The 72,089-nt window shown below is 38.0% G+C and overlaps 2 pseudogenes; one reads left to right on the forward strand and one right to left on the reverse strand.

Moving 5' to 3' along the window:
- Nucleotides 1-14,923: 14,923 nt before the first annotated feature.
- On the forward strand, nucleotides 14,924-16,765 carry LOC149263549 (aspartic proteinase nepenthesin-2 pseudogene; annotated as a pseudogene).
- A 22,883-nt stretch (nucleotides 16,766-39,648) lies between these two features.
- On the reverse strand, nucleotides 39,649-40,344 carry LOC149263550 (F-box/LRR-repeat protein 14 pseudogene; annotated as a pseudogene).
- Nucleotides 40,345-72,089: the final 31,745 nt, after the last annotated feature.

Raw genomic sequence — 72,089 nt, forward strand, 5'->3', positions numbered from 1 at the left:
TTTGTAACCGAATTTGTGGCTCTTAGCCAATCAGTTAATGAAATCCCATAATCGTTCTTGTAAAAAAAAACTTGCGACCAACCCACTCAAATAAATCAATGGTTATTTTTATCATATTTATACTTTAGATAATGGTTATAAATGCATAAAAATACATGATAGTAATTTCCATTAACATTATTGAAATTGTGGAATTTACTTGAGAACCATGAGAAATCAATGCCTTAAGAATTCCTATATGGTATTTCCCTAGTTTTATATGTACATTGGTTCTCGATATAAATAATCCACAAAGGTCCTTTAATTTGAATTACCTCTTGATTGACGATCTTAACCTTTCTTATTCTATTTCCTTGTTAATATATTAATAATAAGTTCTAATATTATTAACAGGGGGAACAACTAAATGCCACAAAAGTCGTTCAATGGATTCTCCAAATAATACTCTTACAAACACATCTACAATGGAAATAACAATCAGTATACCACAATGCGGTCCATGGATGATATATTATCTTAAATTACAAAATTATTAGGCCTTTCATTCTACTTTCAATGATAAATTGACCACAACTTTCAATATTTACTTCATAAATCCCTAACTCAACAAGATTAAATGATCTATCATTGGTTGACAATTAATATCAATCTCATGAAAGACAAATCATGTATCATGTTAATATCAAACTCGTGAAAGACAAATCATGTTACATAAAATGTTACGTGAAAACTCTTACAATAATATTTTAATCAATAATTAATGTTAGATGTAATACTTTTGTGATCCATCTTGTAAATATATGTCCTTCAGATTAATGACATTATTAGGATTGGGTTGAACCAACTAATGTGGTTCATCCTGGACAAGGTGAAAAAATAAATCAATCTTCAAGAACAAATAACATGGATACTCTGGGCAATGATGCATCCATGCTATTTATTCTTGAAGATTGATTGATTTTTTCACCTTGTCCTGAGAATAAACCATATTAGTTGGTTCAAAACATTGACCAAATTCTAATAATATGATTATCCAAAAGACATTTATCAATAATTAATGTCAACTTCATAAAACAACAATCATATGGAAAAAAATTGATAAAAAATTCTTGCAATAATATCCTAATAAACCTTTCCCTTACTTTCAAATCTAATTATAACCCCACACAAAATTATATTTTTAATAATCACCATCACACTAATATGCTTCACAAATCCTTTTCAATGAAAAAATTATCCTTATATCTAAAAAATAATGAGATAAAGAACCTTCCTACCAACTTATTTAAACTAATGGAAAATTTATCCTTATATCTAAGGATAATGAGATAAAGAACCTTCCTAACAGCTTATTTAAACTAACAAAAAAAATTATAACAATAATAAATAACTCAACCAATAACTTAAAAATTACAACTTCCCCTCCAATTCTTTTCCTTATAATTTAGTCGCATTAAATTTGTTACAACCTCTATTCATATCACCAACCTTATGACCACTCCAATTCCAACCCTAACTAACCATAACGACCTTGGATCATTAAGATATCATGCCAAATGTCAATACTCAAACCCCAAGAATTTTAGTATGCCATACAGAAATTTACCTTCATATTTCATATTCATAAAAATTACACTAAGGGGGAATCTATATAATTTTAAATGACATTGCATATATCAAAACGATTTCGAGATTCGAATCAGCGAGTTAACAATTATGACTCATTGATGCAGAATCGAATAATTATTTTATTTATATTTTATAATCATATTTACAAAAATATGAATTATATTTTCTGTAAAACGTTGTGATAATTAAATATTTATATTATATTGTAAAAATATATATATAAAATTTCCAAATATTTAATTCAAATAAAACTTTGTTAAATTTATTGTGATATTCTCCTTATCCCTCAAACATCATATCAAACGTCACCTTTCGTGGATATCTCAACCATAGGATCAATTAAAAAAACGCATACCTCAATGTTACGTCCCATTAACGTAAAATTCACAATATATACTTTTTTTTTTCTAAGATATCTTAGAATCCAATTTTTACAATTAAAAATAATATAAATAAATAATTATTTAGTTTTATTATTGAATAATTTTTATTTTTTATTTTATTTAAAATGTCGTATATATTTTTTGTTATGTAATTTATAATATTAAATGTGTTAAAATTTTCAAAGTGTTAAATTTAATTATTGAGTAGACAAGTTCATTCTACAGTCCACTATGATCTACAATTCTATCTCTGCATCATTAGAGTTGAAATTTTGTTCATATTGGCCCAAATAAATAAAAAAATAAATAAAAAATAAAAATAAAAATAAATAACTATACAAAATATTTAAATAATGTCCATTCATAAAAAATTGCACGTGAAGAAATTGGATCCCTCTAGACTCATGTTAGATTTGTATTTAAGATAAATCTATGTTGGTTTTAGGACTTAGTATCCATCCGTTCCTTTCTTTAAAATAAAAATAAAAATTATATTCTAAATAGAAAAATAATGTCAACTATGATTAAAAAAAATGCTTTAGTAAAAAAAAATGTGTCTACAAGATGTTTAAATCTTATGCTTTTCAAAAATAATTCAAGAAGAGATTTAAATAAACTATTTGAAGATTTATATTAACTAATTTATGTCAATTTCAGCTTCATATATATCTATATATAAAAAAATAATTGTTAAAATAAAATATTTTAATGTTGTATATAAAAAATTATTCAATGTAGGTTACTACAAAAATATTTTAATACGAATTAATACTAACATATATTTAAAAATACATTAATAATAAAAAAATCATTTTAATTTGAATGTACATGTTATGTAAAATATTCTAATATCAATTATGTATATATTATATATCATTTAAAAAAAATATATTTATATATTATACAAAAATTAAGTTTTTAGGAATAAAACTTTGTTTGATCTTATATATATTCTATTTAACATTTAAAAATACAATAAAAATAAAAATTATATTCTAAATAGAAAAATAATGTCAACTATGATTAAAAAAAAAATGCTTTAGTAAAAAAAATGTGTCTACAAGATGTTTAAATCTTATGCTTTTCAAAAATAATTCAAGAAGAGATTTAAATAAACTATTTGAAGATCTATATTAACTAATTTATGTCAATTTCAGCTTCATATATATCTATATATAAAAAAATAATTGTTAAAATAAAATATTTTAATGTTGTATATAAAAAATTATTCAATGTAGGTTACTACAAAAATATTTTAATACGAATTAATACTAACATATATTTAAAAATACATTAATAATAAAAAAATCATTTTAATTTGAATGTACATGTTATGTAAAATATTCTAATATCAATTATGTATATATTATATATCATTTAAAAAAAATATTTATATATTATACAAAAATTAAGTTTTAGGAATAAAACTTTGTTTGATCTTATATATATTCTATTTAACATTTAAAAATACAATTAAATAATAAAATTTTACACGGTAAAGAAATTTATGAGTGAAGAAATTTGATCCCTCTAAATTCATACTAGAACCATACAAAAAATAAATCTACATTGCAAAAAAAACTCTTAACATTTATAATTACCTGAACTTTAACCTATTTCCTTTAAACAAATAAAATTCACATTCATGATATATATATATATATATATATATATATATATATATATTCAGGACCGAAATGACGCATTTACGTATCAATCCAGCTGTATATTTAACACAACCAATTTTTGACATCGAAAGATTCGTTGAGCTTTTGTCGCTAACAAATTTGATAGCAAAAAAATGCGCAGAAGTCAAATTTGATGCGGACGCCCATTTTAAGTCGTTCCGGCTTATGTTGAGATTCTTAAAGACTGATTGTGATCCCACACCTTCCCTCAGAAATTCATTAACAAACTACGGAATCTTCTGTAAATAATTCTCAGTTTTGTTGAAATACACGGTAGCAAAATAATTGAGTGTTAGAGAATTTTTTTAAATAAGTTCAACTATTCAAGGCGTTTATCAGGGAGAAAACAAAGGGTTAGTTGGCCGTATATTCAGCTCAAAGCTCCATAGTCATGGCGGAGATTCCTACACAGTATTATACGCAGCCCCACCATTAGAATCTCTCGCCACTTCATTTAATTCTAATTGTGAGAACATTTAAAGAGGACAAGTCGGGTACTGTAAGTGACCCCATGTCAGTTGGTTCGTCATCGCAGGGGTCGCTGGCAAACCTAACGGACCCAATTCTTGAATTAACGTCAAAATAGGAAACCTGAAAGCACACGTTATGTTAATACTGACCACTTCTGCTTCTCTCCCGTTTCTTTTATTTGCCGTCAAGCAGTCGAAATGCCGTGTCTGCAAGTTACCCTATTCAAATTGTTGAGATGGAAAGGTCTGACAAGGGGAATGGTTGAGTGGTTTACAAAATTGGACCATTAGCAAGGAGTTTGGTGCTGGTCCATTCCTTTGTTTGGGGAACTATAACTAAAAATTGACTGATGGCTTTTTGTTTTGTTAGGCTTATCAAACTACAGCTAAAAATTGACTGATGCTATGTTTTGTTAGGCTTATGAGAACGGTAATTTTCAAATTTAGGCTTTCTTAAAAACAAATTTGTTTTAAACATTTTGTAATTTGTAATTTGAAGATGGGTAATTTTAAAATTAGAAAACGATGTTAATTTTTTTATAATTATTATTTTATCTAATTTAAGGCCACTGCTAATTTAGACACCAAATTGTTGTATGAGACTTCTTGTTTGTGGGATAAAGGATCTACTATAATAATTATTATTATTCACTCTACCCCTCTGGTTTTGATGTTGTGGCCTCTTAGGAGGAAATACTTACTCTTAACCATTAGGCCAACTCACGCTGTATTAACACCTAAAAACAATTACTATAAGATTTTTTCTTGTTTGAAAAAATACGAGGATATACCTATGCTCTATATATATAAAATTAAAATTATTTTTAAATATGAAAATGATTGCTCAAATTTTATAAAAAAATATATAAAATTATTAGAAATTTAAATATTTAAAAAACTATATTTAAATTTTCAAACTTTAAATTTTTATCAAATATTTTAATAAAATTAAATAAAAATCATGTTGAATTAATGAAATTATCTATATTAAACATGAACATTAAATATAATTTATTAAATTATCGTTACTTATTTTAAAATTTGAATTTATTTCTACATTAAAAATAACATTTTATTCATTTAAAATTATAATTTTTTTCATTAAAAATAACAATTCCATTAATTAAAATTTACACTTTTAATAAAATTTAAATATAAAATATGAAAAACCATTCAACAACTTTAACATTTCTATTATTGTTAAGCATTTTAAATTAATTTAAAATTAGATGTAAACATGCCATAAAAATATTTATATCTTTAAATTATATTTTATATTTTCTTTATAAACACGTACTCTATATATACTTCGGTGAAAAAGTTAAACACGTTCTCTATATATACTTCGGTGAAAGAGTTCCGAGGCTCGGTGAAAGAGTTAAAAACATACTCTATATATTCTTGGCATATATTCTTACTCTATATATTCTTCGCATATATTCTTCGGTGAAAGTGTTTGAGGTTCGGTGAAAAAGTTAAACACGTACTCTATATATTCTTCGGTGAAAGTGTTCTAAGGCTCGGTGAAAGAGTTAAAAACATACTCTATATACTCTTGGCATATATTCTTACTCTATATATTCTTCGCATATATTCTTCGGTGAAAGTGTTCTGAGGCTCGGTGAAAGAGTTAAAAAACATACTCTATATATTCTTGGCATATATTCTTACTCTATATATTCTTCGCGTATATTCTTCGGTGAAAGTGTTCTGAGGTTCGGTGAAAAAGTTAAACACGTACTCTATATATTCTTCGGTGAAAGTGTTCTAAGGCTCGGTGAAAGAGTTAAAAACATACTCTATATATTCTTGGCATATATTCTTACTCTATATATTCTTCGCATATATTCTTCCGTGAAAGTGTTCTGAGGCTCGGTGAAAAAGTCAAAAACGTACTCTATATATAGTTCGGTGAAAGAGTTCTGAGGCTCGGTGAAAGAGTTAAAAACATACTCTATATATTCTTGGCATATATTCTTACTCTATATATTCTTCGCATATATTCTTCGGTGAAAGTGTTCTGATGCTCGGTGAAAAAGTTAAACACGTACTCTATATATTCTTCGGTGAAAGTGTTCTGAGGCTTGGTGAAAGAGTTAAAAACATACTCTATATATTCTTGGCATATATTCTTACTCTATATATTCTTCGCATATATTCTTCGGTGAAAGTGTTCTGAGGCTCGGTGAAAGAGTTAAAAACATACTCTATATATTCTTGGCATATATTCTTACTCTATATATTCTTTGCATATATTCTTCGGTGAAAGAGTTAAAAACATACTCTATATATTCTTCGTTGAAAGTGTTCTGAGGCTCGGTGAAAGAGTCTGCGGGTTGCGGTGGGCACGGGCGATTTGCAGTCAGTTACCAAAGATTACCAAAGGCAGACAGGCGATCTGCAGTCAGGTTTTCTGATATCAGGTGCACACATTCCTTATCTTTTTCTTTTTCTAATACATATTTGCTCATATAATTTCAAGTATGAATATTTCACCACAGTTACCAAAGATTACCAAGGGAAGACCTAGCACAGTTACTCTACAAGGCCTTTATGAGTATATAGAGTCTTTAGAGAAACGTAGAGAAGAAAGAGAAGCCAAGCTACAAAAAGAGTTAGAAGCCATGCTGGAAAATAAATTTGCATCTCTTGAAGACACGATCCAAAAACAAATAGAAAATAAAATAGAACTGCTAGAGAATAAAATGGAGGCAATGGAGACTAGACTGCAGGTTATAGAAAAACATAACCAAGATACTAACCAACCATCCCAGCAAGGAGATGCTGATACTTTAGAGAGTCTTAAAATGAAAGACATGATTAAAGAACTAGAAGAAAAAGTTAATAGCCGCCTCACCCTAAATAATGTGGTAGATAAGTTAGATATCAAACCAATTAAAGATGAAATGAAAAAATTAATAGAATTAGACCACGAACGTAACAAAAGGGCCTTAAACCTTATAATATTCGGTTTAAAAGAGGAAGTAGATGAGGATACTTTAGCCTTACTCCAGACAGAACTACATAATAGATTACAAATTGAAACATTGTGTCTTACAGAAGCAACAAGGTTGGGGAAATTAACCGAGAATAAAGGAAGACTAATCCGCATAAAGGTGAGCTCCACTGATCATAAGCACGACATACTTAGTAAAACCTCAAGTCTAAAAGGAACGGGAATATTCATAAATGAAGATCTCATTCCAGAAGACCAAGCAGAATTAAGAAAGGAGGTTGAAACGGTAAAAGAAGCTAGAAAGGAAGGAAAATGGGCAGTAATCAGAAATAGAAAAGCCTTTATTCAAGATAGTAATCAATAGCAATTAAACATGCTCCGGATCCTTTCTTGGAATTGTCGGGGCTTCCCATGGAACAAAGGCCCCAAGCTAAGTTGGATTTCAAATGATGTTGATATTATTTTGCTAGTTGAAACTTGGGAGCATGAAGAATCTAAGGTCCCTAACATAGATGGCTTTACGCTATGGTCTACCTGGAACAAGCGATCCTCTCGTAGAGGCATTGGGGGAATAGCTTGTTACATTAAGAAGAACATCTCCCCCCATGTTAGGATTTATAAAAATGACCCTCACAACCAATATAGTTGGATAGAGATCAAAGACATTAATAATAAAAAGTCCTACATAGCAATATGTTATTTTCCCCCCATTAATTCTAACTTCTATAAGAAGAAGAATCTAGATAAAACTAACCCTTATAATGGTTTAGAGAATGATATTTCTAGCCTAAGGAATGACGGTAATATCCTTTTAATAGGTGACTTTAATGCTCGAACTTCAAACAACCAAGCTATTATTCTAAGCAATCATTCCAACCCTAATCCTCTTTGGTTAGACGAAGACCCTACTCTGGCTAGCAGGTACAAAAGGAACTCTGAAGATCTCGGGGAAAATTTGTTTGGGTCAGAGCTAGTCAAGCTCTGTAGTGCTCAGGATCTCATAATTTGGAACGGTCTAAAGAAGTGGCCCAAATCTAGCAAGATGACCTACATCCATGGACTTGGTAGCAGTGTGGTAGACTACGCTATTTCCGATCTCCCATTATACAACGAAATAATAAATTTTGACATCTTAAACGACCACGAACCTGACTCTGATCATAGGCCTTTACTTATAACTCTCAATTTTGTCATGCATAGAGTTCCCATAGAAAATAATACTTATAGCCAAAAGAACTTAATATTTGATAGAAATAAAAATGATCTCTTTCTAAATGAATTAAAAACTAATTTGCTTCATTTATCTAATATAGACAACATAGAAGACCTCTATCATAATTTTACTACAACCCTCTCATATTCTATTAACAAGTTCTCAATTGAAGTTTCAAATAATAAAAGAAATAGCAAAACCAATCCATGGTATGACAAAGATTGTAAAAGTGCAAGGAGAGCAATTAAGGAAGTTGTTGATGAATCTCTTAAAATGGACAAGATAAAAATATACAAAGCCCCAACTAAAAGGAAAAAGAGGTAGTACATTCGTCAAAGACAGGAGAATCTCTTACACCTCTCTAAGGTAGCTCCTAAGAAATTTTGGAGGCAGATTCTAACTAGGAAGACTAAGGATAATAATAAAATTGCTCTTCACGATTGGAATTCCTATCTTAAAAAGATTTATGAATCTCCAAATGTCATGGATAATTTAGAAACCCTTCTCACAACGAAAGAAGTTTTCTCTTTAGAAGACATTAAGTTTGGGGTTAATCGCCTCGCTAATGGGAAAGCTAAGGACATTGAAGGTTACCAAGCGGAAATCTTAAAAATTGGAGGTCTTGTCCTCATCCCCCACATCCACAAGCTTTTCAATCAAGCAGTCAAGCAAGGGTTCCCTAAACCTTGGACTGAGAGCCTCATTATCCCTATTTTTAAAAGTGGGGATACAAATAACCCCTCTAATTATCGAACAATTATGATCAGCCCTCTCTTAGCCAAGTTATATGGTAGTATTTTGGAAAAGAAGTTAAGCATATGGCTTGAAAGTGAACGTAAGCGGGCTAAAGGCCAAGCAGGTTTCAGAAGGCATCACTCAACAATAGACCACCTTGTTACGCTTAGGATCATTGCGGAGGAATGTCGTAATGATAAATCCAATTTATTTTGTTGCTTTGTGGACTTTAGAAAGGCTTTCGATACGGTTCCTAGATACAACCTTTGGAATAGATTAGAAGAGCTAAAGGTTCCTCTTGAGTTGAGAGTTGCTGCTATAAGGTTATACGAGAATGTAATTGCCAAGCTAAAGAGCAATGAAGGGTGGTCGAAAGATATTAAGTGTAACATCGGAGTTAAACAAGGTTGCCCCCTCTCCCCTACCCTATTTGGCATTTACATCGATAAGCTCGAAGGCTATTTAGAGGAAGCAGGATGTGATGGCACGATCTTAGCTGGGATAGTCGTCACCCTTCTTCTTTATGCTGACGATATTGTTCTTTTGGCAAGGTGCCCATCTGATCTTAATAAGCAACTCAGGCTTCTTAAGGATTTCTGCTCTACCATGGGTATGACTGTTAACACTGACAAAACAAAAGTTATGATTATCAAATCCAAGAAGGACACTTACGCTAATTTTATGTATGACAATAATAACTTGGAGGAAGTGTATTCTTACAAGTACCTAGGAATTGATATTCATCACAAGCTCAACTGGAACCATAGCATTGAGAAAAGGATTAATGGGGGGTGGAAAGCTTACTTTGGTCTTGAAAATAATTGTAAAATAGCAAACCTTGTAATGTGGGATAAAAAGAAGTTCCTCTTTGAAACTTTAGTCACTCCTGTTATCTTATATGGCTGTGAGGTTTGGGGTTGCAGTATCTCTAGAGAATCATGGAGAAAGATTGAGCAAATCCAGAAGCGTTTTATAACTTATAACGTGAAAATTAAAAGTAATACACCCTATCCTATTCTCCTTATAGAAGCAGGTCTTTCCCCTATTGAGAGCCTAGCTATGCTTAGGTTTCTGTTGTACAAGCACAAAATCAGTAACATAGACGATCATAGACTTCCTAAGCTAGCTTTAAATTCTAGCCAAAACCACCTAAGGCTCAATCGAGGGTGGCATAAAGACACAAGGGCCTGGTTAAACTATTGGGAGATCAACGAAAATGATGCATTGAAAAACATAAATAACATTAAAGATATTGTTACTTCTAAGTTCAAAGAAAAAATGTGGTGTGAGAAAGACTTAGCGGCTAAAAGAAAATTAAGTTATTATAAGAAGGTCATCAACCCCACCCTAAAAGATCAAAAGTATCTCTCTATTTTAACTAGCTCAAAGAAGAAAATTAATATAGCAAAGATTAGAACGAATTCTCATGAGCTCCATAGTGAAACAGGTCGTTGGGCAGTTCCTAAAACGCCATGGACGGAAATGATCTGCCATATATGTGAGAATAGGAACATCGAGGATGAAAACCACTTCCTCTTAGAGTGCCCTGCGTATAACCACATTAGATCTCAGTGTCACAATCTTTGTTACAATACTGACCTTCCTAGCCTTTTACAATGTCAAAATTATAGTGAGCTCAGGAGGCTTCTCTCCAAGCTTTTTGAGCATAGGAATAAAATCTTAAATCAAAATAGATAATTTGTTTATTTAGGTCCGATAGACCATTATTTGGCTTCAGCGGACGTTAACCATCATTATCATCATCATCATCATCAATAAATAGATTATGTTTTATTATTAGTTAAAAAACTAAAACCCATAATATTCTAGAAATATATATTAAATACTTTGAACTGCTGCATTTTATAATAATAATAATAGTTAGATTTTATTAATGTAATTGATTTTAAAGAATTTTTTTCATATATAAATAATCAAATTCAAAAATTCTTGTATACGAGACATTTACCCTAAATCCTATATTAAAAACTAAAATAACCTAAATTAAATATAATGCTTAAATCCGTATACCCTAAATCTTATATTAAAAACTAAAATAACCTAAATTAAATATAATGCTTAAATCCGTATATCTTAAAACACACCTTAATTTAGTAACTCACAAACCTATTAACCATTTATAATTATGACCCAAAATATATTTATATTCATCACAACATTACACCTTTTCATGATATTCAAATTTTCATGGCAAATAAAGCAAAAATAAATTTTAGTATTAAAATTCAAAAAAACAATAAAAAAATATCTAATAACATTATGATAAATTAAATCATTTTTATTTTTATTAGAAATTAATGTTATTTCGATTTAGGTTAATTTTCAATTTGTTATTCTACATTTTTTTCTATAGTTACATTTTAAAGATTCATATTCAATAAATAATTATTTATATAATCATAATATTTAACTTATTATTTTTTAAAGTATTTTTTTAATTTGGTAAGATTGTATCTTTTATATGTCTAATATATCACTTCAATTAGAACAGAGAATTGAATCAGAGACTTTACATCAAAAAGTATTTATCTGAAATTTTATAAATCACAAAATAATCATTTATATTAAATATTTTGTTTAAAATTAATTATAATATTATATGGTGGAACTCATGGCCATCAAGCAATGCTTAGAAATTCTGATTAATTCCAATTTACATAACACAATCATAGAGGCAGACTCTGAATTAACAATTAATTCGGTCAAAAAGATAGGCACTGGCACAGCTCCAGATAAAGTTATGCATCATTGGAGACTTTTGCAGGTCCATCAACGTATTAAATGACACCTAAGAATCCTAAGAACACTTAGATTGATAGATCTGGCTAAAGAAGGGGTGCTTTGTATAAGAGACAACAAGAGCGGTTCGTGGGAGTTGGTACCTGCAGCAAAACTGCATGAGGACTGCCACACTCTCGCAAGCACAGATAGGGAGCATTATCAGTACATGAAGGAGAAGCAACTCGTTGAAAATTAAGCAGATGGATGATAAGGGTTCGGCTTTCAAAAGAAGACTCAAGAATCGACACAACAGGGTAGGGGGAAGAGCGTGAAGCTAAACCACGGTAAAAAGAGTTTGGCTACAGTTAAAGTGGAAGCAGTTTAATAGGATTGCTGCCAGTAACCAATCAACACATGGCTCGAGGAGGAGAGTTAACACCGCCTTTATTGGGCGAGTATTCCTCGTTCTTCTTTTCAGCCCGATATTCTTTTCAGCCGTTGGATATAGTAAAAGCAAATCAACGGCTAAGGATCGTTGTGCAAGTTGGCGGGTCCGAGTTATCTTCCGTGCAAGTTATTCTTTTTAGCCGTTGGATCTAGTAAAAGCAGATCAATGGCTAAGGACCATTATGCAAGTTGGCGGGTCCGAGTTATCTTTCTTGCATGTTACTCCTCAAGATTGGGATCGGTGGAATTTGAGCAGACTACTTGCTCGAGGGTTATCCCCTAGCGGTCCCAAACTCTGTTTACTGTGGTCTCTATTTCCTCGTGGGGTCTGCTTAAGACTTTTTGAGTTTACTTGTTTTAGTTCTGATTTCTATCTTCCTCTGTTAGATCTCGGAAGCTAGACGGTGCATGCAAGTTGTTTTGTTTTCTCTATTTCCTCGGGTCTGCTTAAGACTTTTTAAGTTTACTTGTTTTAGTTCGGATTTCTATCTTCTTCCACTAGATCTCGAAAGCTGGATCAAATGGTGTAGGCAAGTTGTTTTGTTTTGTGGGCCCTTGGCTTGGATCTTGAGCCGCTGGCTCAGTACCCAAAGCTCAAGGTGCTAGTTAACCCTATGGCCCTCCTCTGGGTTTGTTGTATTTCATGTAATCTATTTTTTCAGCTACAAGTGAATAGAAGGACCAACTATTGCTTGAGCAAAAAAAAACCAATAAATAAAATATAAAATAAATAATATAATATTATTTATATTTATTATTAAAATTTTAAGTTTTAATAAATAATTTCATATTAACATATTTTGCGATTTAATTTGAAAATGACGTAAAAAGAATTGAAAAACATATAATTTTTTCTCAATCAGCAAAATAATTTTAACATTATTTGTGAATACATAGATTTAATTTGAAAATGATGTAAAAAGAATTGAAAATGACATAATTTTTTTTAAATTAATCAAATAATTTCATGTTTAAATACATTAATTTTAAGTCTAGTTTAATTAGATTGTTTTTTTGTTTTAAAAATTATGGAAATTTTGGTAATATTTTGATAAACATTAGTAGAGATTTTTGTAAATTCAAGTTATAATTGTCAAATTTTAAAATTTTATGTGCTCTAGAAGTTTTTGCTGGTGCTGAATTTATTTCCATCATAAAAACATGATTCAAACACCACAGTTACAAAATTTCTTAAATTTTTTACCAAATTCCAATACTTTTGACTCTCCAAACAATTATTCCTTAGTAGACTATGCCTTAATTTAATATGTTGTAAAATTTAAATATGATGATTCGTTGATTTGAAATATATATAGAAAAAAATGACAGCACTTTTGTAGTTTTTCAATGCATACATTATATTTATAATAAAATATAAGTAGCGTGATTCTTTTTAATACGTTGTTGGTATTAAATAGATTTATATTTATAAAATATAAATAGTTTGGTAGTTTGATTCTGTTAGAATATCAACATAAGTTAGTCGACGGGAAGAAAAAATAACATGATTAGGTGGCATACTTTACATCAAAATTTTATGATACTGAAGCAATATGGAGCCGATAGATGGAAATGTTTAACCATATCAAACCAACACCATATAATGCAATATATCCGCATCAAAGAAGTAGCTAAAAAATGGCATTGAAAATTTTGAGCATTTATATCTAATGATTCATGGAATGTAAGACCAATTTGACCATGAAATATGTTTTTTTTTAATTTTGGGTATTTCCAACCCATCTTTATTGGGAGAGTTGGATTGGAATTTTAATTTTAAATTATGAAGTTTATATAAGAGTTATTTTTAATGTGATTTTTTTGGAAGTTTTTCTGGTTTAATTTCTCTAAAATCTAATAGGAATTTATTGAAATCACAAGCTTGATAGGTAACCCTATGCAATTGAATTGACCTAGGGGTTTTCAAGGGTGCTGAATCCATATACACAGTCAAAAAATTAGTTTAAATAAGACAAATCAAGCTTTCCTTGAAATTTTTCTACCAGATTCCTGGTGCCTGAAAGTCCAAAACATTGCACTAAAAACAACTAAGTTTATATATATAAAATTAACCTGTTAAATTTGTTTATATATTAAAAAGATATTTTAAATAATAAAAATAAAAATATTAATTGAAAAGAAATAAAATATATACATATGTGATTTAATTTTCTTTTGTTAATTTATGGGAGTTATTATATTATTAATTTGTAGTTTGAGTCACTATGATTTAGAGGTATCTACCTCATCAAAATCACAACAAGATTGCATCTTGATCACACCAGCACTTAGCATGACTAGATATTTGTCTTTTGACTTTTGAATTAGTAAGTTTTATACCACTAAATACCTCTAATAAACACGTTATCACCCTCTAAACATATACTTATAACCAAATTTGAAAAAAATCAGAATCTTAAAAAACCATTTCGCTAAATTCCGAAGGGCAAAATCCAAAATCTAAAATATTTAAAATATGCCATATTCAAATTTGTGAAATTATTAAAATTGAAGCCAGAATAATCAAATCAGAAGAATAAAAATATAGGTTTACGCTCAGTACTATTGGTTGTACTACTCTACTGCAGGTGGGATAGATTCTTCCATTTAACTGAAAGAGGAACATTATACGGACTTGTGGCCTCCAATAAATACAGTGCATCCCCCCCTACAATAACACACAATCTTTCCATTGAATCTTCCTGTTAGGCTGTCCTCATTTCCTTTCCCTAGAAAATAGCTATAGACCAGACATGGCTGGACAATCAGCTGCATCTCCTGCTAATCCCATCAAACGTTTGCTTATTCATTTATGGCTGCTATCTATACTTCGTTTGATGCAATGCAGGGATCTATACAAGTCTCCAATTCATGAACCTCTTATTGGATTGAGAATAGAGCTTGTGAATAGAGATTCACTGCACTCCCCAATTTTTCCAGGCAACATTACATCCACTGAGCGCTTCAAACGAGCACTGCAACGCAGTCAAGAGAGGCTTGAAAAACTGCAGCTCTCTGTACTTCCAAATTCTGATAAATTGGCTGATAAAGATGTGGTTTCTCCAGTGAGTGCAGGAACTGGAGAATTCCTGATGCAGATAGCAATTGGTACTCCATATCTATCCTATTCTGCAATTCTGGACACCGGCAGTGACCTGACATGGACGCAGTGCAAGCCCTGCAGTTCTTGCTATAAGCAGCCAACTCCAATCTTTGATCCTTCCAAGTCTTCAACTTACAGTACGGTACCCTGCTCAAGCTCTCTGTGCCAGGCTCTGCCAATCTCTGATTGCAATAATACAGAGTGTGAATACTTGTATACCTATGGTGACTACTCCTCCACCACGGGGATCCTTGCATACGAGACATTTACCCTTTCTTCTCAGCAAGTTCCCAAAATTGCTTTTGGTTGTGGCGAGGACAATGAAGGCAGTGGCTTCCGCCAAGGGGCTGGGTTAGTAGGCTTTGGACGAGGCCCCTTATCCTTCATTTCACAGATTGGCCCATCGGTGGGTAATTTGTTTTCTTACTGTCTCACGTCTGTTACTGATTCAAGTTCCCAAACCAGCCCCCTGCTTCTAGGTCAGGGTGCTAGCTTGAATTCCCCGACTTTCAGCTCCACTCCTCTGATTCAAAGCAGCTCGCAGCCAACTTTCTATTATCTCTCGTTGGAGGGAATTAGCTATGGTGGTCAGTTATTGGATATCCCTGCTGGTACCTTTGATCTTCAATCCGATGGCAGTGGCGGTCTTATCATAGACTCTGGAACAACAGTCACATATCTGGCACAGGCTGGTTACGATAGTGTGAAGAAAGCTGTGCAGTCCGCCATTAATCTCCCGACGGCCGATGGGTCTGCCATCGGACTGGACCTCTGTTATAGTGGCTCTTCAAAAACAAGCTTTCCCACCATGACTTTTCACTTCAAGGGAGCAGATTACAGTTTGGCTCAAGAGAATTACATATACGTTGACAGCAGTGGCATAATCTGCCTTGCCATGTTACCGAGTTCTGGCATGTCCATATTTGGTAATATTCAACAGCAGAACTACCAAATACTTTATGACAACGGGAAAAACACGCTCTCCTTTGCGCCTACAGTCTGTGACACCCTTTAGGCAAACCGATTCACATGGGTTTTCAAGTATTTGTTCTACTTTCAATTACAGCATTCCTGCCATTGGTTTAGTGATGTGTATAAATTAATTGGATGGTATGGGTTTAGTTTTTAGGTTCAAATTTCAAATTTTATTGGGAGGGGATAGGATAGAAGTGTTTTTAGGAAGAAATTTCTTTAGAAATCTTCAAACTTGAACACCATCTTTATGATAAACATTCTATTATAAATAGAATAGTCTTTTTCTATCCAATAAAATGGTAGCCCATGTTGGGCTCAGTATTTTAGTTAGGTTGTCTTTTATCTTCGAGCCACCTGGCTCAGAAGTTAACTATTCAATTTAAATTTATTTTGCAAGTTAAAAAAATAGAGCTTTTATTCCTTTTAGCTTTGTCTATAGTTTTTTTTTAAAATCTCATATATATATATATATATATATATATCTTTTAAATCCTTTCTAATCCTGAGATTCTATCCCTATATTCATCTGTAAGTAAGCAAAATATACAGCATATGTCCACTTAATGACCCCTTTCAGATTGTCCGAAAAGGTGAACGATATAATGTTTCCATCTTGATCAGATTCCTTCGTCATAATAAGAAACAATTATATATAAACTATAGAATGTTCGATTCCAAATCAATTATATGTGAATTATGGAAAGTTCGATTCCAGATTTTATTCATCTGTGAATTGCTTTATTAAAGAAAGGCTACAATTGCGAAAGCCAAAAAGACTGGGTGCATACAAAAAATCCTTTCTGGCTGAATACAAAAAAAAGTCCTTTTTGAAATATTAATAGTGAAAACAACAAAAGGTCACTTGGGATAGCATAAGCAGTGAAGATTATGAATCCGAAAAATTAATTTGTAAAAGTTTAATATCACGAATCTGAAAATTAATCTGTAAAATTTTTGTAATTATGCATAAATTAATATTTTTATGTTTTATAAAAATGGGAAAAATTGCACTTTTTCTGGTAGCTTCTCGTCGATAAAATGCATGTGTCATCCTGTTTTGAAAACACATCTTTTATAAATGCATCCTCGGTGTACTTCTCTGTAAATAGTTTTTCCAAATGGGGAAACTGAAACTCTTTTCGCTAAGGAAAATCCTACATTTGCCCTTCCCAAATGAGCCGGCGTGGCCACCGTTAAGAGCACCAGAGCGCCATGGTTGACATTTTTGCGGGGACTAGTTGGGGGATTAAATAGTTTATCCTTAAAATGGAATTTTTAAATATTTAATTAATATTATAAATATGAGTTTGAAAGTGCAGAAAATATCAAGGACAAACGTAATAAAGATATATAGTGAAAGAAATAATTAAATTATTTCTATTTAAATTATTCTATGAACCGTTGTATCTAATTTGAAAGTAAAAATATGAACAATTATATCGAAATTGAAAGTAAAAATAAGATAGGTAAGCGGATGGGACCTAAGAGATAAGTATCATGATTAAACCTTATTAATTAATTTTTTTTGTACTTACCCAAGTTAATATTATTGCATATTTGAACTAAAGGAAAAGTAATCATAAATGTGAATTTTATGTTATAATTTTCACTTTATATTTACACCTTTTTTATCACAAATGTGGGTGAAGAGGACAGCCTTGTACTTTATTTTTGAGTGGTAATTGTTTTAATATTATTGGGTTGTTACTTATCTCTAATACCTTTTTTATCACAAATGTGGGTGAAGAGGACAGCCTTGTACTTTATTTTTGAGTGGTAATTGTTTTAATATTATTGGGTTGTTACTTATCTCTAATACTCTTTTGGCAAAAATGCCTTCCCATGTTTATGTTTGTTTGACATGTTATATATATATATATATATACCTTCTCATGTTTATTTTTGTTTGATATGTTTTATATATATAATACTATATATTTTTTTTGTCCACGGGATTTTTGATAGATGGTGAGTAGGTACGTTGTTAAGACATTCCTAGATGTTAAGTCATTGGTTCAATTCTTTGTCTGATTCGAGTGTTCTTTTTGGTCATTACTATGATGTAACCTCATTATTGCCAAACATCAGTTCAATTCTCTTTGACGCCCTTGGAGTTAGGTTCAAATTAGTTTTGGCAAGGGGTGTGGTTCCTTCATGTGGACTTACCCTGATTTTTTAGGGAAAAAAACACCATACCTTCTTTCAAGCAACATATGCATATTTACACTTTTCCTCAAAGAAATACATCAATGTCATTTAAAAAGGACAAAAGGAAAATCCTACATTAATTTTGTGCTCCTAGTAGAGTATATGTGATTTTGTCACATATACAATCATAATTCCTATTACCAATGAATTTAGCTAACTATTAATGTTAATAATTAAGTTTATATATCATAATTACTCCCTCGGGCAAGCAGGTTGTTGCATTTGCCATCGGGTTGACCCGTTCCACACAGGACCAAGAAAACTTGACTTGCATGCATGGGCTGTTTTTTCCTAGAATAGAAAAAGCAACATACAAAAAGCATCCCTAGATTGTAGGGAGCTATTTTTAGTAGCTGGAGGATACATGCAAAGATCGTTTTAGAATCTTTCCTTTAAGTGTTGTTCTTTTCTAGATTTGTGGCATACGGATCATGAGCTTCAAACTTATTTATTCGATGCATCATAGCTCATTTCTTCACATCAATCTTGGAGCTATAACATCCCACAGCACATCCAGGACTTTTCGACACATCCAGCTGAACTATTCACGGGTAAGTGGTCTTAACGTGTCTTTTGCAATATTTCTGTTGTTTTTTGTGTTTTCGCTTGTGTGAGTGTTGTTTCATTGATTTCTATGAACACTTGCTATCGTTTACATGCATATTATCTTGTACTAGAACCATTTCAGTTTGTGTTAACATCTCACTGTTGTCGCATGCATGAAACTGTTTTGCATGCATGGTCGCTGATTCGGCGACTTGCTTCACCCACATGCATGTTGTTCCATTTTCTGAATCTTTCATTCACTATTTGCATGCATGATCATTCACTCCTGTTGACACTGAGTATCGCCATGCATTCAAAATCACATTTGCTTTCAGTTGCCCATCGGCGGGTTTGGGCAACCTTGGCTAGAACTCTCCCTCACCAAGACAACATTGCGCAATCCTGAGAAGGAAGACTCTGTCTTCCCCTTAGGAAACGTGCCTTTCTTCCCAGTAACTATCCTCTAGGCTTGCCTTGCATAATTATGAGGAACAGTGACTACTGGCCCAGAAAATTGTGTAATGCAGTCACTGAGCTTGCAACCATTGCGAGCTGAAATTGTGCATTGTGCAATTCCAACAGTCAACAGCCAGCTTGGATTACGCATTGCACAATTCCAGTAGTTAGTCAGCCTCCCCAGACAACCCATACTGCCTTTTGCGCAGTTCTGACAATCAGTCAGCTAACCTCGTAGAAGAAATTGTGCAATCTTTGCTAGTCAATCCCCAGGTATGTTGCATGTATTTCCTCAAGTTTTCTTTGGTTTTCGCTGAAAAATTTCTTTCCATGCATATTGCTTTGTCTCTAGTTCTAGTAGGTGTTTGTCTGCCTCTTAGCAGTTCAGGATCAATGGCCTCTAAGAGAGCAAGATCAAAGGACACGAATGAATGTGCAATTGGAGCACCAATTGAGCAAGTGTCTACAAGTCTACCGATCTATGAAGATACCAAGCTGATTGTGGACAAGGAGATCAAGCTGAAATGGAAAGATGTTAATGATTCATTTGCAAGAAAATTTGCGGTAGACCTCGAAGACCAACAGGTATATGTGAACATTCACAAGTTTGGCTTGTACCAGATTGCATGTAGATGCCCCACGTTCCCATGCACGTACATGACACATTAAATTGTCTTGCACACTAATCTTGAGATGATGACATTGAGCAGTGTCAGTAGGACGAAGATTGCAACCTTCAGGGCACAAGATTATGATGAGATGTATCAGATGTCAGAGCCTGTGACCATCATGGAGACACCCTTCAGCATACCCAGTGGTAATGCCAACTCCAAATACATTTTGAAGAACTCGGTGAAGGAGCCAGCCAGATTCAGGATGACACCCAACCAGGTCTACAAAACGAAGATACTGTTGAAGGTGTATCAATACATGGTCATCTTTGCATGTCGACTGTATGGCTAAGAAAGCACAGAAACCTTCTCACAGAGTTGGGTGATTGCGTTGGACCAACTAGCTAGAGAAGGAAAAGCATGTAACTAGTCCGGCATGTTGGCTCATCAGCTGAAGGAACAGGTAACAAGGGCTCGACAACTACCTAAAGGTATACAAGAAGAAATTTACATGTCTGCCTACATCTTGGATGAAATCTATGCCCAACAGGAGTTCTCAGGCTTGAAGTGGGCGTGGACAGTGGCGAAGATTGCTGTGAACACTTATTGTAATATTTTGTCTGAATGCATCTTCAAAGGAGTTATCTGGACTCCCTATTTGCTAGTTTGCACCACTACGTGGTTCCATGGGCCAACGGTCAGTGCACTTTGACTGAGGGTCCTCGTTGTTCCGTGCTCACTACAACTGCCACTGTCCAGAGGTTCTTCCTAATAGCTCATTGTTCACAAGATTTTGAAGTCTAACATAATTTGAAACAATCATAGAACTCTGATAACTTTCAAGGATCCAATTCGGATCATGGCCTTCCCACTGAAAAAGCTTTTGGACCACCAAAAGTTGGTTTTCAAGTATCGACTAAGTGAGGGTACAATTGTCTCACTTGTCCAATCTCTATCCATTTTGCACTTCTTGGCTTTGACCCCCTGAGCCCAATTCTGAGGTACTCAACATCTCTCCTGCGCGTCGTTCTCACCTTCCTATCCAGAACTGTGTCTTTCTACAATTCATTAAGATATTTAGGTAGCGGGTCATCAATAGAAGGAAATTGACTTTTCTCTTCGGGATCCTCAATTAGTGAAGGTTCAAACAATCTCAAGCTATCTGCATTTACGACTGAGTAGATGTGCATGTAAGTTGGTAGATCAAGGCAAAAAGCATTCTCACCAAATTTCTCAAGTATATTGAAAGGTCCATACCTGATAGGCTTTAGCTTTTTACCTTCACCTTGCATCTTGTCCTTGCTGATATACAGCCAGACTTGATCACCAACTTCGAAACTATGCTCCATCCGATGCTTGTCATGCCTTGCCTTGTATTTGGCCTAGCTCTTTTCCAATTGTTCCTGTACTTCCTGGTGGATCTCTTGGATTTGTTCGATGAACCTAGTTGCCTTGTCCACATTGTTGTGTCCCTCAACTATTGTGTCCTTACCAAAGACAAATTCCAAGGGTGACTTGGGTGTAAAACCAAAACAGGTTTCAAAAGGAGATCTCTGTGTAGAAGAATTTTTGGCTCGGTTGTAAGCATGCTACACATAACACAAATGTTCATCCCAAAGCTTAGGATGTTAGCTGCAATATCCTCTGAGTAACTGGATTACTGTCTTGTTGACTACTTCTGTCTGGTCATCGGTTTGTGGACGGAAAGCTGTGATTTTCTTTAGTTTGGTGTCCATTAGTTCCCATAGACTTGACCAAAACTTTCCCACAAATCGGGTGTCTCGATTAGATATAATGGAAGTGGACAATCTAAAATGAACCCATACATGTTGAAAGAACATTTTTGTAGTTTGTTCAGCTGTAATCTGCTTATTACAAGGTATCAAAATACACATTTTGTTGAACCTATCCACAACAACATACGAATAATCATGACCTTTCCTAGATTTGGGTAGTCCTCCAACAAAGTCCATGGAAACACTTTCGCAAGGATGAGAAGGAACTAGTAATGTAGTGTACAAGCCTAGTTTTCTATTGCTGGGCTTGCTTTTAGCACACATAGTACACCCTCTTACATATCTAGAAACTGTCATGTTCATTTTTGGCCAATAACAAAACCTTTGCAACTGTGCAATTGTTTTACTTACCCCAAAGTGACCTGATATTAGAGAAGTGTGTGCTTCTCGAATTATCTTTACTCTTTCAGTTTGTGGAATGCATAGCTTCCCACAATGATATAAGAGTCGGTCCTTAATATGATAATCCAATTCTTCTACTCATTTGCCTTGACTTAAAGTTGCATATACATCTTTAAAGTCTATATCTTGAGCATATTGTTCAATGTAGCTCTCATGTAACACATAATTATGCATAAGTATAGTAGATGCATTTATAATAGGTCTAGATAACATATCTACAACTTTATTGTGTATGCCCTTTTTATATCTGATGACTAAATGAAACTGTTGTAGAAAACCCATCCATCTATAGTGTCTTGATTCCTGCAACTTAATTTGGGAGTGTAGATATTGAAGTGGTTGATGATCAGTATGTATTATTGTCTCTTTTCCCATTAAGTAATGTTTCCAATTTTTCACACTCTATACTAATGCATACAATTTTGTACTACTACATAATTAAATGTCTCAGAATGATAACATATGTGTTTACCATGTTGTATCAACACTGCTCCCATGGCATAGTCACTAGCATCCATTTGGATCTCAAAGGGTCTTTGAAGATCTGGCAGTGCTAGTACTGGTGTTGTACTAATATTTTCTTTCAAGGTGTCGAAGGCTTTCTGCTGTTTGCCTCCCCACTAAGACACCTTGTTCAATCTTGTTAAACCATGTAAGGGAGTTGCAATTAAGGAAAAGTTAGAAATGAAATTTCTCCAATATTGTGTTGCTCCTAAGAAGCTCCTAACTTCTGTAGCAGATTTGGGTTTAGGCTAGTTTACAATGACTACCACCTTAGAGGGATCTATCTTCAATTCACCACCCCTACTATATGTCCCAAATAATTCAAAGATGTTTTGCCAAATTCACATTTTGAGAGTTTAACATAAAGTTTTTCTCTTTTCAAAACATCTAGTGTTTGCTTAACATGCTTCAAATGTTCTTCTCATGTTTTGCTAAATATCAGAGTGCCATCTAGATATACAATAACAAAATCATCAAGAAAGGGTCTGAGTACATCATTAATTATTCTCATGAAAGTAGCAGGAGCATTAGTTAAGCCAAAAGCCATAACCAACCATTCATACAATCCCTATTTTGTTTTGAAAGTAGTCTTCCATGCATCTTGTTCTGAAACTCTGACCTGATGATATCCACTATGCAAGTCTAAATTGGAAAAATAAACAGCTTCTTTCAATTGATCTAATAGATCATCTATGCAAGGAAGGGGATAACAATTTTTTATCGTTATCTTATTCAGTGCTCGGTAATCAATGCACATTCTCCACGAGCCATCTTTCTTTCTCACCAAAACAATTGGGGATCCACTTGGTGATGTGCTAGGTCTGATGTACCCCTTCTTGAGCAACTCCTGCACCTACTTCTTGATTTCTAAATTCTCTAAAGCGGACAACCTGTACATTCCAATGTTAGGCAATGGAGCATCTTGTTGCAAATTAATTTCATGCACTATTTCCTTTCTGGGTGGCAGACCTTTAGGTTCTTGAAACAAGATATCATATTCTGAAACAACTTTTTCTAAATCAGCCTGTTATTTAGCATCACAGCCCTCAAATACATTGGTTTTATCAGGTTTCTTTTCCTTTATAACCATTAGTAAAAATTGTTTGCATGAATTTATCATTCGTTTCATCTTCCCTGAGTTTATGAGAGTGTAATTTTTCTTGAGCTTATGGGCTCTTACAAAGTATTCGATTCCATCTTTAACGTAGATACTTGTTCTTAGCTCTATAGAATATAGATTTTCTATCATACAAGTAAGGACTTCCTAAAACAATTCCACATATATCCAAAGGAATTATGTCTAACTCAACCTCATCTACAAATGCTGACACAAAAGAAAACTTGAGTTTGCATTGTCTAGTCACTTGTAGTTGTGCTTTATCATTTAACCATCGTAATGGGTATGGTTTCTTGTGAGGTGTAGTCAGTAATCCCAAATTCTTTACAATTTCTTCAGAAATTAAATTTACTTGTGAGCCACTATCAAACAAAGTATCAATCTTTTGATGTTTGGACATAAATCTAATATGGAAAAGCTCATGTCTTTTTCTCTCATTTTCTTCATCAATAGTAGATTGTGCAGAATTACTAGTAGATGCTTCAGAATTCTTACCTTTTATACCTATGGCTACAACGGTTGTTTCATCTCCTAAGTCCGACCACAAATCTTTCTTAATAACTGCAACAGTGTTCTTCTTCTTGTCCTCAAACTTCTTAGGTCTCAGTTCTGGATGTGGAATCCAACAACGCTCATCATCATGCCCATCCTTCTTATAGTGAGTGCATGAAGACTTGCTTTTCTGTGGAGTATTGGCCTTCCTTGCTTTCCATTTCTGTTTTCTTTTCTCCTTATTCTTGCTTGCAGTGGGTTGAGATGATCCCCCAACTTCTAGGTTTCCATTCTTTCATCTAGCTTCTAGATGCGTAGCTTGAACAGATACCTCATCTATACTAGTGGGATTAAACATGAGGATAGTGTGCCTCATGTAGCTGTGTAGACCACCGATTTACTTCAACAGAGTCTCAGATGAGTCTAATGAGATTCCTAGAATCAAATCTCTCTTCCTAAATTCTTGGGTGTAACCTTGTACACTTTTCCCTTTCAACTGACAAAGTGTTTTCCAGCTCATCATGGCCTGCTGCATGTAGGCCAGTGGATAGAACTGCTTTTTGATTGTAGAAACAAATTCACTCCAGACAGAAAGAGTCTTACCATGTCTCTTCATGTCAGCTTGGGTCCTGCCTTCCCACCAAACCAAGGTAGTGCCTCCAAGGCGTAGGCTGGCCCGCTAAATCTTGCTCTTGTTTGAATCGATACTCTGCACTCTGCAATAAACATCAATTTGTCTAATCGAATTGTCCAACTTTTCTGCATTCAACTCTCCATCATATATTCGTAAATCAAATTTAACATCTAGTTTAATCAAAGAGGTCTTCTTTTTATGTTCAGGGCTATTAGGAGGCGTGAGAAATCTTTCTTCTTTCCCCTTGCCTTTTGAGTGGTCATGGAGGAGAGACTCTTCTTCTCCTTTATCTTGTTTGGAGCCTGATGCATCTTCATCTTTATGTTTTCTAAAGTCCTTATACATTTCCTCTACTATGGACCTTATGGCCAAGAAACTATCTATAAATTGAGGGTCTGGCCCCACAGAACCTTCCTCTGACATTATCTTCTAAGGATAGACTCTTCCAATCTTAGGATTAGTTTCGACCAACTCTCCTTCTCGTAATTTGAGCTTTGATATAGTTAGCATTCAAAAGCTAAATCTAGCACAAGCTTGTCTAACCTTAACAACCTATAACTCTGATACCACTTGATCTAAAAATCATTTATGTATGATCTCAGTTAATTAATGTAGTTATTACAAACTCATGTACTAGTGTGCCTATGTTATTTTAAGCAATGGGTCGATAAGATTGCAAAATACACAGGCATTGGAAAACAGTAAGAGAAACACAGCAAAAAAAATGCAAAAACACAACAAATTAATAAGGAGTTCACCCAATCCTCCTGGGCTACGTCTCCTGGTCCATCTTTTAGTGGTGGCCTTTTTTTATTGTGTCTTTAAGCAAATTTTTTACAATGATGATCTCAATTTGAGTCTCCTATAATAGATGATGCTTAGTAGGGTGGTACTTGGATTCCCTAAGCCACTAGAGTGCAAAGACTCCCCCTTACCAAGTCTCGACCTCAACTGGTCTTAATGGGATGAGTCCAATTTGGTACTCAGTTCCCGACAGATATCCTCACAAGGATTGCTTGAACCTCTCAAGCCTCCTTGATTTTGTCTGCTTGATGCTGCCTTAGCTCTGTAAGTTAGCTCGACTTCTCTATTCTCTGCTTCTTACTTCACTATCTAGTCTGTCTCCTCTGTCTCCTCTATCTCTTCTATCTTTTCTATCGCTTCTGTCTTTTTGTGGCTTAAAGCCAATCTGTCCCTTGATTGTTTGTTTCCTCTTCCAGCTCTTCGGATCATCTGCCTCTATCCACTTGGAATTCCCTACTTCTGTGTCATCGCCACTGTGTAACGTTTCACAAAGAGGTGGCCACTTGTCTACTTACAAATTGAGCACCAACACTTCCCCCAACGACCATTATTTTGGTTACTCTACGAAATGATTCGTCTGCCAGCTTAGCGGTCATGTTGGACCCCAAGTTTCATATGCCTTAGCCTATTCTTCTGCCAAATCTAGTCTCCAATCAGGTGCAATCTCCGCCGTTTGATCTGGGGCCTTCGGACCCTACGGTCATCGCTTTTATCGCGTGGTTGACTTGCTCAACTGTTAGCCCGCAATGAGAGTGGTTTTCTCTCTCATCTGTCAGACACGTGTCATTCAATGTATGGCATCATTCGGTCTTCTGACAAACCGACTTACCGCTCGAAACATCTCCGATATTCCACTGGTTTTGGAGCATGGGACCTACCTGTTGACTTTAGAGCTTTTCCCACGGTTTTACTTGTTTTTCACATGATCGGGTGCCAGGGCTTTTCCTTCTCTGAGGTTTTTATCTTGCGGCATCAGAAACAGCCTCTGTTTTCTGATCTGGACTCCCTATTTGCTAGTTTGTGCCACTGCATTGTCTCCATGGGCCAATTGTCAGCATGCTTTGACCGAGGGTCCTCATTGTTCCATGCTGGCTACAAATGCCATTGTCTAGAGGTCCTTCTGGATAGCTCATTGTTCACAAGATTTTGAAGTCTGACATAATTTGAAATAGTCATAAAACTCTGATAATTTTCAAGGATCTAATTCAGATCATGCATTGTCTTGTGGAAGATCATTGCGTGAGAGTAAAGTTCCACTGGATCCACGGGACATGTCATTTGGCAGAGGAGGACCCATCGAGATATTTTTACAACTCCCCCAAACTCAATGAATCTGTTGGATTCGTTGTGGAATGGCTAGTGAGGCAATGTGAAGTAGCATCCTAGAAAGCACCAGAAGTAGTAGCAGCATAGGTAAACATATCAGTGCACGACAAGGGAAAGAGGAAGATTGTTGACTGCATGGAGGAAGAGCAAAGCTGCAAGTTCTGAGCAGATCCACTTGTGGAGAAAGTAGCTATGGCTATTGACGAAAAGAGGCAACAACGCAACAAGAGAAATGCACAAAGGCAGAGAGAGAAATGGAGAATGGAGGAAATAGAGAAGGAGTTGCATGAGTTGAAGGAGCAAGTCCGAAAGGAACAAGAGCTATGAAAATAGGAGAAGGAAGTGCATTAGCAATATGTACAGTAGGAGGCGTAACATGTACAGACAAATGAAACAATGCTCGTACAGGTAGTGGACTCAACAAAATAGCTGGCATCACACAGATAGGGTGAACCATCGTAGGGGCAGGACTTATCTCAGGAGATAGATCGAGCACTTGAACAGATGGATACGAATATGGAGCAACAAGTGTTAGAGCAAGACATCAACCTCATGCCTCACCACCAAGAGGTCGACCCACCATCTGCACCACATCTAGAAGACAAATAAGTCCCATGTGACCAACGAGACACTGATATCCTTGGAGATCATTTGGAAGCAGAGATGCAAAACATCTCATTCAGTGAGTCCCAACATAGTGTTGTGCAATCTCGTAGAGTGTCAAATCTGGAAGATCATACATCTCCTGCGTAGTATGAGGAATGAGTGATCATGTTTGATGTGCGCAAACATCCAGTAGCATTGGCCAATGCTACCAGAGTATATGCCAAAGCGACTAGCTTGAGTGTTCGTTTTCTGATAGCTGAGAATGATTAAATGGCTAAGGAGCTACAAATGACCAAGCAAGGAGGAGATTTGGTTACAGCGTCCACCTGAGTAGAACTGAAGAAGGCAACACTACATGAAGTATTGTCCCTTAACACAGTCACGCGGGCGTTGTATTCCAAGTTTGGTACCGTGCATGAGGCAGTCATCCATCTCAATGGATGGTAGCATTGATGTGCTAGAAGAGCATGTATCTTGTCGAACGTGCATGCTATTGTTGATTACATGCAAACATGGATGATGAGATACAAGGGAGCGCTGCTTCACTTGCCTAAGATGATGAAGCCCAGAGTAGACGAGCTGAAGGCATGCATCTCAAGTCAAATCCGGAACTATGAAGAGCTCTTGCAGCTCATCACTAGTCTATATACTTCCCATGCACATATATTGAAGAGTATGGATGTTGTGGCGCATCCCATCTATTGGGACTCTCACCCAGGCGAAGATAAAGGCACAGGTCCGACTAGAGCTTGACTCATACTTTGGCAAGTTGATGTGCATAGCCACGAGCCCAGACTTGTCAATCAGTGTAGACACCATGCACAAGTATGTTGCTCATCCGGCCGTGTTGAAGATAATGATGTGCATGTTATTAGGTGAGTTGGACAGAGGAGCTGAAGTTGTGTACCTAGATGCTATGGAGGCAAGAGTCTGGTTCTAGAAATATGTCTCCTTGGAGTACATAGACACCATCGTGGACTACCAATCTTGGCATCAGTTCGCTACTGTCGATCATCGTGAGGATGTTGAAGAGTTGGACTTCCCACGGTTGTCTGAGTAATAGTGATGCTTTGCATGGCTTTCTCAAGCCATTTTGTCTCATATGGGTACATGTGCATTGTAATGTAACGTCTTGTCAAGTGTAAGTTCAAGTGTCGATAGTTGGATGTAACAGTCATAGAGTAGGTGAAGAGTATGAGAGTAGATGAACTATAACAAAGGGGAATGTCAAGGGCCACCCCACCCTTTTCTATAAATAGTCCCTCATAACTCATTATAAAGGCTTTTGGTTAGCCAAGCTTTGATAGGAGTATCTTAGAGAAAACTTGGACAATATTGTAACGTGCCTTGGCTTCTCCACTACGCAGAGCTAGTATATCTCTTTGGAGGAGCAAGGAGTTGTGGCTATAACGTTCCGCTATCAGAACTAGTTGTTGGACATGGATGTATTATATGACTGGAACTTACACTTCTTAATATAACAGAGCCAACACGTTTCATGCATATGTTTTATTGTATTCTATGATATCTAGTTTACTCTAAATGATCAAAAATGGATTTTGGATAGACTCCTAAGTCTAGGTTTTCCTCACAGAGGAAAAATGAAAGTCTAAAGGAGTCCCGGAACTAGCCCCATTGCAGAGACCATCTCATTCTGAATCTGCTACAACTTGAATGGGAAAAAATGGACTTAGGATGCAGAAGTTATTGCAGAAAGAAGGTGCCCTTGATTATTTGGAGAAATCTTAAAAAAAAATGGCCTAAAAGGCTTTATGAAGAAAATCGCATCGGAGGAGTTCGGAGGCAAACTTAAGTTAAAAGGGGAAGCACCCCCGATGGCCGATCCCCGACATATTGGGTCGAAGGCAGGCTTGTGTGTATATAACATAAGGACGGGGCCAAGCGATATGTCAATCGCTGATATCAGCGGATCGGCATCGGCGGTGGCCATGCCATGGGGCTTGAGGCGGGACCCCGTAGTGAGTGATATCGCGATCACCGATATCGGTTGATTGTAATCGCCGATGCCATATGCATAGAACGCCGGGTCCATGCGATTTGCGATTGCGATCAATCGCATCACAATATCACGTCAGAGTCATGCGATAGAGCAGGCCACATATATATGCGTCGATGCGATGCGACCGGACCCGAAAGGGTTTGTAAATGCTAATATATAATATTTCAAGTCTATCTAAAGCCATCTTACGGGACTTTTCAATGTTTTAATGTATTGTTAAAATACAAAGGGAAACCATGAAACATGGGCATTTTTGATATGCGATTGTGATCCAAGGTGGACCCGATAGGGAAATAGTGTGGATTTATGAATATTTGAAGTTCGATAAACAGAGCTTTTGCGGATTTTTCCCATGTTTAGTGTATTTTCCTATGTAAGCTGGGAATGCTAATTTTGGGGATTTCAAAGGCCCGATGGTCCCTTCCATTGCAGAACAGGTGGTCACCTTCCCTGGAGACGTTATGCCATGATTTCTAATGCTCAAAAGGGGATTCGAGCAGACAGAGGCTGGGAGCTAGAAAGCCCAAGAAGAGGAAATGAACGAACAACGCCAGTTGGCTTAAAAGCCATGAATATCAGAGACAGAAGGGGTTTTTTGGGTTTTTGTTGAAACTGAGCATAAGCAGGTAACGCAGAGGTCTGAAAGAGCTCAATTGAGTGCAGCCGTTTAGAAAGCAAAAAGGTAGAAGCAAAAAGAGGCCGAGGGAGCAAAAGCGAATGCACAAAGTAGCCAAGGGAGTCACTTGGAGGTCAATTTAAAATCCAGAGAGTTGTACATTGCTGAGAGATGAAGAAGAAAGAGCCAAAGAAGCCAAAGGCAGAGCCAAGAGCCAAAGCCAGGAGCCAGAGCCAGAGCCGAGAGCTAGAAAGCCGAAAGCTTCAAGAGTGGGGGATAAATGGTGTCTAAACCAATTTTTTCTGTGTAAAACAAATGGAATTGAGCCAGAGAGCTTGTAAAAGGACTTTATGATAATCCCAGAGAGCCTAGTTGAGTTGACTAGAGCTCAAGGAGACGTAACCCAAGAGTTTTGGGTGAAATCCAAATTAATATTGTTGATCATGTGTCTATTTTATTGTTGCATTAGTTATTGTTATATGGATGTGTTATATCAGCATAAACACCAGATTTTAAAGTACACAAATAGTTTGAAATAAATATCATCATACACCTATATTGTCAAGCGCACATTTAATTCTGCATTGGTTAATCAATAAGACTTGGGAATATTTAAAGCTTTGGAAGTGGGAGAGGTTCTTGTAAGTTAGACAAGAAGCCTAAGTGGCCTATTTTCAAATCAAGGTGGTATCAAAGCTTAAGTTTGATTAACCCCACCTTCAAAGAAGGTTATATCAGAATGCTTGATTGACAAGGCCAAGACTGCTTTTCTAAAAGGTGTTTGAACAACAAGAGGCTGATTGTATGCTTGTTTTGTAGACTGACTATTTTTTGAGTTTATAGAGGTAAAGGGAAAGCTACTGATAGCTCAGTTCAGGAAGGACAAATAGGAAGAAGGGATGAAGGCATTCTTCTATCCCAAAGGACATCAAAGCAGTCCTTAAAGCACAAAATGTTTGTTGCAAAAGGTTTCTTAAATAAGCTCTTTATTAATCTTGTTTGAAGTTCTTTTGTTCATTGGCATAATGACAACTTCTACAAGTGTATCCTTGAATTCCTCTTGCATCACAAGACTCTTTGATGAAGACATGAAGCAAGACTTGTTCATCATGATAGACAAGGTGAGAGAAATGTATGAGGATGGATGGAAGAGCAACATACTTATAGAGAAGTTGAATTCCATGAAGGAAGAGAAGCAATTGCTTGCTGAAAAACTACAGGAAATGGAGAGGTAACTTCATATTGCAAATATGAACCTAAACAGAATGCATGAGTTGGATTCACAGATCTTTGTTGCAAAAGAAGCCTTGGTCAAGTATCAGCTTGAAGAAGAGGTAAACCATTCCAGTTTGTATTCAAATTCTTCTAAGAATGCTTATATTGGTTCTTTTGAAAAACATACTAGAGGCATAGGTTCCAAGCTAATGTCCAAGATGGGCTATGAAGGAAAGGGCTTGGGAAAGCATGCAAAAGGCATTGTTGAACCAATAATGGTTGAGGAAAGGCCTAAGTATTCGGGTCTTCGCTATGGACAATCTTATGGAGAGAGTTTCAAAGCTGCCATGGAGGCCATTGAAACAACTCCAAGAAGGGGTTGCATTGTAGAGTGTGAAGATTGTGTTCAGGAGGAATGCAATAGCTTGAAACATCACTTGCAGGATGCAGGTGTTTAGAAGCACACACTTGAACCAGAGAGTTGTGGAAACTCTAACAACCTTGAAGAGATTGATGATGTTCGAAAGGGAGCCACTTCTTCATTTTCTTCACTTCCTCATGAAGGCAATAAAGGTGAAAGAGGTAGGTATAAATTTGGTTCTAATCATATTCCTTTTGATTTTGCAAAGAATGGTAAATTTCCACAGAAGCATGGGAAAAGAATTTCATGTTCATTTTGTGGATTGGATAACCATCATGTTTCTAGATGTTGAAAGAGAATGGCCACACATAGGAAATTTTTGAAGGAAAAGAAGCAAAGAGCCAAAGGTCCATTGGACAAGGCAAATCATGTTGTCAAAAGGATGAACATTTGTTGCACTGATTGCCATAAGCAAGGGCATCTTGCTAAAAGGTGTTGGACTCTAAATCCAACAATGCTTCCTCAAAAGTTGAAGAAAGTGGAAAGAGAAAATGACAGAAATGGAAATGAAATTTCCATGGATGATGTGCTTCAGAATGATTCACATGTTGATGCTGATGTGCAGACAAATGAAAAACCTTTGAATTGGATTAGCAAGAAATGGTTAGAGTTCTTTTCCAATTAAGGTTGCATGTCTATTGATGCATCTATTTGGATTTCTTTGTTGATGAGATGCAAGTTTTAGGTTTCTACCAAGATGGTGAATGGAAAAAGGTTGAGTAGGAGACTCACTTTGTTGCTGCAACATTATATGTCATTTCAGCTTCGAAAGTAAAGTGTGCTTAAGTGAAAGTTGAAGGATGAAATGCATGCATAAGCATGATTTGTATGAACACAAGGATGTTGATGTTTTCCTTGTATTTGAACATGTATGCGTAATTAACTTGAAGGGTTGATTGCTTTAAACATGCATGTAATGTTGACTTGGAAGAAGTTAACTTGGTCTCCAAGATGGAGATAATTGTTGGTTGTGTTATATTCTTTCCACGACTAGCCCACATAGTTAACCAGGGGGTTAGAAGGGAGGCGGAGCCCCCCCTTCGTTGCACTGATTGTGTAGCGGGGTGGTAATAGGGGTTTTAAGGGGTGAAGGTAACCCCACTCTATGGGGTCTGGGGCAACACCCGGGAAAATTTTGGTTTTGGAACCTATGTTAGGTTGGGCAGACCCTCCTATGGTTTTGTGCATGATTTTCGCACATGTTTTTTGGACGCGATGGTTTTTGGTCCATGGTTTTGGACATGATGATTTTCGATCCATGGTATTGGATGCTTCAGCATGGATAGATATGTATTATAACATTGAAAGGAAAATAATGAAATATCAAGCTGGTAGTTCTAGTTTTGGGATCTAGGGGAAATATATGTGTATATTTGTTTTATGTATTATGCTCTCATATTGTTTATTTTCTATGGTTTTAGAATTCGTATGCAGGTAATTTCTGTACAGGGTTAAAACCTACATTGGGTATCAGAGTTGTTTTGGCTTCAAGGGGACGCCTTTGTTGCTGATGGGTTTCACTCAGGCCTGTGGTAGACCCTGTTCAGTGGGAGATCTGTGAGATTGATTTTGGTGGTGAAAGAATATGGCGAGCAGTGGAAAGATAGAGATCGAGAAATTTAATACTCAAAGGTTTGAGTTGTGGAAACTCAAGATGGAGGATCTGTTGGTGGATAAAGATCAGTGGATCGCAGTAGATCCGGGTACTAAACCAACAGGAGTATCCAATGAAGAATGGAAGAAGTTGGATAGGAAGGCAAAAAGCACAATACGATTGTGTGTCTCAGATTCAACATTGTTGAATGTATCAGGGGAAGCTACAATGAAGGCTTTGTGGGACAATTTAGGGACTTTGTACCAATCTAAGTCTCCGGTGAATAATCTGTTCCTGCGGAAAAAGCTGTATAACCTAAGAATGAAAGATGGAGACTCGGTGACAGAGCATCTGAATGCATTTAATATTATGGTAAGTCAGTTAGCGTATGTTGATATTAAAATTTCAGATGAAGATAAGTGCATCAGTTTGTTGTGTTCCCTACCAGATTCATGGGATAGTCTGGTTATTGCAATAGGTAGCAATGCAACTACATTGCAGTTTGATGAAATAGTCTCATCCTTGCTGGCAGAGGAGATGAGACGGAAAAATATGGAGAGCTAGAATGGTGATGCCTTGTCTGTACAAGGAGGGTCCCATAATAGAAACAAAAATAAGTCATCAAGTGGGAGATCTATATCTAGAGGGAGATCTAAATATCCAGAAAACCTGTAAAGGTGGTGCGTTGGAAATGCAGACAGGAAGGGCACTACAAAAGGGACTATAAATCTAAAGCTTCTGATAAAGGAAAGGGATCTGATGATGCTCCTTCTACAAAGGTGAAAACCACCTCAGATGAAGGTGGGGATGTGTACTTGGCTTCTTCAAGTACACATGTAGATCATGAGGCATGGTTGATTGACTCAGGTGCATCGTTTCACTTCACTCGCCATAGAGTCTGGTTATGCGAGTATGAGAAATATGATGGTGGTGATTTCTTCTTATGGGATGATAGAAAGGCTAAAATAGTTGGTCACAGAAAAGTAAAGTTGAAGTTGCAAGGTGGAAGGGTTAGAACACTTCTGGTTGTTCTGCATATTACTGGATTGGCCAGAAATCTGATTTATGTAAGCAAGTTGGATGATGTAGGTGTAAAAACAGTGTTTGAGAAGGATACTTGCAAGATGGTTTTAGGAGCACTGGTACTGATGCAAGGAGTTTGGATTGGAACTATGTACAAGCTACAAGGTAGCACAGTTATTGATGGGTGCAACAGTTCTGTGATTCCTAAAAGTGGAGTAGAAAATCTAGTGGTCTCAGGAGAGAAGACCATGCTGTGGCATCAAAGGCTTGGACATATTAGAGAGAAGGGCCTTCAAATACTTCATGGTAAAGGTATGGTAGAAGGTATGAGTAATAGCTCTCTGTATTTTGATTTTTGTGAAAATTGTGTATATGGGAAGCAGAATCAGGTGAGTTTCCCCTCTGGTGGTAAGAGGGTGAAACAGATATTAGAGCTTCTGCACAATGATGTGTTTGGAGCTGTGAAGGTTCCATCACTGGGTAAGTCTGTGTACTATGTATCATTTATACATGACTTCTCAAGGAATACATGGATATATTTCCTTAAGAAGAAATCTAAAGTTTTTGACAGGTTTAAAGAATTTAAGACTCTGGTAGAAAACCAGACAGAGAAGAAGATAAAGGTGCTGAGGATAGATAATGGTGGAGAGTTTTGCAATAAGGAATTTGAAGAATTCCGTAAGAAGTGTGGTATAGCATAGTAGAAGACTACTCCATATAGAAAATTAATTTGTAAAAGTTTAATATCACAAATCTGAAAATTAATTTGTAAAATTTTTATAATTATGCATAAATTAATATTTTTATGTTTTATAAAAATGGGAAAAATTGCACTTTTTCCCGTAGCTTCTCGTTGATAAAATGCATCTGTCATCCTGTTTTGAAAACACATCTTTTATAAATGCATCCTCGGTGTACTTCTCTGTAAATAGTTTTTCCAAATCAGGAAACTAAAACTTTTTTCGCTAAGGAAAATTCTACATTTGCCCTTCCCAAATGATCTGGCGTGGCCACCGTTAAGAGCACCAGAGCGCCATGGTTGACATTTTTGCGGGGACTAGTTGGGGGATTAAATAGTTTATCCTTAAAATGGAATTTTTAAATATTTATTTAATATTATAAATATGAGTTTGAAGGTGCAGAAAATATCAAGGACAAACGTAATAAAGATATATAGTGAAAGAAATAATTAAATTATTTCTATTTAAATTTTTCTATGAACCGTTGTATCTAATTTCAAAGTAAAAATATGAACAATTATATCGAAATTGAAAGTAAAAATAAGATAGGTAAGCGGATGGGACCTAAGAGATAAGTATCATGATTAAACCTTATTAGTCCCTGCCATCTGGCATCCGGCAGGGACTATAGTAATCGATCGTTCCAGAGATAGCATTAATTCGAAGGGGTTATTCGGCTGTTTCGGTTGTTATGCTAAAGTTTCGAAATGCTTTTTTAGTCGCTTATGCTAAGTTTCATTCGCAGCTGAACTTCGCCATCTTATTTGGCCTCTTCCCGAGGCGGAAGAGGCTCGACCATAGCTTAAAGCAATAAGCCCGGTGCATATTTTCGCTAACCGTCACTGGTGTCTGGTTTTAATGTTAGCATTACTTCTGCCCGGGTATGCGGTTTAGTAAAGCTCGGTGTTCCCTGTTACAATGTTCTACATTGGCAGCTGGTGCATGCCATGATGCACCATGGTTCAACAGCTGTTAGCCTTCATCGCACGTTCTGTTAAGAACCCTACAGGGGAAAACCAAACACAGGGACTCAAATTTAATCTCAGACTGGCCTGTCAAAGCCCTCGCTCTGAGTTCGAATGGGTCTTCTCTATACACAGGATCACGCCGCTATGAAATGCCCGGTATGTCTGGAAATGGGTTCGTATGGCCTGGTAAGCCTAGCGTGAGCGTCCGTCCCGGTCTATTCATCTGAAACTCGCCTGTCAAAGCCCTCTCTCTGAATTCGAATGGGTCTTCTCGACTTGATTCAAGATACCGGGAGATGCCGGCCATAATCGACCGTCATGAGTCGCGAGAGGCGGAAGAGACAGATCATACCTTGCAAACCAAAGCCGGTAGGAAGCAACTCCTCCGGAGGCAAGGTAAGCGCTTGAGGCCTCTGCGATTGCTGATGAAGTTGCTGAATGGGGGGAACGGGAGGCCTCTGCGATTTCTGATGAAGTTGCCCTTACATCTTCTTTCTATTATTGGGAATCTACCTGCTCTGAGTGCTCTGAAGAAACCCTTGTCTCTTTTTGTCGATCAAGATGAGATGAAATCTGAGGAGGAGGATGCAGAGGGAGCCGAAAAGGGGGAGGGCCAAGAATCCACCGAAAAGATCATACCGCCCACACGAGATGAACTAGCTATTCCATCCGTGGCCGCTTTATCCTCTGCGGGAGTCAAATTCGTTGCTACGGACGGCGACCTCACCACAATACAATTTGATGAGAATACTGCCACGATTTACCTCCCCAAAGTAAGGTTGGATGCCAACACGGAGGTAATCTTGAGAAATCTGGTGGCATTTGAATCTTCTGCAGCTCCGGGTGCGCTGGTTTTCACACGATACACCGATTTCATAAACGGGATGATCGACAGCGAAGAAGATGTTAGATTGCTGAAAGAGAGTTTCTGAATGAACGTGTATTCGGGTCGTGGAAATTCCTTTCTCTGGTAGCTACAGCGATACTTTTGGCGGTGATATGGAATGTTTTTCTAGCAACTGAAGAGGGATTTATGTCTCTTGTGACAAATTCTCGGTCCACAAAACCACAGCTTGCAGCAGTTGGTTCTTGCTGTTTAGTTGGTCTTCTGTGCAGCAGTTGGTTCTTGCTGTTTAGTTGGTCTTCTGTACGAGAAGACACTTTACGTTGCTAACATGTGGCCATGTTTCTTTGTGCATGCAACATTTGGCAGCCTGTCGTATTCATTTTTCTAACCGGCATATTCACTTTACTAATAATTTTAATGAACTTCAATTTATGTTTAAATATAATAACTTGTCTTCTGAATGATCTCAAGAAATTTGACGGGCAATCCCTTTTCGATTTGGGTCATCCTCTGCTGAATCGTGTAACTAAGAGTTTCGTGAAAGCTGCAGGGGTGAGTCCTAATTAAAGCCAGCACTTCTTCTTTAAAAGTTCTGTATCTATATGCTCTGTTCTTACCAGAGAGCTGAAAGTGACTTTAATGGCAGATTGGAGCAGTGCAGGCTGTATCCAGCGATTCTTATTGCACAGCAGCTGAAGGTCCTGTCACTCTCTATCTATCTCCGTGATTTTTAAAAACGAGACGGATTTGTTAGGAGAATTTGATGAAAACTCGGTGGTTTGTATGTTGGCTATTTTGAATGCAGGGTTTGAGAAGAAAAATACTCCAGAAATTGGTAGGCAGAGAAGGCAAACCCGTTTTCCTAATTTGGAAGGTGAGCATGAAAAATGCTATTTGAATTCTTAAATAAGAGAAGGTTCCATAGTTTGCTGAATTTCTACATGACAAAAAGTAACATCAGTGTTGTGGCATCCGTCACAGGAGAGACATACAAGAAGTCTCTGGAGACTCTGGTACAGTTTCTTTCTCTATGCCCTCCATATCAGGGGACTTTCTCCACATATTGACCTTCCAAGTTCCCATATTACTAGCAATAGGATTACAATGTTAAGAGACAATAGAACTATTTAATGGAGTAAAAAATTACATAAAAATTTGCTCAAAAATATCTATTTAAAGCTTAGCAGTGAAGTTCTAAAACTTCCCCAATCTAAGGGCAGAGACACAAACAAACAGCTCACGTCACAGGGCTCAACCAGCATATGGTTGAACATAAATGGTCTTTTGGATTTGTACTTTTTCAACCTATTCAATTGCTTGGTATGGTAATAGAAAATCTGTTTGTGGTCATGTGTCTTGTACCTTATTAACGCATATGGCATATGGTTGAAGATGCTCTGTGGGATTCGTACTTTTCCAAGATATTTTTTCAATTGATTAGTATGATAATTTGTAATCTGCTTGTGCCTATATGCCTTGTGCTGTTTTCATAATTGAATTCCTAGCACATAGTCCAACCTTTCTAAAGGGAAAAGACAACAAACTTACATCACATGGCTGAAGCAACTTTATATTGTTATGCATAGATGTTCTTTTGGATTTTTTACTTTTTCAACCACTTGTTTCAATGGCTTGGTATGATAATCTGTTATTTGTTTGTTCACATATGCCTTGTGTCTTATTCCAAGGCTTTAAAGACTGCAGCCTTGTAAATTATGAAGCAATTAGTGAGGCCTATGCACTTTCTATCATTAGATTGGTGCTTTCATTTGTCAATGGATTGCTTGCCAAGCTCCGAGAACTCTTTTCAGGCGATCCAACTACCACTATGAAGGTACATTATTTGATAAACAGATCTCCGGTTCTCCAGTTCTTGGGTTTTCTTTTCTGCATCTTAAACCTTAGAAGGAAACTTTTTGGCAGTTGGCATCTGTTATTTGGTTGCTTGCACAGTGTGGGCAGAAAATGACCATATGGACTTTAGCAAAGCTTTGTAAGTTCCAAGCTCACCTTCCATTGCATCATTAATTGCATGCTCGCTTAATTGATTCATAATTTGTTAAGTCTAGTTTCGATGTTCGAACTCTGAACTTGTTGGAAGCTTACAGAGAGGCCAAAACCCACTAGACAGTCTTGCATGTACATATATGCGAAAGGCCACTCCAAGCATATTCTGTCAGGAAGCAAATTTGAGATAGAGGATTTGTTCATAATTCATATAGCACTACACCTAGAATTACCCTGCTTTCATAAAAGTTGTCCTTCTAATTGATAAAATGCCTGTTAATAAGCACTGATCTCTTCAAATGATATCCATGGATGGACCATTCTACGATTCAGAAAATGAAGGTCAACCATCCATCAGTACATCCATGAGAGATCTTGCTTGTAGGAGACAACCTTTGCATCACCTTGAGTGCCTTTCTCTGAGATTTGAGGGCAATCTTCCACCTTTAACTATTGCAATTTATGAGAAGCTACTAGAGGCTTGAGTCCAATATCTGTCAAACCCAAGCACCTACAAAGTCGCATGACAGTCAAGGATGGAAAGTGCTTAACCAGTTGCAGCCCTTCATCAGTGACCTCCTGGCATTGTATAAGTTCAAGGATCTCTAGAAAGTGAGCTGCACAAAGAGCCTCCATGCCACTGTCATTGAATGAATAAACATGGTCAAGAACTAAAACCCAATGAAATTATGCCAGCAAGACTGAAGGAAGATGAGGAAGGCAAGTCTCCATCAGAGAATGATATTGAAACTGATTCCAATTCAAGCAATTCTGAGCAATGGCCTTCAAGCTCTCATCTGTCAACCGCAGTGGATTGCTCATTAGGATAGGAATGGAGAAATCTGAAGGAACTCGTAATGACAAGGTTTTCAGCTTGGGGCATTGCTGGGCAAGGCTTATCAAATCATTATCTCTTACCCCAACACACATATCAAGATGAAGATTTTGCAAAGCTTGACATTTCCTAAGCACACAAGCAAGTCCTCTACCTGGGCTGATGAGGCAATTAACAAGACTCAAATCTCGAACATAGATACCCCAGACCTCCATCTGTAATAAATGTGCAAAAGCTAAGAGTGAGATCAGTGAGGTTAGGGCAATGCTGTGATAGAATTCTAAGCCCTTCATTATCCAACTGCTTGCCTATCTTTGACATCCATCCAGAATACCCTATCTCCACTCTCACTAAGTTAGGGAACCGCATACAGAGTGCGGATAAGGCTTCATTTGCTGGGCTTAAACCGCACCCCACCCTTAAATATTCCCTCTGGTCTTTCTCGATTTGATAGAAACGTTTGCACAGAAGGGCTGCAGTGTTTCTGTCTGGTGTTTCTTTAATTCGATATAGTACTTCCCACACCACCTGATCTGGTAAAGCCTCCATCATTCTCAAGCCTAATTCCAGTGGCAGACTGCGTACATGTAGCGAAATCTCCAGAAATTACTCTACATATAAAATAATGAACCAAAGGGCAATGAATAATCAAAGTTGTGCCTACAAACAGAAAAATCACGATGAAATCCACCAGGAAGCAATTTCTATTGTTGAATATACACAAAACAGGCAATATGCCCATACACAAAGCAAGATATAAGCAAGCCAAGAAGATAATGATCCAAGTGAAAGATTGATAAGTATCTGCATGCCTGAACTGCAAATTTTCAATTATTTTAATAACATGTGAATTTGAATCTTACACAAAACTCTCTTGTTTTTCTTTGCAGTGAAACTGTCCCCTCACTATCCCACTGGCTCTTGCAAATCCAAGCTATAAAGAATGATTCAATCCGATTTCTTTCTGCCACATCTTCAAGGAACAAAACTCTCAAGTGGACCTCCTATCTAGGAGGGGGATCTCCATGCATTGATCAGGGATCAGTCATCTCTCTATAGTTCATTTTGTTCTCGCTAAAAACAGAGATTGATCTGATCCTGCAACTGGAAAATGTTGTTGTAACTATTCGCAACTCATATTTGGACTTTTGTATCGAAGTATTGCTCCAATTTATTTATGGCTCAATAGACTTGGAACTATTGAAATATTGCTTGCTTGAAGTTGCAACCGTCTCTCCACTGCGCTATCTGCCCAGCTCCCTGTTCTTAACTTCATGCAGGGACTCGCTGCCTCACAGCTGCCCTTGTTAATTAATTTTTTTGTACTTACCCAAGTTAATATTATTGCATATTTGAACTAAAGGAAAAGTAATCATAAATATGAATTTTATGTTATAATTTTCACTTTATATTTACACCTTTTCTATCACAAATGTGGGTGAAGAGGATAGCCTTTTACTTTATTTTTGAGTGGTAATTGTTTTAATATTATTGGGTTGTTACTTATCTCTAATACTCTTTTGGCAAAAATGCCTTCCCATGTTTATGTTTGTTTGACATGTTTTATATATATATATATATATATATATATATACCTTCTCATGTATATTTTTCTTTGACATGTTTTATATATATAATACTATATTTTTTTTTTGTCCATGGGGTTTTTATAGATGGTGAGTAGGTACGTTGTTAAGACATTCCTAGATGTTAAGTCATTGGTTCAATTCTTTGTCTGATTCGAGTGTTCTTTTTGGTCATTACTATGATGTAACCTCATTATTGCCAAACATCAGTTCAATTCTCTTTGACGCCCTTGGAGTTAGGCTCAAATTAGTTTTGGCAAGGGGTGTGGTTCCTTCATGTGCACCTACCCTGATTTTTTAGGGAAAAAAACACCATACCTTCTTTCAAGCAACATATGCATATTTACACTTTTCCTCAAAGAAATACATCAATGTCATTTAAAAAGGACAAAAAGAAAATCCTACATTAATTTTATGCTCCTAGTAGAGTATATGTGATTTTGTCACATATACAATCATAATTCTTATTACCAATGAATTTAGCTAACTATTAATGTTATTAATTAAGTTTATATATCATAATTACTCCCTCAGGCAAGCAGGTTGTTGCATTTGCCATCGGGTTGACCCATTCCACACAGGACCAAGAAAACTTGACTTGCATGCATGGGCTGTTTTTTCCTGGAATAGAAAAAGCAACACACAAAAAGCATCCCTAGATTGTAGGGAGCTATTTTTAGTAGCTGGAGGATACATGCAAAGATCGTTTTAGAATCTTTCCTTTAAGTGTTGTTTTTTTCTAGATTTGTGGCATACACGTCATGAGCTTCAAACTTATTTATTCGATGCATCATAGCTCATTTCTTCCCATCAATCTCGGAGCTATAACATCCCACAGCACATCTAGGACTTTTCGACACATCCAGCTGAACTATTCACGGGTAAGTGGTCTTAACGTGTCTTTTGCAGTATTTCTGTTGTTTTCTGTGTTTTCGCTTGTGTGAGTGTTGTTTCATTGATTTCTATGAACACTTGCTATCGTTTACATGCATATTATCTTTTACTAGAACCATTTCAGTTTGTGTTAACATCTCAATGTTGTCACATGCATGAAACTGTTTTTCATGAATGGTCACTCATTCGGCGACTTGCTTCACCCACATGCATGTTGTTCCATTTTTTGAATCTTTCATTCACTGTTGCATGCATGATCATTCACTCCTGTTGACACTGAGTATCGCCATGCATTCACAATCACATTTGCTTTCAGGTTCCCATCGGCGGGTTTGGGCAACTTTGGCCAGAACTCTCCCTCACCAAGACAACATTGCGCAATCCTAAGAAGGAATACTCTGTCTTCCCCTTACGAAACATGCCTTTCTTCCCAGTAACTATCCTCCAGGCTTGCCTTGCATAATTCTGAGGAACAGTGACTACTGGCCCAGAAAATTGTGTAATGCAGTCACTGAGCTTGCAACCATTACGAGCAGAAATTGTGCATTGCGCAATTCCAACAGTCAACAGCCAGCTTGGATTACGCATTGCACAATTCCAGTAGTTAGTCAGCCTCCCCAGACAACCCATACTACCTTTTGCGTAGTTCTGACAATCAGTCAGCTAGCCTCCTAGAAGAAATTGTGCAATCTTTGCTAGTCAATCCCCAGGTATGTTGTATGTCTTTCCTCAAGTTTTCTTTGGTTTTCGCTGAAAAGTTTCTTTCCATGCATATTGCTTTGTCTCTAGTTCTAGCAGCTGTTTGTCTGCCTCTTAGCAGTTCAGGATCAATGGCCTCTAAGAGAGCAGGATCAAAGGACACTAACGAATGTGCAATTGGAGCACCAATTGAGCAAGTGTCTACAAGTCTACCGATCTATGAAGATACCAAGCTGACTGTGGACAAGGAGATCAAGCTGAAATGGAAAGATGTTAATGATTCATTTGCAGGAAAATTTGCGGTAGACCTCGAAGACCAGCAGGTATATGTGAACATTCACAAGTTTGGCTTGTACCAGATTGCATGTAGATGCTCCATGTTCCCATGCATCTACATGATACATTAAATCGTCTTGCACACTAATCTTGAGATGATGACATTGAGCAATGTCAGTAGGACGAAGATTGCAACCTTCAGGGCACAAGATTATGATGAGATGTATCAGATGTCAGAGCCTGTGACCATCATGGAGACACCCTTCAGCATACCCAGCGGTAATGCCAACTCCAACTACATTTTGAAGAAATCGGTGAAGGAGCCAACCAGATTCAGGATGACACCCAACCAGGTCTACAAAACGAAGATACTGCTGAAGGTGTATCAATACATGGTCATCTTTGCATGTCGACTATATGGCTAAGAAAGCACAGAAACCTTCTCACAGAGTTGGGTGATTGCGTTGGACCAACTAGCTAGAGAAGGAAAAGCATGTAACTGGTCCAGCATGTTGGCTCATCAGCTGAAGGAATAGGTAACAAGGGCTCGACAACTGCCTAAAGGTATACAAGAAGAAATTTACATGTCCGCCTACATCTTGGATGCAATCTATGCCCAACGGGAGTTCTCGGGCTTGAAGTGGGCGTGGACAGTGGCGAAGATTACTGTGAACACTTATTGTAATATGTTGTCCGAATGCATCTTCAAAGGCGTTATCTGGACTCCCTATTTGCTAGTTTTCACCACTACGCGGTTCCATGGGCCAACGGTCAGTGCGCTTTGACTGAGGGTTCTCATTGTTCCGTGCTCACTACAACTGCCACTGTCTAGAGGTTCTTCCTAATAGATCATTTTTCACAAGATTTTGAAGTCTAACATAATTTGAAACAATCATAGAACTCTGATAACTTTCAAGGATCCAATTCGGATCATGGCCTTCCCACTGAAAAAGCTTTTGGACCACCAAAAGTTGGTTTTCAAGCATCGACTAAGTGAGGGTACAATTGTCTCACTTGTCCAATCTCTATCCATTTTGCACTTCTTGGCTTTGAACCCCTGAGCCCAATTCTGAGGTACTCAACATCTCTCCTGCGCGTCATTCTCACCTTCCTGTCCAGAACTGTGTCTTTCTACAATTCATTAAGATATTTAGGTAGCGAGTCATCAATAGAAGGAAATTGACTTTGCTCTTCAGGATCCTCAATTATTGAAGGTTCAAACAATCTCAAGCTATCTGCATTTACGACTGAGTAGATGTGCATGTAAGTTGGTAGATCAAGGCAAAAAGCATTCTCACCAAATTTCTCAAGTATCTTGAAAGGTCCATACCTGATAGGATTTAGCTTTTTACCTTCACCTTGCATCTTGTCCTTGCTGATATACAGCCAGACTTGATCACCAACTTCGAAACTATGCTCCATCCGATGCTTGTCATTCCTTGCCTTGTATTTGGCCTGGCTCTTTTCCAATTGTTCCTGTACTTCCTGGTGGATCTCTTGGATTTGTTCGATGAACCTAGTTGTCTTGTTCACATTGTTGTGTCCCTCAACTATTGTGTCCTTACCAAAGACAAATTCCAAGGGTGACTTGGGTGTAAAACCAAAACAGGTTTCAAAAGGAGATCTCTGTGTAGAAGAATTTTTTGCTCGGTTGTAAGCATGCTGCACATAACACAAATGTTCATCCCAAAGCTTAGGATGTTAGCTACAATATCCTCTGAGTAACTGGATTACTATCTTGTTGAGTACTTCTGTCTGGTCATCGGTTTGTGGACGGAAAGCTGTGATTTTCTTTAGTTTGGTGTCCATTAGTTCCCATAGACTTGACCAAAACTTTCCCACAAATTGGGTGTCTCGATCAGATATAATGGAAGTGGGTAATCTAAAATGAACCCATACATGTTGAAAGAACAGTTTTGTAGTTTGTTCAGCTATAATCTGCTTATTACAAGGTATCAAAATACACATTTTGTTGAACCTATCCACAACAAAATACGAATAATCATGACCTTTCCTATATTTGGGCAGTCCTCCAACAAAGTCCATGGAATCACTTTCGCAAGGATGAGAAGGAACTAGTAATGTAGTGTACAAGCCTAGTTTTCTATTGCTGGGCTTGCTTTTAGCACACATAGTACACCCTCTTACATATCTAGAAACTGTCATGTTCATTTTTGGCCAATAAAAAAACCTTTGCAACTGTGCAATTGTTTTACTTACCCCAAAGTGACCTGATATTAGAGAAGTGTGTGCTTCTCGAATTATCTTTACTCTTTCAGTTTGTGGAATGCATAGCTTCCCACAATGATATAAGAGTCAGTCCTTAATATGATAATCCAATTCTTCTACTCGTTTGCCTTGACTTAAAGTTGCATATACATCTTTAAAGTCTATATCTTGAGCATATTGTTCAATGTAGCTCTCATGTAACACATAATTATGCATAAGTATAGTAGATGCATTTATAATGGGTCTAGATAACATATCTACAACTTTATTGTGTATGCCCTTTTTATATTTGATGACTAAATGAAACTGTTGTAGAAAACCCATCCATCTATAGTGTCTTGATTCCTGCAACTTAGTTTGGGAGTGTAGATATTGAAGTGGTTGACAATCAGTATGTATTATTGTCTCTTTGCCCATTAAGTAATGTTTCCAATTTTTCACACTCTGTACTAATGCATACAATTTTGTACTACTACATAATTAAATGTCTCAGAATGATAACATATGTGTTTACCATGTTATATCAACACTTCTCCCATGGCATAGTCACTGGCATCCATTTGGATCTCAAAGGGTCTTTGAAGATCTGGCAGTGCTAGTATTGGTGTTGTACTAATCTTTTCTTTCAAGGTGTCGAAGGCTTTCTGCTGTTTGCCTCCCCACTGAAACACCTTGTTCAATATTGTTAAAGCATGTAAGGGAGTTGCAATTAAGGAAAAGTTAGAAATGAAATTTCTCCAATATTGTGTTGCTCCTAAGAAGCTCCTAACTTCTGTAGCAGATTTGGGTTTAGGCCAGTTTACAATGACTACCACCTTAGAGGGATCTATCTTCAATTCACCACCCCTACTATATGTCCCAAATAATTCAAAGATGTTTTGCCAAATTCACATTTTGAGAGTTTAACATAAAATTTTTCTCTTTTCAAAACATCTAGTGTTTGCTTAACATGCTTCAAATGTTCTTCTCATGTTTTGCTAAATATCAGAGTGCCATCTAGATATACAATAACAAAATCATCAAGAAAGGGTCTGAGTACATCATTAATTATTCTCATGAAAGTAGTAGGAGCATTAGTTAAGCCAAAAGCCATAACCAGCCACTCATACAATCCCTATTTTGTTTTGAAAGTAGTCTTCCATGCATCTTGTTCTGCAACTCTGACCTGATGATATCCACTATGCAAGTCTAACTTGGAAAAATAAACAGCTTCTTTCAATTGATCTAATAGATCATCTATGCAAGGAAGGGGATAACAATTTTTTATCGTTATCTTATTCAGTGCTCGGTAATCAATGCACATTCTCCACGAGCCATCTTTCTTTCTCACCAAAACAATTGGGGATCCACGTGGTGATGTGCTAGGTCTGATGTACCCCTTCTTGAGCAACTCCTGCACCTGCTTCTTGATTTCTAAATTCTCTAAAGCGGACAACCTGTACATTCTAATGTTAGGCAATGGAGCATCTTGTTGCAAATTAATTTCATGCACTATTTCTTTTCTGGGTGGCAGACCTTTAGGTTCTTGAAATAAGATATCATATTCTGAAACAACTTTTTCTAAATCAGCCTGTTATTTAGCATCACAGCCCTCAAATACATTGGTTTTATCAGGTTTCTTTTCCTTTATAACCATTAGTAAAAATTGTTTGCATGAATTTATCATTCGTTTCATCTTCCCTGATTTTATGAGAGTGTAATTATTCTTGAGCTTATGGGCTCTTACAAAGTATTCGATTCCATATTTAACGAGTAGATACTTGTTCTTAGCTCTATAGAATATAGATTTTCTATCATACAAGTAAGGACTTCCTAAAACAATTCCACATATATCCAAAGGAATTATGTCTAACTCAACCTCATCTACAAATGCTGACACAAAAGAGAAAACTTGAGTTTGCATTGTCTAGTCACTTGTAGTTGTGCTTTATCATTTAACCATCCTAATGGGTATGGTTTCTTGTGAGGTGTAGTCAGTAATCCCAAATTATTTACAATTTCTTTAGAAATTAAATTTACTTGTGATCCACTATCAAACAAAGTATCAATCTTTTGATGTTTGGACATAAATATAATATGGAAAAGCTCATGCCTTTTTCTCTCATTTTCTTCATCAATAGTAGATTGTGTAGAATTAGTAGTAGATGCTTCAGAATTCTTACCTTTTATACCTGTGGCTACAATGGTTGTTTCATCTCCTAAGTCCGACCGCAAATCTTTCTTAATAGCTGCAAAAGTCTTCTTCTTCTTGTCCTCAAACTTCTTAGGTCTCAGTTCTGGATGTGGAATCCAACAACGCTCATCATCATGCCCATCCTTCTTATAGTGAGTGCATGAAGACTTGCTTTTCTGTGGAGTATTGGCCTTCCTTGCTCTCCATTTCTGTTTTCTTTTCTCCTTATTCTTGCTTGCAGTGGGTTGAGATGATCCCCCAACTTCTAGGTTTCCATTCTTTCATCTAGCTTCTAGATGCGTAGCTTGAACAGATACCTCATCTATACTAGTGGGATTAAACATGAGGATAGTGTGCCTCATGTAGCTGTGTAGACCACCGATTTACTTCAACAGAGTCTCAGATGAGTCTAATGAGATTCCTAGAATCAAATCTCTCTTTCTAAATTCTTGGGTGTAACCTTGTACACTTTTCCCTTTCAACTGACAAAGAGTTTGCCAGCTCATCATGGTCTGCTGCATGTAGGCCAGTGGATAGAACTGCTTTTTGATTGTAGAAACAAATTCACTCCAGACAGAAAGAGTCTTACCATGTCTCTTCATGTCAGCTTGGGTCCTGCCTTCCCACCAAACCAAGGCAGTGCCTCCAAGGCATAGGCTGGCCAGCTGAATCTTGCTCTTGTTTGAATCGATACTCTGCACTCTACAATAAACATCAATTTGTCTAATCCAATTGTCCAACTTTTCTGCATTCAACTCTCCATCATATATTCGTAAATCAAATTTAACATCTAGTTTAATCAAAGAGGTCTTCTTTTTATGTTCAATGCTATTAGGAGGTGTGAGAAATCTTTCTTCTTTCCCCTTGCCTTTTGAGTGGTCATGGAGGAGAGACTCTTCTTCTCCTTTATCTTGTTTGGAGCCTGATGCATCATCATCTTTATGTTTTCTAAAGTCCTTATACATTTCCTCTACTATGGACCTTATGGCCAAGAAACTATCTATAAATTGAGGGTCTGGCCCCACATAACCTTCCTCTGACATTATCTTCTAAGGATAGACTCTTCCAATCTTAGGATTAGTTTCGACCAACTCTCCTTCTCGTAATTTGAGCTTTGATCAAGTTAGCATTCAAAAGCTAAATCCAACACAAGCTTGTCTAACCTTAACAACCTATAACTCTGACATCACTTGATCTAAAAATCACTTATGTATGATCTTAGTTAATTAATGTAGTTATTACAGACTCATGTACTAGTGTGCCTATGTTATTTTAAGCAATGGGTTGATAAGATTGCAAAATACATAGGCATTGGAAAACAGTAAGAGAAACACAGCGAACAAATGCAAAAACACAACAAATTAATAAGGAGTTCACCCAATCCTCCTGGGCTACGTCTCCTGGTCCATCTTTTAGTGGTGGCCTTTTTTTATTGTTTCTTTAAGCAAAGTTTTTACAATGAGGAGCTCAATTTGAGTCTCCTATAACAGATGATGCTTAGTAGGGTGGCACTTGGATTCCCTAAGCCGCTAGAGTGCAAAGACTCCCCCTTACCAAGTCTCGACCTCAACTGGTCTTAATGGGATGAGTCCAATTTGGTACTCAGTTCCCGACAGATATCCTCACAAGGATTGCTTGAACCTCTCAAGCCTCCTTGATTTTGTCTGCTTGATGCTGCCTTAGCTCTGTAGGTCAGCTCGACTTCTTTGTTCTCTGCTTCTTACTTCACTATCTAGTCTGTCTCCTCTGTCTCTTCTGTCTTTTCTATCGCTTCTGTATTTTTGTGGCTTAAAGCCAATCAGTCCCTAGATTGTTTGCTTCCTCTTCCATCTCTTCGAATCGTCTGCCTCTATCCACTTGGAATTCCCTACTTCTGTGTCATCGCCACTGTGTAACGTTTCACAGAGAGGTGGCCACTTGTATACTTACAAATTGAGCACCAGCACTTCCCCAAACGGCCATTATTTTGGTTACTCTACGGAATGATTCATCTACCAGCTCAACAGTCATGTTGGACCCCAAGTTTCATATGCCTCAGCCTATTCTTATGCCAAATCCAGTCTCCAATCAGGTCAATCTCCGCCGTTTGATATGGGGCCTTCGGACCCTACGGTCATCGCTTTTATCGCGCGGTTGACTTGCTCAACTGTTAGATTGCAATGAGAGTGGTTTTCTCTCTCATTCGTCAGACACGTGTCATTCAATGTATGGCATCGTTCGGTCTTCTGACAAACCCACTTACCGCTTGAAGCATCTCCGATATTCCACTGGTTTTGGAGCACGGGGCCTACCTGTCGACTTTAGAGCTTTTCCCACGGTTTTACATGTTTTTCACATGATCGGGTGCTAGGGCTTTTCCTTATCTGAGGTTTTTATCTTGCGGCATCAGAAATAGCCTCTGTTTTCTGATCTGGACTCCCTATTTGCTAGTTTGTGCCACTGCGCGGTCTCCATGGGCCAATTGTCAGCGTGGTTTGACCAAGGGTCCTCATTGTTCCATGCTGGCTACAACTGCTCATTGTTCACAAGATTTTGAAGTCTGACATAATTTGAAATAGTCATAAAACTCTGATAATTTTCAAGGATCTAATTCGGATCATGCATTGTCTTGTGGAAGATCATTGCGTGAGAGTACAGTTAAACTACATCCACGGGACATGTCATTTGGCAGAGGAGGACCCATCGAGATATTTTTACAACTCCCCCAAACTCAATAAATCGGTTGGCTTCGTTGTGGAATGGCTAGTGAGGCAATGCGAAGCAACATCCTAGAAAGCACCAGAAGTAGTAGCAGCATAGGTAAACATATCAGTGCACGACAAGGGAAAGAGGAAGATTGTTGACTGCATGGAGGAAGAGCAAAGCTGCAAGTTCCGAGCAGATCCACTTGTGGAGAAAGTAGCTATGGCTATTGAGGAAAAGAGGCAACAACACAACAAGAGAAATGCACAAAGGAAGAGAGAGAAATGGAGAATGGAGGAAATAGAGAAGGAGTTGCATGAGTTGAAGGAGCAAGTCCGAAAGGAACAAGAGCTATGAAAATAGGAGAAGGAAGTGCATTAGCAATATGTACAGTAGGAGGCGTAACATGTACAGACAAATGAAAAATGCTCGTACAGGTAGTGGACTCATCAAAATAGCTGGCATCACACAGATAGGGTGAACCATCGTAGGTGCAGGACTTATCTGAGGAGATAGATCGAGCACTTGAACAGATGGATACGGATATGGAGCAACAAGAGTTAGAGCAAGACATCAACCTCATGCCTCACCACCAAGAGGTCGACCCACCATCTGCACCGCATCTAGAAGACAAATAAGTCCCATGTGACCAACGAGACACTGATATCCTTGGAGATCATCTGGAAGCAGAGATGCAAAACATCTCATTCAGTGAGTCCCAACATAGTGTTGTGCAATTTCGTAGAGTGTCAAATCCGGAAGATCATACATCTCTCGCGTAGTATGAGGAATGAGTGATCGTGTTTGATGTGCGCAAACATCCAGTAGCATTCGCCGATGCTACCAGAGTATATGCCAAAGCGACTAGCTTGAGTGTTCATTTTCTGATAGCTGAGAATGATTGAATGGCTAAGGAGCTACAGATGACCAAGCAAGGAGGAGATTTGGTTACAGCATCCACCTAAGTAGAACTGAAGAAGGCAACACTACATGAAGTATTGTCCCTTAACACAGTCATGCGGGCGTTGTATTCCAAGTTTGGTACCGTGCATGAGGCAGTCATCCATCTCAATGGATGGTAGCATTGACGTGCTAGAAGAGCAGGTATCTTGTCGAACGTGCATGCTATTGTTGATTACATGCAAACATGGATGATGAGATACAAGGGAGCGCTGCTTCACTTGCCTAAGATGATGAAGCCCAGAGCAGACGAGCTGAAGGCATGCATCTCAAGTCAAATCCGGAACTATGAAGAGCTCTTGCAGCTCATCACTAGTCTATATATTTCCCATGCACATATATTGAAGAGTATGGATGTTGTGGCGCATCCCATCTATTGGGACTCTCACCCAGGCGAAGATAAAGGCACAGGTCCGACTAGAGCTTGACTCATACTTTGGCAAGTTGATGCGCATAGCCACGAGCCCAGACTTGTAAATCAGTGTAGACACCATGCACAAGTATGTTGCTCATCCGACCGTGTTGAAGACAATGATGTGCATGCTATTAGGTGAGTTGGATAGAGGAGCTGAAGTTGTGTACCTAGATTCTATGGAGGCAAGAGTCTAGTTCTAGAAATATGTCTCCTTGGAGTACATAGACACCATCGTGGACTACCGATCTTGGCATCAGTTCACTACTGTCGATCATCGTGAGGATATTGAAGAGTTGGACTTCCCACGGTTGTCTGAGTAATAGTGATGTTTTGCATGGCTTGCTCAAGCCATTTTGTCTCATATGGGTACATGTGCATTGTAATGTAACATCTTGTCAAGTGTAAGTTCAAGTGTCAATAGTTGGATGTAGCAGTCATAGAGTAGGTGAAGAGTATGAGAGTAGATGAACTATAACAAAGGGGAATGTCAAGGGCCACCCCACCCTTTTCTATAAATAGTCCCTCATAACTCATTATAAAGGCTTTTGGTTAGCCAAGCTTTGATAGGAGTATCTTAGAGAAAACTTGGACAATATTGTAACGTGCCTTGGCTTCTCCACTGCGCAGAGCTAGTATATCTCTTTGGAGGAGCAAGGAGTTGTGGCTATAACGTTCCGCTATCAGAACTAGTTGTTGGACATGGATGTATTATATGACTGGAACTTACACTTCTTAATATAACAGAGCCAACACGTTTCATGCATATGTTGTATTGTATTCTATGATATCTAGTTTACTATAAATGATCAAAAATGGATTTTGGATAGACTCCTAAGTCTAGGTTTTCCTAAGAGAGGAAAAATGAAAGTCCATAGGAGTCCCGGAACTAGCCCCATTGCAGAGATCGTCTCATTCTGAAGCTGCTACAACTTGAATGGGAAAAAATGGACTTAGGATGCAGAAGTTATTGCAGAAAGAAGGTGCCCTTGATTATTTGGAGAAATCTTAAAAAAAAATGGCCTAAAAGGCTTTATGAAGAAAATCGCATCGGAGGAGGTCGGAGGAAAACTTAAGTGAAAAGGGGAAGCACCCCCGATGGCCGATCCCCGAAATATTGGGTCGGAGGCAGGCTTGTGTGTATATAACATAAGGACCGGGCCAAGCGATATGTCGATCACTGATTTCAGCGGATCGACTTCGGCGGTGGCCATGCCATGGGGCTTGAGGCGGGACCCCGTAGTGAGTGATATCGCGATCACCAATATCGGTTGATTGTAATCACCGGTGCCATATGCATAGAATGCCGGGTCCATGCAATTTGCGATTGCGATCAATCGCATCACAATATCACGTCAGAGTCATGCGATAGAGAAGGCCACATATATAAGCACCGATGCGATGCGACCGGACCCGAAAGGGTTTGTAAATGCTAATATATAATATTTCAAGTCCGTCTAAAGCCATCTTATGGGATTTTACAATGTTTTAATGTATTGTTAAAATACAGAGGGAAACCATGAAACATGGGCATTTGTGATATGCGATAGTGATCCAAGGTGGACCCGATAGGAAAATAGTGTGGATTTATGAATATTTGAAGTTCGATAAACAGAGCTTTTGCGGATTTTTCCCATGTTTAGTGTATTTTCCTATGTAAGCCTGGAATGCTAATTTTGGGGATTTCAAAGGCCCGATGGTCCCTTCCGTTGCGGAACAGGTTGTCACCTTCCCTGGAGACGTTATGCCATGATTGCTAATGCTCATAAAGGGATTCGAGCAGACAGAGGCCGGGAGCTAGAAAGCCCAAGAAGAGGAAATGAACGAACAACGCCAGTTGGCTTAAAAGCCATGAATATAAAAGACAGAAGGGGTTTTTTGGGTTTTTGTTGAAACTGAGCATAAGCAGGCAACGCAGAGGTCTGAAAGAGCTCAATTGAGTGCAGTCGTGCAGAAAGAAAAAAGATAGAAGCAAAAAGAGGCCGAGGGAGCAAAAGCGAATGCACATAGTAGCCAAGGGAGTCACTTGGAGGTCAAGTTAAAAGACAGAGAGTTGTACATTGCTGAGAGATGAAGAAGCAAGAGCCAAAGAAACCAGAGCCAGAGCCAAGAGCCAAAGCCAAGAGCCAAAGCGAGAGCCGAGAGCTAGAAAGCCGAGAGCTTCAAGAGTGGGGGATAAATGGTGTCTAAACCCATTTTTTCTGTGTAAAACCAATGGAATTGAGCCAGAGAGCTTGTAAAAGGACTTTATGATAATCCCAGAGAGCCTAGTTGAGTTGACTAGAGCTCAAGGAGACGTAACCCAAGAGTTTTGGGTGAAATCCAAATTAATATTGTTGATCATGTGTCTATTTTATTGTTGCATTGGTTATTGTTATATGGATGTGTTATATCAGCATAAACAATAGATTTTAAAGTACACAAATAGTTTAAAATAAATATCAGCATACACCTATATTGTCAAGCGCACATTTAATTTTGCATTGGTTAATCAATAAGACTTGGGAATATTTAAAGCTTTGGAAGTGGGAGAGGTTCTTGTAAGTTAGACAAGAAGCCTAAGTGGCCTATTTTCAAATCAAGGTGGTATCAGAGCTTAAGTTTGGTTAACCCACCTTCAAAGAAGGTTATATCAGAATGCTTGATTCACAAGGCCAAGACTACTTTTCTGAAAGGTGTTTGAACAACAAGAGGCTGATTGTATGCTTGTTTTGCAGACTGACTATTTTTTGAGTTTGTAGAGGTAAAGGGAAAGCTACTGATAGCTCAGTTCAGGAAGGACAAATAGGAAGAAGGGATGAAGGCATTCTTCTATCCCAAAGGACATCAAAGCAGTCCTTAAAGCACAAAATGTTTGTTGCAAAAGGTTTCTTAAATAAGCTCTTTATTAATCTTGTTTGAAGTTCTTTTTTTCATTGGCATAATGACAACTTCTACAAGTGTATCCTCGAATTCCTCTTGCATCACAAGACTCTTTGATGAAGACATGAAGCAAGACTTGTTCATCATGATAGACAAGGTGAGAGAAATGTATGAGGATGGATGGAAGAGCAACATACTTAGAGAGCAGTTGAATTCCATCAAGGAAGAGAAGCAATTGCTTGCTGACAAACTCCAGGAAATGGAGAGGTAACTTCATATTGCAAATATGAACCTAAAGAGAATGCATGAGTTGGATTCACAGATCTTTGTTGCCAAAGAAGCCTTGGTCAAGTATCAGCTTGAAGAAGAGGTAAACCATTCCAGTTTGTATTCAAATTCTTCTAAGAATGCTTATATTGGTTCTTTTGAAAAACATACTAGAGGCATAGGTTCCAAGCTAATGTCCAAGATGGGCTATGAAGGAAAGGGCTTGGGAAAGCATGCAAAAGGCATTGTTGAACCAATAATGGTTGAGGAAAGGCCTAAGTATTTGGGTCTTCGCTATGGACAGTCTTATGGAGAGAGTTTCAAAGCTGCCATGGAGGCCATTGAAACAACTCCAAGAAGGGGTTGCATTGCAGAGTGTGAAGATTGTGTTCAGGAGGAATGCAATAGCTTGAAACATCACTTGCAGGATGCAAGTGTTTAGAAGCACACACTTGAACCAGAGAGTTGTGGAAACTCTAACAGCCTTGAAGAGATTGATGATGTTCGAAAGGGAGCCACTTCTTCATTTTCTTCACCTCCTCATGAAGGCAATAAAGGTGAAAGAGGTAGGTATAAATCTGGTTCTAATCATATTCCTTTTGATTTTTCAAAGAATGGTAAATTTCCACATAAGCATGGGAAAAGAATTGCATGTTCATTTTGTGGTTTGGATAACCATCATGTTTCTAGATGTTGAAAGAGAATGGCCACATATAGGAAATTTTTGAAGGAAAAGAAGCAAAGATCCAAAGGTCCTTTGGACAAGGCAAATCATGTTGTCAAAAGGATGCACATGTGTTGCACTAATTGCCATAAGCAAGGGCATCTTGTTGAAAGGTGTTGGACTCTGAATCCAACAATGCTTCCACAAAAGTTGAAGAAAGTGGAAAGAGAAAATGACAGAAATGGAAATGAAATTTCCATGGATGATGTGCTTCAGAATGATTCACATGTTGATGCTGATGTGTAGACAAAGGAAAAACCTTTGAATTGGATTAGCAAGAAATGGTTAGAGTTCTTTTCCAATTAAGGTTGCATGTCTATTGATGCATCTATTTGGATTTCTTTGTTGATGAGATGCAAGTTTCAAGTTTCTACCAAGATGGTGAATGGAAAAAGGTTGAGTAGGAGACTCACTTTGTTGCTGCAACATTATATGTCATTTTAGCTTCGAAAGTAAAGTGTGCTTAAGTGAAAGTTGAAGGATGAAATGCATGCATAAGCATGATTTGTATGAACACAGGGATGTTGATGTTTTCCTTGTATTTGAACATGTATGTGTAATTAACTTGAAGGGTTGATTGCTTTAAACATGCATGTAATGTTGACTTGGAAGAAGTTAACTTGGTCTCCAAGATGGAGATAATTGTTGGGTTGTGTTATATTCTTTCCACGACTAGCCCACATAGTTAACCAGGGGGTTAGAAGGGAGGCGGAACCCCCCCTTCGTTGCACTGATTGTGTAGCGGGGTGGTAATAGGGGTTTTACGGGGTGAAGGTAACCCCACTCTATGTGGTCTGGGGCAACACCCGGGAAAATTTTGGTTTTGGAACCTATGTTAGGTTGGGCGGACCCTCCTATGGTTTTGTGCATGATTTTCGCACATGTTTTTTGGACGCGATGGTTTTCGGCCCATGGTTTTGGACATGATGATTTTCGATCCATGGTATTGGATGCTTCGGCATGTATAGATATGTATTATAACATTGAAAGGAAAATAATGAAATATCAAGTTGGTAGTTCTAGTTTTGGGATCCAGGGGAAATGTATGTGTATATGTGTTTTATGTATTATGCTCTCATATTGTTTATTTTCTGTGCTTTTAGAATTCGTATGTAGGTAATTTATGTACAGGGTTAAAACCTACATTGGGTATCAGAGTTGTTTTGGCTTCAAGGGGATGCCTTTGTTGCTGATGGGTTTTAGTCAGGCCTGTGGTAGACCCTGTTCAGTGGGAGATCTGTGAGATTGATTTTGGTGGTGAAAGAAGATGGCGAGCAGTGGAAAGATAGAGATCGAGAAATTTAATAGTCAAAGGTTTGAGTTGTGGAAACTCAAGATGGAGGATCTGTTGGTGGATAAAGATCAGTGGATCGCAGTAGATCCGGGTACTAAACCAACAGGAGTATCCGATGAAGAATGGAAGAAGTTGGATAGGAAGGCAAAAAGCACAATACGATTGTGTGTCTCAGATTCAGTATTGTTGAATGTATTAGGGGAAGCTACGATGAAGGCTTTGTGGGACAAGTTAGGGACTTTGTACCAATCTAAGTCTCCGGCGAATAATCTGTTCCTGCAGAAAAAGCTGTATAACCTAAGGATGAAAGATGGAGACTCGGTGACAGAGCATCTGAATGCATTTAATATTGTGGTAAGTCAGTTAGCGTCTGTTGATATTAAAATTTCAGATGAAGATAAGTGCATCAGTTTGTTGTGTTCCCTACCAGATTCATGGGATAGTCTGGTTATTGCAATAGGTAGCAATGCAACTACGTTGCAGTTTGATGAAATAGTCTCATCCTTGCTGGCGGAGGAGATGAGACGGAAAAATAAGGAGAGCTAGAATGGTGATGCCTTTTCTGTACGAGGAGGGTCCCATAATAGAAACAAAAATAAGTCATCAAGTGGGAGATCTATATCTAGAGGGAGATCTAAATATCCAGGAAAACCTGTAAAGGTGGTGCGTTGGAAATGCAGAAAGGAAGGGCACTACAAAAGGGACTATAAATCTAAAGCTTCTGATAAAGGAAAGTGATCTGATGATGCTCCTTCTAAAAAGGCGAAAACCACCTCAGATGAAGGTGGGGATGTGTACTTGGCTTCTTCAAGTACACATGTAGATCATGAGGCATGGTTGATTGACTCAGGTGCATCGTTTCACGTCACTCGCCATAGAGTGTGGTTATGCGAGTATGAGAAATACGATGGTGGTGATTTCTTCTTATGGGATGATAGAAAGGCTAAAATCGTTGGTCACAGAAAAGTAAAGTTGAAGTTGCAAGGTGGAAGGGTTAGAACACTTCTGGTTGTTCTGCATATTACTGGATTGGCCATAAATCTGATTTATGTAAGCAAGTTGGATGATGTAGGTGTAAAAGCAGTGTTTGAGAAGGATACTTGCAAGATGGTTTGGGGAGCACTGGTACTGATGCGAGGAGTTTGGATTGGAACTATGTACAAGCTACAAGGTAGCATGGTTATTGATGGGTGCAACAGTTCTGTGGTTCCTAAAAGTGGAGTAGAAAATCTAGTGGTCTCAGGAGAGAAGACCATGCTGTGGCATCAAAGGCTTGGACATATTAGAGAGAAGGGCCTTCAAATACTTCATGGTAAAGGTATGGTAGAAGGTATGAGTAATAGCTCTCTGTATTTTGATTTTTGTGAAAATTGTGTATATGGGAAGCAGAATCAGGTGAGTTTCCCCTCTGGTGGTAAGAGGGTGAAACAGATATTAGAGCTTCTGCACAGTGATGTGTTTGGAGCTGTGAAGGTTCCATCACTGGGTAAGTCTGTGTACTATGTATCATTTATAGATGACTTCTCAAGGAATACATGGATATATTTCCTTAAGAAGAAATCTAAAGTTTTTGACAGGTTTAAAGAATTTAAGACTCTGGTAGAAAACCAGACAGAGAAGAAGATAAAGGTGCTAAGGATAGATAATGGTGGAGAGTTTTGCAATAAGGAATTTGAAGAATTCCGTAAGAAGTGTGGTATAGCACAGTAGAATACTACTCCATATACACGTCAGCAAAATGGAGTTGCAGAAAGAATGAACAAGATGTTGATGGAAAGGGCAAGAAGCATGCTCAGTGGTGCCAGGTTAGGAAAATAATTATGGGCAGAGGTGGTGGAGACTACATGTTACTTGGTCAACAGGTCACCTTCATCAGCCTTGGAGGATAAGACTCCACAAGAGGTATGGACTGGTAAGAAACCCTCTCTTTCACATCTAAGGGTATTTGGATGTGATGCATATGTACATGTTCTAAAGGAGAAAAGAACCAAGTTGGATAGTAAATCTAAAAAGTGCATCTTTATTGGGTATAAGGATGGTTTAAACGGTTATAAGCTTTGGAACCTAGTAACAAGGAAGGTTGCATATAGCCAAGATGTGGTGTTCAGAGAGGTGAAAGATGCTATTAAACATGAAGTCCAACCAAAGGAACTTGAGAAGATAGAGTTTGAGTTAAAGGAGGAAGAATCAGACTCTACAGCAGAGGAGGAATCAGAACATGAAGAGCCACAAACTCGGGGTGTGAGAAGATCAGTTCGAGAAAGAAGGCAGCTAGAAAGGTATAGTCCATCTTCTTTCTATTCAAATTTTGCTTTATCTATTGTTGATGATGATCCCAGAACTATGAAGGAAGAAGTAGATTCATAGGATGGAAAACTTTGGAAAGAGGCCATGGTTGATGAAATGGTGTCTTTGCGCAAAAATAAGGCTTGGGATCTGGTGGAGTTGTCGGCTAGAAGGAAACCCATTGGTAGCAAATGGGTGTTCTAGAAGAAGACAAATGCAGAAGGAAAGGTGGAGAAATACAAAGATTGGTTGGTAGCAAAAGGTTATTCCCAGGTGCCGGGAATTGATTTCGGTGATATTTTTCCTCCTATTGCTAAGGTAGCTTCTATTAGATTACTTTTATCTATTGTTGTTGCTTTTGATTTTGAGGTAGAACAGATGGATGTGAAGACAACATTTCTTCATGGGGATCTGGAAAAGGAGATCTACATGAAGCAACCTGAAGGCTTTGCGGTGAAGGGTAAGAAAGAACTAGTATGCAAGTTAAAGAAGTCTTTGTATGGGTTAAAACAGTCACCAAGGATGTGGTATCAGAAATTTGATACATTTATACGGGGACTTGGCATCACCAAATGCAAAGTAGATCATTGTGTGTATTTTAAATTAAATAGTGACCATGTTATTTATCTGGTCTTGTATGTGGATGATATGTTGCTGGTTGGAAATGACAAAGAAATTATCCAAGATTTGAAGACCCAATTGTCCTCCAAATTAGACATGAAAGATCTTGTTGCTGCAAACTATATTTTGGGCATGGAAATTAAAAGAGATCAGGTAAAGAGGAAGCTCTGGTTAAACCAGAGGAATATGTTGAGACAATATTACAAAGGTTTAATATGAAGGATAGCAAACCAGTGAAGGTTCCTATTCCTGTAGGTGTAAAGTTATCTGCTGAACAGTGTCCCAAGACACAAGAAGAGGAAGAGGATATGTCCCGCGTTCCATATGCAAGTGTAGTCGGTAGCCTGATGTATGTGATGGTCTGTACTAGACTAGGCATTGCACATGCAATGGGAGTATTGAGCACGTTTATGTCAAAACCAGGGAAGGAGAACTGGATAGCAGTGAAGCGGGTTTTTAGGTATTTGCGTGGCACTAGTGATTATGGTTTGTGCTACAAAGGAAGACCAGGATTGGATAGAGCATTGGATATTTGTGGCTTTGTTGACACAAACTGGGCTGGAGATCTGGATCAGAGAAGATCTACAAGTGGGTATGTGTTTAAACTATTTGGAGGTGCAGTCAGCTAGATGAGTAAGAAACAATCTATAGTGGCATTATCAACTATAGAGGCAGAATACATGTCAGCCACTCATGCAAGCAAGGAAGCAGTTTGGTTGTAGACATTGTGTTCAAGTATGGGGTTAGTACAGGGAGCTATAAAAATAGACTGTGACAGCGAAAGTGCAATTTTCTTGGCAAAAAATCCTTTCTTATCATTCAAATACAAAGCACATTGATGTTTAGTATCACTTTGTGAGGGATATGATAGAAGACAAAATGGTGTTGCTGGTAAAGGTGGACACTTTGAATAACACTGCAGATGCATTGACAAAATCTGTGAGCTCTGAGAAGTTCTCTTGGTGTAGAGAAAAATGGGCATTGCAAGGCTGGATAAATGACTAAGCTCTCTTGTGGCCCCCTATGGAAAGAAAACAACAAGTGGGAGAATGTTGGGTTGTGTTATATTCTTTCCACGACTAGCCCACGCAGTTAACCTAGGGGGTAGAAGTGGGGGGAGCCCCCCCTTTGTTGCGTCGATTGTGTAGTGGGGGGGTCATAGGGGTTTTGAGGGGTGCAGGTAACCCCACTCTATGGGGTCCGGGGCAGCACTCTGGAAAATTTTGGTTTTGGAACCTATGTTAGGTTGGGCGGACCCACCTATGGTTTTGTGTATGATTTTCACACATGTTTTTTGGACGCAATGGTTTTTAGTCCATGGCTTTGGACGCGATGGTTTTCGGTCCATGGTATTGGATGCTTCGACATGTATAAATATGTATTATAACATAGAAAGGAAAATAATGAAATATCAAGCTAGTAGTCCCGGTTTTGAGATCTAGGGGAAAATCTCTGTGTATATGTGTTTTATCTGTTATGCTCCTGCATTGTTTATTTTCTGTGTTTATAGAATTCATATGCAGGTAATTTCTTGACGGGGTTGAAACCTACAATAATAATGAGATGTTTCATCTTTTGAAAAGAGTCCTAGTGGTCCTTTTCTACATGCTTGACTTGAAGGGTTATTTGTTTAAAGGCATGTTTTGTGGGCTTGTTGTATAGTCCATCATTTGTATGCAGATGTAAGACATGGAGGTGTTCAAAAGACGTGAAATCTGTTTCTGTTAAGTAGGAGTTTAAGCCATCCAATTATTGTCTATGTTTTTGTTGTTGTTAACAGTTGTTGTTGACAGCTTGTCAAACAGGTACAAATGAAATTTTTGTGGAGTAGGTGTACTTCACATTTGTTTGAGCCACCTTGGATCAATGGTCAAGATAGAGAAGCTCAAACTACCTTCTATAACCATTTCAACAGGAGTTTTGCAGGAAGGCAACGAGGAAGAAATTTCTTGCCAGGAAGATCAGCCCATCCAGAAGGGAAGTGGTTAGAAACTTTGGTTAAAGGCACTATGCAAGCCAAGTGTAGGGAGGCCAAAAGAAGAGGGTGAGTCACTCTCATTTACTGTTCAGATCAGTATATCAGTCTTTTGGAGACCAAAAGTTGTTTTAGTGGGAAGGCATGATCCAAAATGGATTTTGGATAGACTCCTAAGTCTAGGTGTTCCTCACAGACGTAAAATGAAAGTCCAAGGGAGTTCCTGGAACTAGCCCCATTGTGGAGATCATATCATTCTAAATCTATTGCAACTTGAATGGGCAAAAATGGACTTAGGATACAGAAGTTATCGTAGAAAGAAGGTGCCCTTGATTCTTTGGAAAAAGAGGCAAATATTTAAAAGAAAGGCCTAAAAGGCTTTATGAAGAAAATTGCATCAGAGGAGGTCGGAGGCAGAATTAAGTGAAAAGGGGAAGCACCCCCAATGGCCAATCCCCGACATATCGGGTCGGAGGTAGGCTTGTGTGTATATAACATAAGGACCAGGGCGAGCGATATATTGATTTTCGATATCGATGGATCGACATCGGTGATGGCCATGCCATGGGGCTTGAGGCGGGACCCCGCGCTGAGCGATATCATGATTGCCGATATCGATAGATTGCAATTGGTAATGCCATATGCATAGAACCCCGGCTCCATGCGATATGCGATTGCAATCAATCACATCACAATATCGCGTCAGAGTCATGCGATGGAGCAAGCCACATATATATGCACTGATGTGATGCGATCGAGCCCGAAAGGGTATGTAAATGCCAGTATATAATATTTCAAGTCCATCTAAAGCCATCTTACAAGATTTTTCATTGTTTTAATGTATTGTTAAAATACAAAGGGAAACCATGAAACATGGGCATTTGCGAGATGCGATAGTGATCCAAGGCCGACCCGATAGGAAAATAGTGCGGATTTATGGATATTTGATGTCCGATAAACAGAGTTTCTATGGATTTTTCCCGTGTTTAGTGTATTTTATTGTGTAAGCTGGGAATGCTAATTTTGGGGATTTCAAAGGCCCGATGGTCCCTTCCGTTGCAGAACAAGAGGCCACCTTCCCTGGAGATGTTATGCCATGATTGCTAACACTCATAAGGGGATTCGAGCAGGGAGAGGCCAGGAGCCAGAAAGCCCAAGAAGAGGAAATGAACGGACAACTCTAGTTGGCTTAAAAGCCATGAATGTCAAAGACAGAAGGGGGTTTTTGGGTTGTTACTGAAACCGAGCATAAGCAGGTAGTGCAGAGGTCTAAAAGAACTCAATTGAGTGCAAGCGCGCAGAAAGCAAAAAGTAAGAAGGAAAAAGAGCCCGAGCGAGAAAAAGCAAATGCACAGAGCAGCCAAGGGAGTCACTTGGAGGTCAAATGAAAAGCTAGAGAGCTATAAAATGCTAAGAGCCAAAGAAGCCAAAGCCGAAGAAGCCAGAGCCAAAGCCAAGAGCCAGAGCCAAGTGCCAGAGCGAGAGTCAATAGCTAGAAAGTCGAGAGCTTCAAGAGCAGGGGATAAATGGTGTCTAAACCCATTATTTCTATGTAAAACGAATGGAGTTGAGCCAAGGAGCTTGCAAAAGGACTTTACCATAATCCCAGAGAGCCTAGTTGAGTTGACTAGAGCTCAAGGAGATGTAGCCCAAGAATTTTGGTTTAACTCCAAATTAATATTGTCATTCGTGTGTCTGTTTTATTGCTGCATTGTTTACTGTTATATGGATGTGTTATATCAGCATAAACAATAGATTTTAAAGTACCGAAACAGTTTAAAATAAATATCAACATACACCTATATTGTCAAGCACACATTTAATTCTACATTGGTTAATCAATAAGACTTGGGAATATTTAAAGCTTTGGAAGTGGGAGAGGTTCTTGTAAGTTAGACAAGAAGCCTAAGTGCCCCATTTTCAGATCACTAAATGATATATGTATTTGTTTGCTTACTCATGAATGTATGGAATATTCTGTATAAGTATGTATGAATCTTTCTAAAATGTAATGTTGGTTTAAACATCACTTTGGATTGCTTGCTATCTTGCTTTCAAGCTGGTGATGCATCTTTTCTTGTGTGTTCCCTTCCAAGTTGAGTACTATTACAGGTTTCTAAGGGGCGAACTCACCCCACATTCTGTGTGTTGGAACCATTCATGCACCTTCCTTTACTCACTACAGTTGTCACACCCTTGGTACCAACAGGGACATCCTACTTGCCACTGTGTGAAACTGCGGTCAAGGCATTACCGTACGACCCACTGCTGGGACTCCTACACCAAACAGTCTAAGGTCTAACTGGGACTTCTTACTAGGGAGATCCTCTAACATGTTGATGGGTCCAACACCGTCAACATTCAGGGCATGAGAAGGAGGGTTAGATGAGAAGTTGTGTCCTCTCATCATGTTTTGAACCTTTTCATATCTATCATGGAGTCTTGCGCTCTCCTCTCTCCATGATGTTTCTCGCATGCTGAATGTATTACCATCACGAGGTAGTTTTTCAATCTCTTGTTCGTATACACGTATGGTGGTGAAGGAGAAGTGGCTTGGCCTGAGTTCTTACATGACTTCCTTTCCATGATTCATGAGGAAGATGGATGTTATGATGAACAAGCCAGTCTATTGCTTGCATACACACTTCGCAAATCTCCACATCGGTGGTTGTGCAACCTACTGGCTGGCAACGTGCATTCACTTAGCCACTTATGTGATCTCATTGAAGACACTTTCTATCATTTTGATCGAGAACATCTTGACCAAAAACTGTTACAACAACGGAAGGCTCTGCATGAATCGCCTATGGATTTTTCACAGTTCTTTCATGATTTGCAGTTTCAAGCTCTGTAGAGCCAGATGAAAATTTTCTATCTTTGGGACTAATTTGAGTATTTCCTTAAGAAATCTACCCATCCCATGTAGAATTTTGAACTCAAGCCTTGCTCAACATTCTTCAGTGATGGAGCTATGCAATCAAAGATAGATGCGGTCACTGTCACAAGTGATTGTCTGTCGTCCCCCCATCAAACAGCTCCGCCAGTGCAGAGTGATGCAGGAGATCACGCTCACACATTTGTTCAGCTGTCACATCCTCACAACATCATTTCTCTTAATTTTCACACAAATTTGGTTGTGATTCCATCGAGTTGTCATATGCATTTTGTACCACAACCTCTGTCTTGGTACTCGGTTGTTCCTCGGATGATATTGTCTTGTGTTCTTCCATTCTAGACTCTACACTTGTTGTGAACGAGGAACAAGCCACTGACAGAGTTGGTGTTGCACAACCAACATGCACTGTCATTCATGAAGAGTATGACTGGGAGCTTGAGCATCAACACTCAATGAAGGATGACTCCCTTTTGTCTGAGCCTCTTCCATTCTTTCTTGACGTCTTTGGTGAACCTTCCATCCATGATTTTTCATGTGTATCTTCATCTACGGATGTACCCATTCTTGATCACTTGCAGGACACACCAGATGTCAGTCCATCATTAGACAAAGGAGAGGATGAACTATTCATTGAAAATCCACTTGATTTTTCATCTACCTTTTTTGGAAAAAAAGAGGATGAATTTTTTCACTTCTCATCTACCCCTCTGTTTGATTCATTAGATCATGAGGATGCCGACGAAATCATTGATTTTTCTGATTGTGGTTGTCATGATCCATTTACTCCCATATTCGATCACAATCATGATTCTATCGCAGTTGATTTTTCGAAGCCACCAGTTTATGATGATCTGTCTGACGATGAAGTCGAAATCCCCCAGACTGTCAAGGCACTTCAGCCCGAGAAGATAGTTATGTCAGGCCCTCACTATCCTGAGGTTGGTTTCACTTCTGATCAGGAAATGGTTCAATCACCCGATGCTCCTCATCACTCATCTGTATGAATTGAAGATAAATCTCACACAGAGATCATGCTTCCTCCATTCGAATTGCTCAATACCATCGCTCATCCCCTCATTCAACAGCTCCACCACTGCCTAGTGATGTTGAGGATCATGCTCACTCACTTGTTCAACTTGCCCATCCTCCCAACATCACTTCACTCAATTTTCGTGCAATGTTGGTTGTGAGTCCTTTGAGTTCGCATATGCATTTTGTTTCACAACCTCCATCTTCACAATCGATTGTTCCTCCGGATGATATTGTCTTGTGTTCTTCCATTATGGACTCTTCACTTATTGTGAACAAGGAACAAGCCACTAATGGAGTTAGTGTTGCACAACCAACATGCACTGTTATTCACGAAGAGTATGAGTGGGAGCTTGAGCATCAACACTAGGCAAAGGATGACTCCCTTCTGTCCGAGCCCCCTCCATTCTTTCCTAACATCTTTAGTGAATCTGCCATCCATGAGTTTTCATGTGTGTCTTCATCACCGGATGCACCCATTGTTAATCACTCGTAGGACACATCGGATGTTGGTCCATCATTTGACAACGGAGTGGATAAGTTATTCATTGAAAATCCGCTTGATCTTTCATCTGTATTTTCCCGAAACACAGAGGATGAATTTGTTTGCTTATCATCTACCCTTATGTTTGGTTCATCTGATCATGAGGATGCTAATGAAATCATTGATTTTCTGATCATGGCTGTCGTGATCCATTTACTCCCATATTCGATCACGATCATGATTCTATTGCAGTTGATTTATGAAGCCATCGGCCTATGATGATATATCTGACGATGAAGTTGAAACACTCTAGACTGTCGAGGCACTTCAGCCCAAGCTGATGGTTATGTCAAGCCCTTGCCATCTGGAGGTTGGTTTCACTTCGGATTAGGAAATTGTTCATTCACCCAAGGCTCCTCATCACTCATTTGTATGCATTGAAGATCCATCTCACACACATATCATACTTCCTCCACTCGAACTGCACAATTGCATCGCTCATGCATTGGAGGAATCTTACATTGCAAGCACTCATGCATGATGCAGCTTATCTTTATTTCTTTCGTTTGCTTGCATGTCACAGTCAAGAGTATGCATATGCCTCAAAGCTACACGCAATGTCACACATCACCGTGACAAGTCCACAAACCACATGTCATGTATGTATATGTCCTGTGGACACTTGGAAACATGAAGTGTGTTTGTCTTCATTGTTATATCTTTCTTGTTGGCTGGTTCGCACAACTGGGTTGCTCGTAGACCAAGCATTCACCAACATGGGTCAAACAATGCACCGGTGGCTGCATTGGAAATATCACTTCATGTGATGAGGTCCATGCACCTTTAGATTAGGAGTAGGAGTAATGTTTGCTTACATGCTTGTTTTCTTACTTTCTTTGTTTGCTTGTTTGCCTGCTTGTTTGCTTAATTTTCTTTCGCATTTGCTTCTACTTTTGTTTTGTTTTGTTGTTTTGTTTGTAGGTTAGTTTCGCATGAAACCATGTCTGACTCATGAAACAAGCTGGGTAAAGTACAAGAGGCCTTATGAATCTATCACTACTTGGTTATCTGTCATCCTGCCTCTATATGAAGAACTTGTTACTTTTAGTCCATGATACGTTGATGGAAAATACATACTGTTTGAAGTGAACCGTGGTGAAAAAACAATGCTTGCATGCTAACTAGTGTCACCTACTCTAGTTGGTTGTTTTGGGTTAACCCTTATCAGATTAGTCAAGTAGAGTAAGGTTAGGGGGAAAACCTTAACAAGCACATAAGAGGTGTATAATAAAATACTACTCTAAAGGAACAACCTCTTCTTCTCTCAATAATTCAGGATCCCTCTTTCGCCTCTAAAATGAATAAGTGTTATGTGGAGTTATGAAAAAAGGAAACAAATGAAAAGTGAAAAATGAAAAAAATGAAAAATTAATAAGGTGAAAGAAGAGAAAGGGTTCCTGCACAAAGAGGTGATGCAATAACTCCGCCGGGGTACTTACTAGGCTCACTGGTAGTGGAGCAATGCTTTTGTTCCTGCGTGACTCTGCCAGGGTATACTATCTAGGCCAGCTGGCAGTGGAGCAACAATAGAGATTAAACTAAGTATGTGAAGACTATACTGCTTGTGCACCAATATACCCCTTAACCCCAATCAAAACAGTTGTGTTGCCTTGGCTTGGAATGTGTGTTAATTGACTAAGAGCTTGGCAGATGCTACATCTTACAATCAAGCTAGTGTGGAAACCATGATGAACTGAGAAATGAACAATACTTCCAGAGCTGTTAGACTTGCTTATCATGAACAAGGTCCATTCATAGAGCTGGAGTTCTACCAATGTGTTGCCAAGTGTTGTAGCAGCTACAACCACCCAACAAAATTTTTCCTTAGCTTCGTTTTGGAGCCTCCCTACCAACATTTCACAACAGCATGTCTTGCTTTGTCAAGTACACAAGCTTCAATGATTTTCTTAAAGAATGACAGCTTGTCCATCAAATCTTGTTGTATTCCCCTCATAGGTTGTTTCTCCATACTTGGTCCAGCTACAAGCTAAGTAGCTCCCTCAAGAAATTGCACAATTTTGGAGGGCAACCAATCTTCCCTCTAGAAATTGCACAATTTTGTCTAGTAGCCTACTAGGCTCTAGAATTGCGCAAATCTACCAGTCAAGCTTCATTGAGAAAATTGTGAAATTCCTCCCAGTTGGGTTGTTCAGCCCAGGAATTGCAAATCCTGGGCAGTAGTCAGCTGCCCTACCTAGAAATTACGTAAATCTTGTGGGTAGCTAGCCTAGCTCCCTCCCAGAAATGCACTTTTTTTCCTCCTAGCTGAGTAGACTGTTGCATGTGCAGTTGAGTTGATTGGTTCTACCCAAGACCAAGAAAACTTGACTTGCATGCATCGGTTTCTTTTTCCTAGAATAGAAAAAGGAACATGCAAAATGCATCCCTAGATTTTAGGGAGCTATTTTTAGTAGCTAGAGGTTACATGCAAAGATCGTTTTAGAATCTTTCCTCTAAGTGTCATTTTTTCCTAGATTTGTGGCATGCATGTCATGAGCTTCAAACTTATTTATTCGACACATCAGAGCTCATTTCTTCAATCAATCTTGGAGCTATGACATCCCACAACACATCTAGGACTCTTCGACACATCTAGCTCAACTATTCACGGGTAAATGGTCTTAACTTATCTTTTGCAGTATTTCTGTCATTTTTTTTTTGTTTTCACTTGTGTGAGTGTTGTTTGCTTGATTTCTATGAACACTCGTTGTCGTTTACATGCATACTAGCTTGTACTAGCACTGTTTATGCTTTCATTAACATCTCACTATTGTTGCATGCATGAAACTGTTTTACATGAACAGACCTTGATTCGGCGACTAGCCTCACCCACATTCATGTTGTTCCATTTTCTAAATATTTCATTCACTATTTGCATGCATGATCATTCAATCTTGCTTACATTGAGTATCACCATGCATTCACAATCACATTTTCTTTCAGTTTCCCATCGGTGGGTCTAGGAAGCGTTGGCCCAGACTCTACCTCACCAAGACAGCGTTGCACAATCCTAAGAAGGAAAGCTCTATCTCCCCCTTAGGAAATGCACATTTTTTCCCAGTAACTATCCTCCATGCTTGCTTTGTGCATTTCTGAGGGACAGTGTGTTATAGACATTTTTGTGCCTTACAGCTCTAAGCATGAAATGTCCATAAACCAAGGGCTCCTAAGTCCCTAAAAGTGTTGTTCTAACTCCTAAAGGAACAAGGTCAACAAATTACAGCTTCTCCCAGAAGTTCTCCACCAGAAACTGCTCAGAATCAGTCAAATCAGGATCATTTCAGCTGCTCCACTAGCCAAGTGCATTGCATAGCACCCAAGTCCACTAGCTAGGTGCGTTGCAATGCACATAAATGCACTACCAGGGTGCGTTGAGCGGGAAATGACAAGTGGCAGAGTCATTCCACGAGGTGGAGAGACAATGGAAGCTTCCAGAATCTTCTCCAATGACACTTGCCTCACTGAATTCGACCAAGGATGAGTAAGAGGCTCTCAGTCTCCAAGTGGAAGCAAGAACTGACAGAGAGAAGACACTAGTCAAATCATAAGCTGACTCATACTCCTTGCATACATCTATATATGGATCCCTCATCCCAGAGATCCAGAGGCTGGAATTTTGTACATTGCAGAGAATTGCTGTTGGTTTTGAGATAGATATCAGAGTATTGGGTGATTTATGCTTTGTTGGAGGTGAAGAGGGGCTTCTTTGCTGGGAGGTTGATGCTGGATCAGGAATCATCGGTTGTAACTCCTCCTGGATCTTCTTGTTATATCAATAAAACTATTTCAGTTTCTCCTACATGCTTGTGTATCATTGATGTTTGTTACATTTGTATGTTTAGCTTAAATCTGATCCTAAGCTTTTTATGAATATAAACCCATGTCTTTGTATAGTTTCCTTCTTCTGTGATCTTGCAGGTACTTGGTGAAGCTGGGCAAGTAAGGGAGCAGGTAGGTGGAAGCTGTCAAAGAGGAGAGAGATTGGATCAAAGGACTAGCACAAGACACAGGTTGGTTCATCCTATTTCTCTTTGTTTATAGTTCATAAAGAAGAATACAAAAGCAGTTTTCTCTATTTGTTTCTAAGGTCAATGTCACACCTTAGTGGGATAGGGTCATTCTGAATAGACACTTTTCCCGTTAACAAAATGGCGACTCTGCTGGGGACGATTGTCTAGTTAGTTTGTTTGTGTTTCTCTTGTTGTTTGTTTCATAAACTTAGAAGTAGCAAATCGAACTGCATTTGCCATTAACAAATGCAAAGTAGACATCTGCTGCTTCAATCCATTCACTAGATCTGTTTATGATTTGAACAGCTGATTCACAAATGATCTGATTGCCCTTTGTCATAGCTCTTAGACCTTCTTTAAATCTACCCTTTGATTGTGCATTACTGATTGCTTTTACCCGGCCAAAAACCATAGATTAAACTGCAAACCGTGACCCAGAACCCGGATAGAATTCTCGTTTCTGCCCCAGCGCAGGTACTGTGAAGAGTTCCTGCATTTCAGCGCAGTTCCCGAGAGGGCAACCTGCGTTGCAATCCAGTTTCTCTGTGTAACAGGTGCGCTGATCAGCCTAGCCTTGTGCAGCTGAGGTTCTAGTGCTTCATTCTTTCCAGTTTTGTCTCTGATTTTTGCAGCCTGTGATCAGTGTATGTGTCTGTTTAAAAACCCCTTTTCCTTGCTGTAATTCCGCCCCAGTTGTACAAAAAGACTGTAGATGTTTTTTTGTGTTTGTTACGTCATTTACAGTTTTCCATTGCAAAAGTAGAATAGTCATACTGTCATCCTTTGATTTAGATCCGTCGCAAGTGTCGATTTTGATCATAGGAGAAAGTTTATTTGCTGTTGACAGTCGATTATGCTTTTACTTTTGCCTTTGGTCTGAATTTGTGACTTTCTAGTGTCGAAACGAGTATTTATTTCAAAATCATAAAGTGTCGTAATCGTCTCTACCTTTTGATTTCGAAAAGAAGCTTATTTGTGTTTGTCACTTGAAAGCAAATTCAGATTTGTACAACAACTTTCTTTTTAGGCATCAATATTAAGAAAAGTGAAAAACAAAACACATGCATGTGCATTTGCATATTGACAGTCTGTTTCGCTTGATTTAGGAAAAGTGCATTTACAGTGTGCTCTTTGCTCTTTGCGAAAAGATTGTGTCTTTCTTTTCCCTTAGTAGCTAGGATTTTCATTGCTGAAAAGAGATAAAAGTTTGTTTATCATCTTTAGATTGCATTTTAGGAATTACATCTACATCTCGTGGTGATCCCAAAAGGCAAACTTCATAAGAAAGATCAACTTAAAATAAATCCAATGAACTTAACAACGCTTTGTAACTTAACGCACAACATTTAGAGGTCTAGGCTAGAGACGTATTCCGGCGTCGTAAAGCCTGGTAACTATTGTCCTCACTGATGGTTGGGTGATTCCTCCACTTTGAGACGATAAGTGCCAGTACGGACTTGTGCTCCCACGTACCGTCGAGTATATATTGGGAGACCCCTATAGGCTTAAAACCTTTATCCATAGGAAGCCGTGTCGGCCAC

Source organism: Pinus tabuliformis, chromosome 6 (assembly GCF_031772625.1).
Source record: "Pinus tabuliformis cultivar Carrire ecotype Pingquan chromosome 6, CPIR1, whole genome shotgun sequence".
Taxonomy (NCBI): domain Eukaryota; kingdom Viridiplantae; phylum Streptophyta; class Pinopsida; order Pinales; family Pinaceae; genus Pinus; species Pinus tabuliformis.